We start from the raw sequence: 71007 nt of genomic DNA, 5'->3' as shown, positions 1-71007 counted from the left end.
TACTAATCATAGCAACTAAAGAGGTATCAAATATCCAGGGGTTACTATAAACACTAGTAAAGTACACATCAATAACATGTATATCATATATACTTTTGTTCACTTTGCCATCCTTCTTATCCGCCAAGTATTTGGGGCAGTTTCGCTTCCAGTGACTATTTCCTTTGTAGTAGAAGCACTCAGTTTCAGGCTTGGGTCTAGCTTTGGGCTTCTTCATGGGAGTGGCAACTTGCTTGTGAAAGTGCGTTATATCGACTAGAGGGGGGGTGAATAGGCGATTTTATAAATTCTTCACTGAGGAATTTGTGGGTGAGGAAATTCCTTAGTGAAGAACTACTTGCAGCGGAATAAGTACTCACAAGTCTGCATAGCAGAGCACAAGCATTGTCATCATGATGAAATGAAAACAAGCACAGAGTACAAAAAACGTAAACACAGGATAACACAGGATGAAGACAAACAGACTGAGGAAATTGAACTGAGGAAATTGAGAAAATCTTCAGTCAAAGTCTTCAAACACAGATATGAACAATTGCACAACTCAGGAATGAGGAAATGAAAGAGTTGAGGAAATAGAACCAGTTGGGTTGGTGAAGACAATGATTTGGTAGACCAGTTCCAACTGTTGTCTCAGTTGTACATCTGGTTGGAGCGGCTAGGTATTTAAACCTGAGGACACCCAATCCCGGACACACAGTCCTCACCGTATTCTCCTTGAACTAAGGTCACACAGACCTCGTCCAATCACTTGTGGTAAGTCTTCAGGTGACTTCCGAACCTTCACAAACTCGGTCACTCGGCGATCCACAATTTCCTCTTGGATGCTCTAGACCATGACGCCTAACCGTCTGGAAGAAGCACAGACTTCAAAGGTAACAAGCGTCGGATCCACGCAGGATCAATCTCTTCATTGATGCTCAATCACTTTGGGTTTGTAGGTGTTTGGGTTTGGGGTTTTTCCTCACTTGATGATTTTCACTCAAAGTCCTCGGAGGATGGGATGCTCTCAAATGACAAGTGTCAGTTTCTCTCGGAGCAGCCAACCAGCTAGTGGTTGTAGGGGCAGCTATTTATAGCCTAGGGAGCAGCCCACATGATAAGACATAAATGCCCTTCAATGATATGACTGTTAGGTGGGTAGATATTCTGGGACAGCTGGCGCATAGCACAGCAACGGTCGGAAATTTGAGTATCAAATTCCTCAGGGCTATCATGTTCCTCACTGTGTAGGCAATCCACACTGGCGAATTCCTAACTCCTCAGTCAGAACAAATTCCTCAAAGACCAGAAGAACTTCGTCTCTGTCACTGAAGAATATGACTGAACTGTATGAGATTTCCAATGGCTTCACTCGAAGGGATTGGTAGGTGTAGGATTTTGAGTTGAGCATCACATGGAAAGTTTTCCTTAGTATTTCCTCGACCCCCTTTAACAGTACGGTGTTTCCTATGACTCAAGAAAGAGAAAATGAAACTACGAAAACAAAAGTCTTCACGCTTCATATTCCTCAAATGAATACCAAGTCTTCACGGTCACACCAATTTCTTCACTTTCAAAGTCTTCAGAAATCCAAAGTCTTCAGTCGAAGAACTTCATTTTTAGGGGTCGACTTTCTCTGTAATTATCAAACTCCTCATAGACTTATAGATCTGTGTACACTCACAAACGCATTAGTCCCTTAACCTATAAGTCTTCAATACACCAAAATCACTAAGGGGCACTAGATGCACTTACAATCTCCCCCTTTTTGGTGATTGATGACAATATAGGTTAAGTTTTCAACGGGGATAAACATATGAAGTGTAAATGCTGATATTGAGGAATTTGATTGCAAGATATAGAAGAACTCCCCCTGAAGATGTGCATAGTGAGGAATTTTCTTTTGAAGCAATGCACACTTGAAGAGTTGAATCATGGAGGTCTTCCCCTATATCTTGTAATTCATACACGCATTTGACATAATATATGAAGAATTTGAAATGCATGATGAAATATGGTGACTGATGTAATTTAGCATGCGTGCAATAACATTAACGAGGAATAAGCATGCAGAAGAAACAGCAAACGTATCAGGTCACCATAGAGTTTAAGTTTACAACTCGATCCAGCAAAGTCTTCAAAAGAACGAGAGTTGCAACTTAGAAAAAAACGCCCATATAATAGACCCGCTTGAAGACTAACTCAAATTTCTCCCCCTTTGTCATCAAATGACCAAAAGGGTTGAAAATGAGGACTAACACCCCTGAAGAATATCAAGGTGATGAAGGAGTGTCAGCGTTGTTGGGGTCGGTTGTTGGAGTAGAGCCTGCCGCAGTGTCGTCCAAATCTTCATTTTCATCAGTGTCACGTGATGAAGAATAGGAGCTGGCCACCAAGGAAGGAACCTTGACCTTCTTGTACTTCTTCGGAGGAGGTGCAGCCCAGTCAAGATCGTCCGTGAGACCCATTGTCTTTAGATCTTCTTCACTATAGACTTGAGACAGAACAGCCCAGGTGCGGTTGAGGATTTCATGAAGGTAGTACTGGTTTGTCTTCACTGCATTGTGGGTAGCAGTCATGTTGTGAAGAATTGAACCAAACTGACGCTTGACCCATTTATGATTGCGATCAACCTTCTGATGAAGACTGAGGAGTAGCTCATGGTCAGTCATCACCCTGGGTGTTGTGCCTTGAGGATTTTGCTTGGGTGCTTTGGCGGCAGAGTCATGGGTGGCAGAGTCATCATTGGTGGAGTAGGATGCAGCCTTGCGAAATTGTCCATCCAATGGACGACTGCCTTCATCAATTACAGCAGTAGCCTTGCCCTTTTCATCAGCTGAGGAAAATGTCCGTTTAAGGACTTCAATTGGGGGCAAGTAGCTGCAATGGTTCAGTGTATCAGCTTTATAGTTGAGTGAAGACCTTGTCCTGATGAATCTAATCCAAGGTGCATAAGGCTTCAACTCAAATGGTGACATGGCGACATTAGCCAGAGTCCTCATGAAGAAATCATGGAAGTTGATGGGAATGCCATGAATGATATTGAAAAGCAGATTCTTCATGATGCCAACGACTTCTTCTTCATTTGAGTCGTGGCCCTTGATTGGACTCAATGTCTTCGTCAGAATGCGATAGACAGTCCGAGGCACATACATCAATTCCTTCAAAAGGAATTTTGTTCTTGAGGTCTGACTTGGCTTCAAAGGCTTCATCAGCACTTGCATGTAGTGATCGGTTAGCTCAGGTTCATTGTAGGCGCAACAAGCACCCTCAAGGGGTGGACTGAGTGGTAAGGCACGAAGCAATTTAGAAGCAGGTGCCTTGTAGTGAGTGTTTTCAGACATCCAGTCCAGCACCCATGAATTCACATCTTCAGAATTGCCGGTGATGTGCAGTGTTGCATAGAATTGAAGAATAAGTTCTTCATTCCAATCACAGATGTCAGTGCAGAAATTTAACAGTCCAGCGTCGTGAAGAACACTGAGGACTGGCACGAAGCGTGGCAGTGATTCCATATCCACGTGAGGAATGTGCTCATGATCGAAGACTTTGTCTTTGTTGAACAGCACTGAGGAATAGAATTTTGCCTGGCTGGCAGTCCAAAACACCTCTTCCTTATGCGAGCAGAGTCATAAGGGTTCTAATCAGTGAAGAATACATGCTCGCCAAAGAAGGCATCAGCCTTTAATTTTTGCTTCCTGGAGAAAGGATCCTTGGTTTGGACAGAGGAGTGTCAGTGAGTTGCATCAAAACCTCAGGAATCACAATCTCAAGTTCTTCAGGCTGAGGAATTTCTGGTTCCTCTACAGTGGCAGCCTGGTTCTGGAATGATTCATTTTCAGTTTCTTCAGCACTAGCGGCTGGAATGTCTTCATGAGCTTCATCAGATCCCATTTGAACTGTAGTGACTGGGGACTGAGGAATTTGCTGCAGTGGAGTGAAGAGTGGAGAATTGGGGTGCTGACTTTCCCAAAAGTCATCATTCATCAAAGGGGTGGTACAGCCAATGTCCACATCTTCATCTTCAATTTCTTCAACGCCGGCTTCCTCAGCAGTAAACTGAGGCACAGGCGAGGAAACCATTGGGGTTGAAGGGATTTCATCCACTTCAATTTCTTCATCCATCTGCTCTGACGTAGCAGCAGAAGGAGTTTCTTCATCAGATCCGCTAGGGATCACATATTCTTCACCAAAAGGAACAAGGTCCTTTGATGGCATGGTTGAGATTGGAACAGCATCAATTGGGTTTTCAAAAGAGCTGGTCATAGGCTTCATTTTCTTCGGAGCAGAAGAATCTGAAGAAGCTCTTTCCTTTTCTTCACAGCTGCACGCTCTGCAGCCTTGGTCTTCTTCACATCAAATGCATATGGAAGGATTGGAGTTGGAGTAGGCGCAGGAGGAGCAGGGGAATTTGGTTCAGTTTCTTTAGGCACAACTGATGAAGTTGCCCTGACCTCTTCATTTTCTTCAAGCGCACCGCTAGTGGGTGCCCTGGAACTCACATTATCTTCAGCAGCCTGATTATCATCAGCGGTGCTGGCATGTTCTTCAGTTTGCTGAGCAGATGCTCCAGCCTGAGTGACTTCAATATGCACAGGGCGAGCGGCACTTGAAGTGAGTGTCTTCGTCAGATTGACGAACCTGACCTTGGCTCCTTGCCAATCAGCATAGTAAGCATTGAAATCATCGCTGAGGACTTTGATTTCAGACTGAATCTTTACAAGTTCATCAGTTGTCATAGTGACAACGTTGTTCTTCAGAAATTTCTCCTTCTTATATTGCGCTTTCTTGATCTGCCTGGCCTTCTCATACTTCCATTTTTCTTCTTGGATGAAATGGGTCAGCATGTGACTTTGGCCAGGTGTCAACTTGAAATCAGGCATAGGAGTGTTTGGGTCCTTGTGCCAGAGATCAATATAGTCGAGGATCAACCTTGGATCCAAAAGCAGTGGCACAGTTGTGCCTTTGGCTCTAGTGGCCCTGACTTGCCTATCTCTGATGATCTCAGCAAGTTCTTCATCATCAGCTTCGTCTTCTTCAGACGGCACTTGGAAGGCGACCTGCTTCTTGTGAGGACTTGGGCGAGAGCCTCGTCCAGCAGTGGTCTTTGTCTTCAGCAGAGAGGGTCCTGTTGAAGAATTTGGTGCAGCTGAGGAATTAGCCGAAGCTCCTGAGGCAGTAGAGATGCCTGTAGTCCTTTGGCACGTGGCGACATGCACAGGTGTTGAGGATTTTGTCGGAGCACCTGAGGACTTTGGAGGAGCAGGAGCGGTTTGAGGAATTGGCCGTGAGGGCTGAGCTGAGGAAATTGGCCGTGAGGGCATTGAAGAAGAGGCACTTGGCTTGTGCGCAGGCTTCTTTGCCATGGATTTCTTCAGCCTTACAGAGGCCTCAGCAGCAGCAGCAGTGGAATCTTCGTTGAATTTCTTCACTGCATGTTTTGCCTGTTTGGCCAACTTGGCCTGGCGCATGGCCCATTCTTTAGGAAAATCCTCACCGCGCTTGATGCCAGTGGGATCTGCCTCTTGGCCGGGTGCCAATGGAGGTCTTGAGCAAGGAGGAGTAACAACGAATTTCTTCATGTACTTTGGAGTCACATACCTGTACTCCCTCCACTCTTTTGCCCATCTCCTTTCTATCCTCTAAATGCGCACCTTGCGCTGATTCTTGTCTTCCTCAGGGGGTGTGCAGTACCCCGCATAAATGTCCTCAGGGATTTCAAAGGCAGTATTGACCTCAGGTTTCTTTCCTCCTTTCTGTGGCATCTTTTCAGTAGCCATTTTCTTCAGTTGAGGAATTTGAACAATTGAACTCTCTGAAGAAGTATGCAACTTTTCTTCAAGGAACGCTACAAATGAGTTAAGTTGATGAGAACCTAGTGATTCAGCAGCGGACATGAGTACCTGTGAACAGAGTATAGTTGCAAGGAATTTGGAGAGGTCATATGCGTTCTCAGAAGGTTTTTCAATAAGAACAAGTTTGAGGAATTTGACCAGATGAGTCTTGAAGAATTTCACTAAGCGTTCTTTGTCTTAGGTTCCAGAGTTGTATAGATCGAAGATCCACACAATTGAGGAATCTTGAAGAAAAGTGATGCTTAGAGAAACGAATCAAGAGCAGATGACATGTGAGGTGTTTAGTGTGTGAGGATTTGAAGAAAAAAACACCTTTGAAGATTTTGTGGCAAACATTTGAATCAAAGTGGGCAGTAAAGGTAACTTTTAATTACCCTGAACGAAGAACACGATGAACTGGGATGTGGAGAAGTGAAGCTCGTCTGTGCAGATCTTCCATGCCCTAACTTGGCGGAGGAAGACGGCTACGGCGGCGGCGGAGTGAAGATTTCCGCGGCCGGTGTGAGTACGGCGGCGACGAGGTCGAGGCAGTGAAGCTCTTCCTCACCGGCGACGATGATGTAGCGGCGGCGCTAGGGTTTGAGAAGCTCGAGCTGGAGAGAGGTCGAGCATAGTAAAAGAAGTGAGGAAGGGAAGAGGGGGTATTTATAGCCACGGTGAAAAACGGTTCGCCCGAAGAAATTGGACGAACGTGCCCCTGACCCTTCTCATTCGCACGACATGTGTCACCCACATACTGAGAGGTGGAGATCGTGTTAGATCGTGGGTGAATAGATAAGTATATCGTGGGAAGCGGAACGGTTTGAGCGGCAAAGCCGAAAATTTGGATAGGATAAGTTAAAAGTTCCGTTCGCAAATTCTTCAGCTGACAAGGACACAGTGAAGATTTTGAACGAGTTTCAAATAGAACGCACATGAAGAATATGTGAATAGATTGGGTTGAGTATAGCATAGAGGGGGAAGGGTCCGATCACATTCACTTAGCAGAAATAGCAACTTGAAGAATTAGCCATAAGTGAATGGTGTAGAGGACATAAACTCATATATATATCTATATAGCCAATGAAGAGAAACGTCGGAAACAGTGAAGATTTTGCAAAGTTGAAGAATATGAAAAACTGAGGAATCTCAAAACTGAGGAAAAACTCAAATTTAAGATTTTCAACTTTTGTGGTGGCGTGACCCACCGTATAAGAATGATGATTTCAGACACTGCGTACAATTGTCGTAGGGTTTTGAGAATCAAATTCTTCATTAATTTCTTCACACTTAGAGTGTTATTCTTCATTGATTGAAGAAAAATGTTTCTTCATGTGTTGCACATCTAAGTCATCAATCTTGCACAAGTGTTAGGATGAGTGTCCTTTTCAAAGAACATTCGAAGATTCTAAGATATTTAGCTCACATCGCAACTTGCTAAATCTCTTCTCGTCCAAGGGCTTTGTGAAGATATCGGCTAGCTGTTCTTCAGTCTTCACATGCTCAATAGAAATGTCGCCCTTCAACACATGATCGCGAAGAAAATGATGACGGATCTGAATGTGCTTTGTCTTCGAGTGCTGAACTGGGTTGTGAGCAATCTTGATGGCACTCTCATTGTCACAGAAGAGAGGCACATTCTTCACGTTGACGTCGTAGTCCTTGAGGGTTTGCTTCATCCACAGCAATTGAGCACAGCAAGAACCAGCAGCAATGTACTCAGCTTCAGCAGTAGACAGTGATACGCAGTTCTGTTTCTTCGAGGACCAACAGACCAAAGATCGTACGAGGAAATGACATGTACCAGATGTTGACTTGCGATCCACACGATCACCAGCATAGTCAGAGTCAGAATATCCAACGAGATCAAAAGCCGAGCCCTTGGGGTACCATAATCCTAGTGTTGGTGTGTGAGCTAGATATCGAAGAATATGCTTCACAGCCTTATGGTGTGATTCCTTCGGTGTAGCTTGAAATCGGGCACACATGCAAACACTAAGCATAATATCTGGCCTAGATGCACATAAATACAATAAAGAACTAATCATGGAGCGGTATACCTTTTGATCGAAGTCAATACCATTTTCATCAGTGCACAGATGGCCATTAGTGGGCATAGGAATTTTGACGCCTTTGCAATCTTGCATGCCGAATTTCCTCAGTACATCCTTGAGGTATTTCTCCTGAGATATGAATATGCCATTACGCTGTTGACGAATTTGAAGACCTAAGAAGAATTTCAACTCTCCCATCATAGACATTTGATATTCTTCACTCATCATATAGGCAAATTCATCACTATAACGTTGGTCAGTACAGCCAAAGATGATGTCATCAACATATATTTGGCATACAAACAATTCATCATCATATGATTTAGTGAAAAGAGTGGGGTCGAGTGAACCGGGTTTGAAGCCTTTCTTCATGAGGAATTCCTTCAAAGTATCATACCACGCCCGAGGGGCCTGCTTGAGGCCATAGAGGGCCTTATTTAGTCTGAAGACTTTGTCAGGATGCTTAGGATCTTCAAAACCTGGGGGTTGAGCAACATATACTTCTTCCTCAAGCTTACCATTGAGGAATGCACTTTTCACATCCATTTGATATAAGGTGATATCATGATGGTTAGCATAGGCAAGTAATATGCGAATAGCTTCAAGTCTAGCAACAGGTGCAAAAGTTTCATCGAAATCAATTCCTTCAACCTGTGTGTAGCCTTGAGCTACTAGTCGTGCCTTATTCCTCACCACAAGGCCATTTTCATCTTGCTTATTGCGGTAGATCCACTTTGTGCCAATGATATTGTGTTTGCGAGGATCTGGACGATTGACCAGTTCCCAAACGTTGTTGAGCTTGAACTGATGTAATTCTTCTTGCATGGCCTGAATCCAATCAAGCTCCAGAAATGCTTCATCTACCTTAGTGGGCTTTGAGATAGAGACAAAAGCATAGTGCCCACAAAAGTTAGATAAATGTGAAGCTTTTGAGCGTGTGAGAGGACCTGGTGCTTCAATGTCATCGATGATCTTCTCAACTTGCACTTCTTTTGCAATGCGAGGATGAGTAGGTTGTCGTTGAGGAATTTGATCAGCATTTTCTTCAGCACCATTTTCTTCAGCAATTTCTTCAGGTGCATTAGCTCGACGTTCTTCATGTTCTGGAATGAATTCTTCAGCAGATTCTTCGGTAGGAATGACATCCTCAGTAGCCTTGAACTTGATAGTTTCCTCAGGTGCTGGTTCATCTATCACAGAGGGTAGGTGCTCTCTTTGCGAGCCATTAGTTTCATCGAACCACACATCTATAGTTTCAACAACCTTGTGAAGAACGGTGTTGAAGACTCTGTAGGTGTGCGAGTCCTTTCCGTAACCAAGCATAAAACCTTCATGTGCTTTCGGTGCAAATTTAGCATTGTGATGAGGATCTCTAATCCAACATTTAACACCGAAGACTTTGAAATAACTCACATTGGGTTTCTTGTCAGTGAGGAGTTCATAGGCAGTCTTCTTGAAGAATTTGTGAAGATATACCCTATTGATGATGTGGCACGCAGTATAAATTTCCTCAATCCAGAAGTGACGAGGCGTCTTGTACTCATCAAGCATAGTGCGAGTCATCTCAACAAGAGTTCTGTTCTTGCGCTCCACGATGCCATTTTGCTGAGGAGTGTAAGGAGCAGATAACTCATGAGTAATACCAAGTTCATCAAGATAGTCATCAAGACCAGAATTCTTGAACTCAGTTCCATTGTCACTTCTGATGTGCTTGATTTTCACACCGAAGTTGGTTGAAGCCCTCGAGGAAAATCGTTTGAAGACTTTCTGCACTTCATGTTTGTAAGTCACAATATGTACCCAAGTGTAATGAGAGTAATCATCAACAATAACAAGCCCATAGAGAGATGCGTCATTTGTGACAGCTGAGTAATAGTTTGGACCAAAGAGGTCCATGTGAAGCAATTCGAATGGTCGAGTAGTGGTCATGATAGTCTTCGCTGGATGCTTAGCCTTGGTCATATTTCCAGCTTCACAAGCTCCACATAGGTGATCCTTGAGGAGTTTGACATTCTCAATGCCAATGACATGCTTCTTCTTCGCAAGCGTGTGCAAATTCCTCATGCCTGCATGACCAAGTCGTCGATGCCATAGCCATCCTTCTGAAGGTTTTGCAAGTAGACACACGGCTGGTTGCGGTCCTGTAGAGAAATCAACAATATACAAGTCTCCTCTCCTAAAGCCTTCGAAGACTTTGGAATTGTCAGCTTCCATAACCACAACACAACGATACTTGCCAAAGACAACTACCATATCAAGATCACAAAGCATTGAGACAGACATGAGGTTGTATCCTAAGGACTCGACAAGCATGACTTTGTCCATGTGTCGATCCTTTGTGATCGCAACCTTACCTAGACCCAATACCTGACTTTTGCCTTTGTCAGCGAAGATGATATGCTTCAGATGCGATGGTGATAAGGGAGCATCAATCAATAGATTCTTGTCACCAGTCATGTGATTTGTACATCCACTATCGAGGACCCACTCAGTGGCTTTGGGTTGATCATCCTGCAGATGAATTAGTGCAGCTTACGAACTTCATATACTTCATCAGTGAAGAATATGACATCAATTCATCAGATCAATTTCATCAAGCAATAGAACAGATAAAGCAGTATGAGGACGTGAGAAATGAAAGTTCATTTCTTCATGATTAGCCTGCGTCCTTTCAGGCACTTTGTCAGGTCCCCAGCAAATTCTTCAGACGTTAAAGTAGGTCTGGAGACCTGACCCTGCATAAGAGATTAGTTCTTTTTCTTCACCACCCACATCTTAAGGGCTGGCAAAGAGTTCATCACTCTGCGAGCTCCATAAGAGAAAGGTGGCATAGAAGCCAATCCATTTCGTTTCACATAAGAGGAGTTAGGGTAAGCATATGAATAAGCAGAGAAATTCTTCGAGGACTTATGAACATAATGATTAGAGGAATAATGCTCATATTCATAGCCCTTGGCTCTTCCCTGCGAAACAGAGTTGTTAGCACGATGATGTTCATATGAGGACGTTGATCCTTTTGAGGAATTTGATTCATGTGAGGAATTTGGTCCATATGAGGACTTGGATCCATATGAAGAATTTGGTCCATATGAAGAATTTGATCTGGGGTTCCTATTCCTCACAGGTGGTGTCATGAGGACATTCACCTGAAGACTTTCAAGGCACCTTTTAGGAACCCAGATTTTCTTCATAGGGGAACCGTTCCTGCAGTTAGTGCCAACATATCTAGCAAATACTTCACCATTCTGATTTTTGAACAGTTTATAGTTGGAGTCAAATGACTCATCAGAAGAATGAGAAGATTCACATGTAAAGCCAGATAAGTTAGATGGATCAACTGGAGGTCTCTTTGCAGCAACCCATGAGGTTTTGGGTACTGCTCAGGCTTCCAATATGTACCATCAGCATTGAGTTTCCTCTCAAAGGCAATACCCTCTTTCCTAGGGTTCCTGTTAAGGATTTGCTTTTTAAGCACATCACAAAGAGTCTGATGCCCTTTGAGGCTTTTGTACATGCCTGTCATGTACAATTCCTTCAGCCCTGCATCGTCAGTGATACTAGCAATGTCCTCAGATGAGGAATTAGTGATAGCAGAGACAGTTGAAGAATTTTTAGCATTAGAAGCATTTGAACATTCAGGTGAAGAATTAGCAGATTCACGTTATATGCATTTCAAACATGGAGGAACAAATTCTTCCTGAGCAGCGCTGATTTGTTGAGCAAGTAATGAACCGCGCTCCTTCTGAAGATCTTCATAACTCACTCTTACCTTCTCAAGATCTTGCTTTCTTTGAAGAAATTCATAAGAAAGCTTCTCATGATCAGATAAGAGAGTGTTATGTTGATCTTGAAGGGTGTCATACTTAGTATGAAGTCTCTGAAGACTTTCAGCCAAAACTTTTGACTGATCCATTTCTTCACCCAACATATCATTGCTCTTACTAAGCATGTTTTGAAACTTTTCCAAAGCTCTTTGTTGTTTAGCAGCAAGGGAAACAAGCTTGACATAACTGGGTCCTAATTCATCATCAGATTCATCATCACTAGATTCAGACAGATAGCATTCAGTTACCTTTTCACCATCTGCCATAAGGCATGGTGAGGAGGATGGTGATTCTGGTTCGAATGTCATTGATTTGAGAGATTCCTTGAAGTCCTCAAACCAAGGATCATGACGGGTTCGATGACCTTCATAGACATCAGAGAGACGGTCCCGGATAAGCTTCGCCTGATCGAGATGCATAACGTTCCTGAACTGATTTTGAGACAGACAGGAGCAGATGACGCCCTTCGCCGTGAGGTTGAGAAGAGTGTACTTGTGAATGTCATCAGCTTCTGCCGTCTTGCACAGATCGGTAAGACCAATCTCAATGATGGTCCACAGCTCGCTGTTCATCGCCATGAGGCGCTTCTTCATCATGGCCTTCCACTTGGGATAATCATGACCGTCAAAGATGGGACATGTCACTTTCTTCATATCTGTGGTCGACATAACTAAAACTCCAAGTGGTTAAACCAAAATCACACAGAACAAGGGAGTACCTTGCTCTGATACCAATTGAAAGTGTGTTATATCGACTAGAGGGGGGGTGAATAGGCGATTTTATAAATTCTTCACTGAGGAATTTGTGGGTGAGGAAATTCCTTAGCGAAGAACTACTTGCAACGGAATAAGTACTCACAAGTCTGCATAGCAGAGCACAAGCATAGTCATCATGATGAAATGAAAACAAGCACAGAGTACAGAAAGCGTAAACACGGGATAACACAGGATGAAGACAAACAGACTGAGGAAATTGAGAAAATCTTCAGTCAAAGTCTTCAAACACATATATGAACAATTGCACAACTCAGGAATGAGGAAATGAAAGAGTTGAGGAAATAGAACCAGTTGGGTTGGTGAAGACAATGATTTGGTAGACCAGTTCCAACTGTTGTCTCAGTTGTACATCTGGTTGGAGCGGCTAGGTATTTAAACCTGAGGACACCCAGTCCCGGACACACAGTCCTCACCGTATTCTCCTTGAACTAAGGTCACACAGACCTCGTCCAATCACTCGTGGTAAGTCTTTAGGTGACTTCCGAACCTTCACAAACTCGGTCACTCGGCGATCCACAATTTCCTCTTGGATGCTCTAGACCATGACGCCTAACTGTCTGGAAGAAGCACAGTCTTCAAAGGTAACAAGCGTCGGATCCATGCAGGATAATTCTCTTCAGTGATGCTCAATCACTTTGGGTTTGTAGGTGTTTGGGTTTGGGGTTTTTCCTCACTTGATGATTTTCACTCAAAGTCCTCGGAGGATGGGATGCTCTCAAATGACAAGTGTCAGTTTCTCTTAGAGCAGCCACCAGCTAGTGGTTGTAGGGGGCGGCTATTTATAGCCTAGGGAGCAGCCCGCATGATAAGACATAAATGCCCTTCAATGATATGACCGTTAGGTGGGTAGATATTTTGGGACAGCTGGCGCATAGCACAGCAACGGTCGGAAATTTGAGTATCAAATTCCTCAGGGCTATCATGTTCCTCACTGTGTAGGCAATCCGCACTGGCGAATTCCTAACTCCTCAGTCAGAACAAATTCCTCGGAGACCTGAAGAACTTCGTCTCTGTCACTGAAGAATATGACTGAACTGTATGAGATTTTCAATGGCTTCACTCGAAGGGATTGGTAGGTGTAGGATTTTGAGTTGAGCATCACATGGAAATTTTTCCTTAGTATTTCCTCGACCCCCTTTAACAGTACAGTGTTTCCTATGACTCAAGAAAGAGAAAATGAAACTACGAAAACAAAAGTCTTCACGCTTCATATTCCTCAAATGAATACCAAGTCTTCACGGTCACACCAATTTCTTCACTTTCAAAGTCTTCAGAAATCCAAAGTCTTCAGTCGAAGAACTTCATTTTTAGGGGTCGACTTTCTCTCTAATTATCAAACTCCACATAGACTTATAGATCTGTGTACACTCACAAACGCATTAGTCCCTTAACCTATAAGTCTTCAATACACCAAAATCACTAAGGGGCACTAGATGCACTTACAGCTTGCCATTCTTCTTGAAGTTCCCTTTCTTTCCCTTGCCCTTTTACTTGAAACTAGTGGTCTTGTCAACCATCAACACTTGATGCTTTTCTTGATTTCTACCTTCGCCGATTTCAGCATCGCGAAGAGCTCGGGAATCGTTTTCGTCATCCCTTACATATTATAGTTCATCAAGAAGTTCAAGTAACTTGGTGATAGTGACTAGAGAACTCTGTCAATCACTTTTTTATCTGGAAGATTAACTTCCACTTGATTCAAGCGATTGTAGTACTCAGACATTCTGAGCACATGCTCACTGGTTGAGCTATTCTCCTCCATCTCATAGGCAAAGTACTTGTCAGAGGTCTCATACCTCTCGACTCGGGCATGAGTCTGAAATACCAATTTCAGCTCTTGGAACATCTTATATGCTCTGTAGCGTTCAAAACATTTTTGAAGTCCTGGTTCTAAGCCGTAAAGCATGGCGCACTAAACTATCAAGTAGTCATCATACCAAGCTTGCCAAACGTTCATAACGTCTGCATCTGCTCCTGAAATAGGTCCGTCACCTAGCGATGCATCAAGGACATAATTCTTTTGTGCAGCAATGAGGATAATCCTCAGATCACGGATCGAGTCCGCATCATTGCTACTATAATCTTTTCAATTTATTTTTCTCTAGGAACATATCAAAAATAAACGGGGAGATACATTGCAAGCTATTGATCAATAACATAGATATGCAAATACTATCAGGACTAAGTTCATGATAAATTAAAGTTCAATTAATCATATTACTTAAGAACTCCCACTTAGATAGACATCCCTCTAGTCATCTAAATGATCACGTGATCCAAATCAACTAAACCATGTCCGATCATCACGTGAGATGGAGTAGTTTTCAATGGTGAACATCACTATGTTGATAATATCTACTATATGATTCACGTTCGACCTTTCGGTCTCAGTGTTCTGAGGCCATATATGCATATGCTAGGCTCGTCAAGTTTAACCCGAGTATTCTGCACGTGCAAAACTGGCTTGCACCCTTTGTATGTGAACGTAGAGCTTATCACACCCGATCATCACGTGGTGTCTCGGCACGACGAACTGTAGCAACGGTGCATACTCAGGGAGAACACTTATACCTTCAAATTTAGTGCGGGGTCATCTTATAATGCTACCGACGTACTAAGAAAAATAAGATGCATAAAAGATAAACATCACATGCAATCAAAATATGTGACATGATATGGCCATCATCATCTTGTGCCTTTGATCTCCATCTCCAAAGCACCGTCATGATCTCCATCGTCACCGGCTTGACACCTTGATCTCCATCGTAGCATCGTTGCCATCTCGCCAACAATTTCTTCTACAACTATCGCTACCGCTTAGTGATAAAGTAAAGCAATTACATGGCGATTGCATTTCATACAATAAAGTGACAACCATAAGGCTCCTGCCAGTTGCCGATAACAGTTACAAAACATGATCATCTCATACAACAATTTATATCTCATCACGTCTTGACCATATCACATCACAACATGCCCTGCAAAAACAAGTTAGACATCCTCTACTTTGTTGTTGCAAGTTTTACGTGGCTGCTACGAGCTTCTAGCAAGAACCGTTCTTACCTACGCATCAAAGCCACAACGATTTTTCGTCAAGTGTGCTGTTTCAACCTTCAACAAGGACCGGCCATAGTCAAACTCGATTCATCTAAAGTTGGAGAAACCGACACCCGCTAGCCACCTGTGTGCAAAGCACGTCGGTAGAACTAGTCTCATGAACGCGGTCATGTAATGTCGGTCCGGGCCACTTCATCCAACAATACCGCCGAATCAAAGTAAGACGTTGGTGGTAAGCAGTATGACTATTATCGCCCACAACTCTTTGTGTTCTACTCATGCATATAACATCTACGCATAGACCTGCCTCAGATGCCACTGTTGGGGAACGTAGTATTTCAAAAAATTCCTACGATCACGCAAGATCTATCTAGGAGAAGCATAGCAACGAGCGGGGAGAGTGTGTCCACGTACCCCCATAGACCAAAAGCGGAAGCGTTTAGTAACGCGGTTGATGTAGTCGAACGTCTTCACGATCCAACTGATCCAAGTACCGAACGTACGGCACCTCCGTGTTCAGCACACGTTCAGCACGATGACGTCCCTCGAGCTCTTGATCCAGTTGAGGACAAGGGAGATTCCGTCAGCACGACGGCATGGTGACGGTGATGATGAAGTTACCGGCGCAGGGCTTCACCTAAGCACTACGACGATATGACCGAGGTGTGTAACTGTGGAGGGGGGCACCGCACACGGCTAAGAGATTGTCTGTTGTGTGTTCTAGTGGTGCCCCCCCCACATATATAGGTGGGAGGGGAAGGGAGCAGCAGGAGGCGCGCCCCAAGTAGGAGGAATCCTACTTGGGGCCTAATCCTATTCGGCCTCCCCCCTTTCCATGTTTTCCGGAGGGAGAAGGAAAGAGGAGGGGCGAGAGAAGGAAAGGGGAGGCCGAATTGCCCCCCTTCCTTTCTCTCCTCTCCCTTTCCTTTCCCCCACCCTATTCGGCCATATATGGGGCTCACCAGCCCACTAGGAGCTGGTCTGTCCCGCCCTAGGCCCAATAAGGCCCATATCTTTGCCAGGGTTGCCCGGAACCCCTTTCCGGTGACCCGATACGTACCCGGTACCCCCGAAACACTTTCGGTGTCCAAATACTATCGTCCTATATATGAATCTTTACCTCTCGACCATTTTGAGACTCCTCGTCATGTACGTGATCTCATCCGGGACTCCGAACAACATTCGGTCATCAAATCACATAACTCATACAATATAAAATCGTCATCGAACGTTAAGCGTGCGGACCCTACGGGTTCGAGAGCTATGTAGACATGACCGAGACACATCTCCGGTCAATAACCAATAGCGGAACCTGGATGCTCGTATTGGTTCCTACATCTTCTACGAAGATCTTTATCGGTCAAACCGCATAACAACATACGTCATTCCCTTTGTCATCGGTATGTTACTTGCCCGAGATTCGATCGTCGGTATCATCATACCTAGTTCAATCTCGTTTACTGGCAAGTCTCTTTACTCGTTCCGTAATACATCATCCCGCAACTAACTTATTGTCAGGACCGGATTTTCGGGATATCAATTTCCTAGAAAATGGCCCTTGTGCTCACCAGCCCCAGGATTACTGTTAGCTGATGAGGCACCAACTTGATACAGAAATTCCAAGCAAAGTACAAGATATGTAGTACAAGACCATTGTGGCCTATGAGTACAACAATTGGTTTCTAGTGGTTGGTGGCGGAAGCGGTTTGTTGTTCATCTGCATCTATGGGACTCCATTTCCCACAGGAATAGCTGACCAGGATAACTCCTATATTCACGAGGCTGCTATCATCATTGCGTAGGTTCCGGGGCTGTCATCGCAACGCTCCTCTCCATGCAAGAAATCTGGCCAAGACAATAGCCAGGGACAAGCCAGTGAGTACTTTTGAATGTACTCGCAAACATTATGAACACGGGTATAATATAACAAGGGATAATCATGCTCCGAAATATTCTATGATCATAACGTCAGTCACGAAATAAACAAAATCCATGATGCACGCATGCAGGTTGTTCATATAAAACATGAATATGCAATACGGGAGTAGAAATAGAATGCACCGATCGGGTGTCTGAAGCGACGCATCGAAAGGATAATAATATAAATCATGCCTCAGTCGGGCGTCTGAGCGACACCACATAAAGGTCTTATAAATAATTTAAATAACAAGCATGCCACAGTCGGGCGTCTGAGCGACACCACATAAAGGGCTTATATAAGAATAATCACAGTGAATATCCAGGAGGTAGAACCGTCTCAGGGATACTCAATAATTCAAACAATGTAAATGGTTAGTCCACAATAATCATCATCATATGTCACAGGCCATAATCAATGTTCTGGTTTAGCAGTTTTTCCTCCGAAGACTGATAGTAAGACCGACACTTGACCCATCCCAGACTGTAGTCCTTTCCCATGGACCCAGCTATTCGAATAGATTTAACCTCTGCAGAGGGTGTACTCTTTACCCACGAGTAACGGATTCCTTTAGTCCATCAGGACTAATTCCATTTACGGTCTTTTAATTGAAAACACACCTGACCCGCACACACCAGCTTAACTTACCGGTGTCTGGAATCACCCACAACACCTGCCAAGCAAAACTCTAAGTGGGGGGGCTACAACCTCGACTTAGCATGGGATCACAAAATTTATAACGCGCGCTACTAAGGGGTGCCCCCCTCTCGGTCCCAACCGGAAACACCCATGCCCCCGGACCAGGTGGCATGCCTACCGGAGGCCTCCGGTATCTTCCACCATGGCCTCTCTGTATGGTGTGTGCTAGGAAGGGGTTGACAACTTACTGAACCGTACCCTACATGCGGCAGGGACAAGTGGTAGTACGAAACAAGTATGGGGGTTACTGGAACAAGACTCGATCTACGGCCGACTCAGGAGGTTCAAGTATTCCCTGTATGATTAGCATAACAAATATATTTCCATTAACAGATAGAATCACCACTCATCATACCTCATCATGCCATACCGGACACACTCGTCTCGACGAGGAACTAGGGACAAGCTCATGTCTACCCAAGACAGAGACTTTCCCGGCTTCCTTCCGGTAGGCATGAAAGGCATACGAAGATGATTACTATCACAAGCATATCCATTTCGAACAGCAAAGAATCTTCATTATGCACTCATGCGTATGATCGTATCGTCACATAAAATAACGAATGCTCCGTGTCAAGGTGGTGTTGTAACCGTATCAAACAACACACAAAAATATTATGCCAGGGTTCAGAATGCTTGCCTTCAAGTTGTGGAGAGGCAGGGTGCATCCCAAAAACTTTTTTGAAAGTTTTCTTCTCTCTCCAAAATCCTATTTTGAGGAAATTTAAATTAACACATAATTTTAAAACAGTACAAAAAAGGTGTCTGGAAAATTTTCAAATAAATATGAAAATAAACTAGACAGGATTTGAGAAACAACAGAAAAAGAATCAAATCAATTGGACTTATATTTAAAAAGTTATAGCCAGTCAAAGTTCTTTTTTTTTAAATCAGAAAAAGAAAACGGTTCGGGGGCTTACGCTTTCCCCTAGCGAAGGCGTATTTGGTGGAATGCGTTTCCACTTAAGCCAGCGTGGGTCGACTCGTGGGTCACTGACAGTGGGTCCCTTGGGCCCACTGGTCAGGTTTGACCAGTCGCCCGCGCCTCCTTCTCCTCTGGCCGAGCAGTGGCAGGGCTCCGGCGATCGCCGTCGATGAACGGTGGTCCCCGCGGGATTCTGAGGGTGGGGATGGATCCGCTGGTCCAAGGCGGTCCTCCCAGTGGTTGATAGGCTGGCGGGGGTGGAGGGGGTCACCGGCGGCGAGCTCTGCGGCGGACGGTGGTTTCGGGAACAATTGGGGGCTTGGGCTACGGTGGCTCCCGGTCGAGGCTGAGGTGTTGGGTAGCTCCGCACGGTCGAGGGGAGTCGGACGGTGGCGTCGGAAGGACTAGGGAGGCCCTGCTCGTGACGGACGGAACCAGGGTGTGGCGGCGGCCGAAATGGCCGGAGACAAGGAAGAAGGCCTCCCTCCGTCGATTGTTGGCTATGGGAGCACTAGGGAGATGGCCTGAGGTCGCCTGAGGGTCTGGATGAGCTCGGGGGCTCCTTTTATAGGCGGTCGAGGTCGGTTCCCGCGGCTGCGGATAAGAACGCCGTTGAACCGCCGTTCTGTAGCTGCAGGGCGATGTGCCGGCGACGAGCGCTTGCGGACGAGCTTGTGGATGAGTTCGGACTGCTCCAGAGGGCAGCTAGCGCACGCGTGTGGCTCGGGCGGCGCCGTCCAGGGCAGGAGCCCACTGTGGCCGGCCGCTAGCCGCCGTGGCTGACCTGACGGCGGTGCTGTGGGGCTCCAGGGGCGGCCTGGAGCGTTCTGGTGAGTGGATGAGGACGGGCATGGCTCTGCAGGTGAGCAAAGGCCAGGGGCCAGACGCGGCGACCCGTGCGCACGCACGTGCAAAACGCGCGCTCTAGGCGCGCCCAGTGCACGCGCGCTACGTGCTCGATGCAATGCCAGGGCGTGCTAGAGGATTAGGATGAGGCTGGGGATTAGCAGGCCTGGGTTAGTGGTGGCTAGGAGACTAGTGGACATGCTGGTTTGTCCAGAGGGGCAAGATCATAGTGCAAACATAAAACTATGCCAAAGCTGTCCATGAACACAAGGTGCTCGACAGAATGCCATGGGCATCTAGGCAACTCTTGGGGTGGCCAAAAACTCCAGATCATAGTCTCTTTGGATGATAAAGAGGGTGGCAAGGTTAGTTTGTCAAGAACAAAAACTTGTTAGTGCAAGTTTTTGAGAAAACCAATTCTGGACAGAAAGTAAAGGGCATATTTTCATGGACCAAAAATACTCCAATGGGTCCATTCTCCTGGATTTAAGGGTTTGGTAGGGAGGACTACAAGCAGGAAAAAGAATCAAGGGTAAAAGGGCAAGTTAAAATATGGTTGCAGTAGAAAATACCGAACTGAGCCAGAGAGCAAAAGAGGATGTTTTGCTCAAATTTTTCAAAGAACACTCATGGGTTTTGCATAAAGTTGAATTATATGCATCTACAGACATCTCCAAACACTTGGAAATTTTTTTAAAGAAATATTTAAATAGGTTGTAGTGCAAAATTACCGACTGGTCCAGATTTGAAAATTTGGTGTAGAGCTCAAAACCTCCATTGACTAAAAGATATTTTTGCACAAAAGTGATGTGGGAACATCACATGGCATCCCCAAATTTTGGTGAGAATTTTAAAGGATTTTTTGAAAGGGTTGTAGTGCAAATAGAGCTTTGAAACTTATGAAAATCATTTTTAAAAGAATAAAGCTCAGGAAAAACAATTATGCAAATAAATCCACTGATAAAAGAAATGTTTTCTTGAGAGGGTATATAAGTCCAATAATATTTTTTGGAAGGTTTTCACTTGGGGTAAAAATTCCACAATATCAAAGAAAAGAGAGGTTCTGCAATCAAAAGATAAATCCAGAAAATAAAAATTTTATTTTCTGGCAAAATTCTAATTAATAAAACAAGGTCAAAATTTTGGGGTGTTACACTTATTAGTCACATTGCTTGCAAGGCTTATAGTGATGTGCATTACCGAGAGGGCCCAGAGATACCTCTCTGATACTCGGAATGACAAATCCTAATCTTGATATATGCTAACCCAACAAACACCTTCAGAGACACCTGTAGAGCATCTTTATAATCACCCAGTTATGTTGTGACGTTTGATAGCACACAAGGTGTTCCTCTGGGATTCGGGAGTTGCATAATCTCATAGTCCGGGGAATATGTATAAGTCATGAAGAAAGCAATAGCAATAAAACTTAACGATCATTATGGTAAGCTAACGGATGGATCTTGTCCATCACATCATTCTCCTAATGATGTGATCCCGTTCATCAAATGACATCACATGTCTATGGTCAGGAAACTTAACCATCTTTGATTAACGAGCTAGTCTAGTAGAGGCATACTAGGGACACAGTGTTTTGTCTATGTATCCACACATGTATCAAGATTCCGGTTAATACAATTCTAGCATGAATAATAAACATTTATCATGATATAAGGAAATATAAATAACATCTTTATTATTGCCTCTAGGGCATATTTCCTTCAGCAAGAGCATAGTCCGCTCGTCACCGGATGCCGGCAAGCGCATGGAGCGAGACCACGAGCGCCGTCGCCGGGGCGGGCGCGGGGGCGGCCTCCGCAGCAACTGGTGGCGGCAACTCGCCGATCCCGTCGGCGGGTGTGTCCTTCTCGACGTAGTCGGCCGCCTCCAAGTAGAAGAGGAGCGGACAGACGTGGCCCGGCACGTAGGGCTCATCGCAGTTATAGCAAAGCCCCTGGCGACGTCGCTCGAGCTGCTCGGCCGGAGAGAGCCGACGGAAGGGTCGCGTCGCGGCCGGAGTGGTAGTCGCTGGAGCGGCCGGGGGCTGCCGGCCCGGCACAGGTGGTGTTGGGGGCGGCCTGGCGGGCTGTCGGCCACCCCGAGCCGGTGCCGCCTGCTGCAAGGCCTGCGCACGATGCTCGAAGGCGCTGGCGTAGTACATGGCCGTCTGGAGGTCCTGGGGTCCCCGAAGCTCCACGTCCATGTGGATGTGATTCGGAAGGCCACCGACAAAGAGCTCGACCCGCTGCTGCGCCGTCATGCCCGGTGCGTGGCATGCCAAGGCCTGGAAACTGTCGGCGAAGTCTTGCACCGTGGAGGTGAAGGGGAGGCGGCCGAGCTCCGCCAGCCGGCTCCCGCGTATCGGCGGTCCGAAACGAAGGACACATAGCTCGCGAAAGCACTCCCAAGGGGGCATGCCTCCCTCGTCCTGCTCGAGGGCGTAATACCACGTCTGTGCGGCGCCCCGGAGGTGATAAGAGGCGAGCCAGGTGCGGTCTGACGCGAGCGTGCGTTGTCCCCGAAAGAACTGCTCACACTGGTTGAGCCAGTTGAGGGGGTCCTCGGTGCCGTCATAGGTGGCGAAGTCGATCTTGGCAAACCGTGGCGGCGTCTGGGTATGGCCGCCGTGGCCGTACGGCTCGGCGGTGCGGAACAGCGGGGGCGGCGCCCGGTCGGTGGACACAAGGGGTCCCCCGTGGAATGATGGTTCATCGGGGCCCGCGTAGGGACCCGCGGAGCCGGAGGGCCCGCCGTACTGCGGGGTGGGCGCCGGCTGTACTCCGGTCGTAGTGTAGACCGGCTGCGGCGACGACCCCGACAGCCAGGCCGGGAGCGGTGACGACGAAGGTGGGAAGCGTACCTGCTGGATCAGCACGCCCCCGGCGCGGTCGGAGCCGGCCCAGTGGAGAGCGGGGAGGGGGCTTGCAGCTGCAGCGGTTGCTGCATGGGGGCGACGGGCGCGGCGGAAGCCGCGAAGGCCAGCGACGGCCACTCTGCCAGAGCGGGGTGGTGGCGGGAGGCGGCTGCAGCTGCAGCGGCCCGGCGAACGCCGCGGAGGCCGCCAAGTGCGGCGGGTGCCACGGCAGGGCCGGCGGACCGGTGGCGGCGGCCGGTGGCGTGGGTGGCGGCGGGCCGTAGGGTCTGCCAAGTACAGGCGGACCCCCTAGACCGCTCCAGCGAGGTCACGGAGGGCCCCGATGACCTCCTCCGACGTGTAGACGGCGGCTCCCGGCGCGGCGGAGGGTACCGACATCTATACGGTGGGGCGCTGGTGGTGGGGGCCAGCGGCGCGATGGTGGAGGGCAGCGGCCCGGTGGTGGAGGTCGGCACCTGGAGGGATGGGGTGGGCGGCGGCGAAGACATGATCGCAACCGAGCTAGCTGATACCAAAGTGGTAGGAACTAGGGTTCTACCGGGTCTAGGCCGAAGGTTGTAGGGGAAGGAGGGTGCTGGACGTGGACGGACACGCGGTCGCCGGCGGCTGGGCGCCGTCGTGCGCGAGGGAGGAGGTGGGCGCGATGGCAAGAGGCGGCTAGGGTTTAGGAGGAGCCGGCAATAGAATTGTCTTATTGCTTGATTTCTAAAAGAGTCTTTACAACTGTTTATATAATCTCGATGCTAATAAAAATAAAATAACTCTTGGGCTAAGCCACTGACTAAACGCACCCAATGGGCCTCCTCTGGGTATAAGTTACCCCGGTCATTACAAATGAATACTGATTTTTTTTTGTAACTTCACGTCTTTCTTCATATTTTTTACTTCGATAGGACAACACAAATCTCACAAGATGATTTTCCAAAACGAAAGCAGACCAACAAGGACAAACTGCGGCCCATCAGACCACTTGCTGTGAACTATAAGGGCATTACTTCACCTCCTCATATGGTACTACTAAACTCGCAATGAACATCGACAGTTCGACACCGAGTTACTAAGTTGTAATTACCCCTCAACAAATGTGAGTTGTAATTACTTTACAACAGCAGCATTGGTAGTCTCAGAAAATAAAACAGCAGCATTGGTAGCAACACTATCAACGCCATCGGTTCAAGCAGAATAAGTAGGAAAATATCGTGATCCCTTAAGGAGAACTTCCCATATCGTTTGTGTTCAACAGATCATTCTATGTGTATCATTGGTAGCCAAATATTTTTATTTTTATTCTATCTGTATACCAGGATAGCAGGGTTACCTTTGCTTCCTTAACAGGAATCTGCAAGGAAAGAAGTGAAGATGCTGCGTCTGCATTCAATAAATGAGATAAAAGTTGAGATTCTTGAAAGCCAATATCCATTCTTACCTGTAATATTACTGATACAGAACTGACAAATGATCTTCGTATTAAGCAGATACCACTTTCTAAGGTGCAAACATCTAAGGAAACTTAGTTGGTGCTAATCAATCATCCACAAACTACCTCCATTCCTTAAAAAACAGTGAGAACGATAAAGCAGCGATTCTACAAACAAATGTGGATACTCAACTTCAGCAAGTCAGTTCAGTTGTTAAATATACATATGGCACAATCAAAAGAAATAATGGGATCGGACTAAATCCACCTCAGAGAGAAAAGTTCATTGAATCTTGGCTCACCTCAGTTCTTCCTGTTGTCTATGCTTCTGCCCCACCAGCAAACTGTGACATGGAGGACACATAGCAATGGCTTAGTACAAGCACCACATTAAGACTATATAACAAGTCCTCTAATAATATCCTTGTGACTAGTTTCTGCAGATGTAATAAACATTTATTCAAAATGAACTGGATCATCAAAGAAGAAAAGCAGAAAATGATGATACGAAGCCAAGCCACAAACAAACCCTGCTTGCCTATCTTGTGCCAGCTGGGTGGCTGTGGTACAGTGATCATGCACTTCTGTTCTGAATTTAACACCACAGGGCACTTCGGACCCAGCAGCAAACACAACAGAGCTGCAGGCTGCTGCAACAGCAACAAATCCATGCACCGAATCTCTATGGATGCACCAAATCTCATCTTATTCATAGAATCAATCAGCAGTTTTTTCAGGGCTGCAAATTAACTGAACGTGTACTATTCATCGCCAGCTAATTCCTGAAGATACAGAGAAATTCGGGCAGAAATCAAGGAATGAAGTACTCCTAGTAGATTACAAATCGAAACAACAGACACAAATGAGATAAAATTTCAGATTCTTGATAGCCAATATCTATTCTTACTAGATTACAGAAAAAATAACTAAAAATTCAGGTACACAACTGGTAAAAGATCTCCATAGTAAGCAGATAGTCCCTCCGTCCCAAAATGTAAGACCATTTTTGACACTATACATTTTGGGATGGAGGGAGTAATTTCTAAGGATTTTAGTTGGTGCTATTCGATCAGGCTTCCTTGTGAGCTGCTGATACTTAAGTACACACTGCATTCCTAAAAGCAGTGATGATAAGAAAGCAGTAATTCTACGAAGTACAAACAAATGCACAGATTGAACTTCATTAAACCAGTTCACTTCTTAAAATATACGGATAACACAAACCAAATAATCATACTGGACTGAATCCACTTGAGTAGTGAAGTTCATTTGGTTCTTGGCTATCTCTAAAATCTCTGGACGAGGATAGCAGGGTTTTCTTTGCTCCCTTAACAGGAACCTACCGAGAAAATTAGTGAAGATACAGGAGAGCTGCAGATGAAACCTCAGATTCTTGATACCGAAGTGACAAATGGACTGAGAATAAGAAAGCAGCAATTCTCTCCACAAAATAAATAAAAATAAAGCAGCCTACAAAGAAATCTGGATAGTATACAGATATCAAAAAACGAAATATTGGTATTGGACTGAATCGCATCTCTGCTGGCCCTGTTGTCTCTGCTTCTGCCCCAGCAGCAAGCTGACATGGAAGACACATAGCCATGTACAAGCACCACATTAACAAGTTCTATAATAATATCGTTGTGACTCCTTTCCGCAATTGGATCATCAAATGAGACAAGAAGAAAATGATGATAGGTAGCCACAAACAAACCCTGCTTGCCTATATTGTGCTGTACAGTGATCAGGTACTTATGTTCTGAATTTAACGCTGCAGGGCGCTTAGGCCCCAGCTGCAAGCACAATAAAACTGCAGGCTACTGCAGCAGCAACAAATCCACACACCAAATCTCATCTCATGCACAGAATCAATCAGCAGATTTTTCAGGGTTGTAAATTGACTGAACAGATATACGGTGTACTATTCATCATCAGCTAAATCCTGACGACACAGAGACATTCGGGGGGAGCAGAAATCAACGAATGAAGCAGTAGAATACGAAATCGAAACAACATAGACACAAATGCAGGTGTCCAGATGATCATCGTCACAAACTCCGGTGTGGTGTGGTTGCTCATGACCTCCTGAGGCTTGTGGCGATGGGGACGATGACGATGAGGATGAGGAGCAGCAGCAGGATGATGCCGATGCAGAGGCACTTGCGGCTGCCGCGCTGGTGCTCGCGGGCCTTGCCGAGCTCCTTGTTGCCGGAGTGGACGTAGTCCCTGGCGTTGATCACGTGGTGCTCGATGTCGTTGATCTTCTCCCCCTGCGACTCCACGACGACGGCCATGTCGAGGAACACCTGGTGGAGCTCGAGGAGGCTGCGCTCCACCTCCCTGGCGGCGTCGTGGCGGTCCTGGATCTCGTTGAGCGCGGCGAGCACCGCGCCCTTGCCGTGCTCGGCGACTGCGGCGCTCATGATCTCCTCGCCGCGGCCCTCGGAGATGATGCGCTCGATGACCTCGTCCTCGGGGACCTCCCCGGTGAGCGTGTAGTAGCGGCGCTCGACGGTGTCCTTGTACTCGGACATCATCCGCTGGCGCAGCGCCTGGAAGTCGAGCATGATGTCCTTGAGCTTCTTCCGGAGGCCCGCGGTGACGGAGGTGCGGGTGCGGTCGAGGGTGGTGCCCTCCTGGCAGCCCGCGGAGAGCCTGCGCTGCGCGGCGTTGGCGGCGTCCATGTCCGCGAGCGCGCGCTGGATCCCGCGCGCGCGGCCGAGCACGGAGACGATGTCGGCGTTGACGCGGACGCGCATGGCGCGCAGCGCGTCGGGCTGGTGCAGCGACTTGCCCTCCTCGTTGGCGGCGTGGAGGCGGGCGAGCGCGTCGCGGATGGCCGCCATCTCCTCGCGGACCGCCTCCGCCTCCCTGAAGAAGCCCTTGAGGCGCTCGTCGGTGGCGCCGCCGCCGCAGGCCTGGGTGAGCTCGGTCTCGGTCTCGTCGCCGCCCGCCTCGAGGTCCTTCATGGCCGCCTTCTTCAGGTCGACGTAGCTCATGAAGGACTTGGTCATGAGGTCGTTCATGGCGCCCGGCGGTCTCCTCCTCTCCCTCTCGCTGCTCGCGCGGCGGTTGTCGGTCTCTAGGGTTTGGGCCGTGGCCGGGGACGAAGCGGATGGATGGATGTGCGCGTCGGTTTGGGGGGAGATGGGGGATTTGGGGGTGTGGGTGGGGAGAAGGGCGAGAGGGAAGGAGGGTTTTAATGGTCGAAACGGTCAACGTGGAGCGGGCGGTGGGGGAATAGAGCCGTTGGTGAGGGGGATGGAGACGGCATCACACAACGGCTATGTGTGTCCAGATTTCTTTGTTATCTTTATTTTTATTAGGCATAATATTGAATTTCTGGGCAACGGAAGCTGTGATGGGAGAGATGTGCAACGGGTCGATGGATGCTGCCATGGCAACGGTGGCTTTTGGGCATCGGATTCTGAGCACGAGAGGGCGGGACCTTCGCAACGCAATAATTTGGTACTGTATATATCAAGACTAACAAAAATACCAAGCGGTCTGCTTGGTAAGACCAACTCCAACGTGCTGGTTCAAACGAACACAGATTTCCTATTTTGTCTTTTGAATTATATCATGCATAATAAAATAACAAACGAATCGGATTGCACATTATTAAACAAACAAATGGAAATTGTATAGTTTACAAACCAAATAAATTTAAAATCTACCATTCTTAAGAAGTTGCTCCCCACTACTCCCTATTCTCTCACCATGCACACTGTCCACATCAGCGATGTGCCACGTCATTCCAGATCAGCCTACAAGCCACGTCAGCAGCTTCCTTGAATACATGCGCAAGCAGAAACGAACAGCCTCAATGGTGATCCGAAGAGTAACAGTCATTAGTGCTTCCGTTTCCAATAGTAAGAGCCCAACAGCCTTTCTCTTCCCACGTAAAAAGATTCCGCTACCTACAGACATCCGTCCACGGCCAGCGCTCCCATTATATCTCCTCATTGCACATGAACAAATATTTTCTCCGGCTGCCTCTTCATCTTCAATCTTCTCTTTTTCCTCATGTTGATCCGTTTCTAATCTAACGTATAATAGCCGAATAGTGTCTCTCCCTCCCCACATAGAAAGGTTGGCTTTTCCTCTACCTACAGACAACCATCGAAGGCCATCCCCTTATAGCTTCAGAAAAAGGAAATCAGTATTTCCCCTAGCTATGGAAGTCTGGCAATCAGCAGGAGATCTCCACACGTAGTCTGCTACTCCCGTCTGCCTCGCCTCCGACTCCTATGTACGAGTGTAAGTGGGGCAAGCCGCCGTTCCGTCGCCGGCAACCCAGAGGCCAGATCGTCATCAAGGCACCACTGAATCAGCATGTGCGCGTGATTGCTCTACTACGGATCGGACCTCCTCCGGCACGCCCGCTGGTCTGACTTGCATCCGTCTCTTTTGGCGTTGGGACGCGGTTCGGGCCGTTGTTCCGTGGCCGGCCAGCCAGGATCCAAGTCGTTGGTGAAGGCATAGCCGATGGAGGCCTCTTAGTGTTGTTGCTCTGCTCCACGGCCGCTGTTGGCTGCAACGAATGTCGAGGAGTCACCCCCCATGAACAGAGATGACTTCCCCGGGGGATCCTACTTCGGGGCTTGCACATCGGCTCCGGCTTATCTGTGAGTACCGCCACACTTCATTTCACTAGGGAGATGATGAGTACCATCGTCACAACTTGCCAGGCTTCTGTGTGGTTCAGTCATTCGGATTGTGCCTTAGTGATCAATTCCCACTTTCCAGTCCCTATTCTGCAGCCTGCACCATCTGTGCCTACGGCGCACGCTTGAGTATCAACTCCAGATGTGCTTCCGCGTGGACTTCACAGAGATGCTCTTTCACTTGGACATAAGGTAGCATATATCTTTCTATATTATACAATGTGATTTTGATTATTTTTTTGCACTCATCTCATGCAAATGTTTGATTACTGATATTTTTTTGAAAGATTTTGGCCGGCTTCATTGATGTAGGAGAAAGCATGCGGGAAATACAGCGTGGATCAAGTGACCATGGGCACAGAAGTTGTGCAAAGGCGAGCAAAAATGAAAAAGAAGACTGCAAAAAAGAGACCCTAGAGGCGCCCTGGGCATGCCATCTCGCGGTATCAACCCCGAAAGGGGGCTCTCTGAGTTTGATTACTGATATAGTATGTCTTTTCTTTACTCGTGTATTTTCAGCAGTAGTATTCACGTGTAATGTCATGATGCTTACCCAGGGGCTGCCAAAATCAGCGATGCCTCTTTTCTTGCACTTGGATGGGATTTATTTTGGTTTTTTTTAGGGGCGGGATTTATTTTGGTGGTAGCGAGAATTTTGTTCACCCCAAAACAAGCCTTTAACATTAATATCTACTCACTGAGGTTAGTTCCATTCCTCTGGATTTTTGACCTTTCATATTTCCAACAGCTATAAGTATATAAGTTCGCAGTTTGCTGTAGCCATGTCATCATATAGGTCATTATACAACAGCTGAAAATTTAAGCCAGCAATTGATATGTATTTGCGAAGTCGATTATAGATATAGAAGCATCAAAATTAAATATATGTCCATATTACATATGTTAATATTTACATGCTATTTTTTGCATGTTAACTGATTCATGAAATGATACGCCGAGGTGGCCAAATATTTGTACAATACAATGTGCTTCCTTTTTCTCTGTTAATACTTCAACATATTATTTTTAATTGTACTAATTGATCTTGATTTTGCATTTGTCCACATAGTTTTTTTCTTGCTTGGTGCATCTTATACCTATTTGGAGACCGGCATGGTAAATTAACATTGCACCATGTTCTTTCTTCAGTGCTTTTTTCTTACACTTATTTAGTCCTAGCAGAATGTGGTGACATATATCAACTGATACGATGTTGTGTTGCTTATCCAAGGATAGTCGGCTTGATAAGCGGAGGTCACTGCTTTCAGTTTAAAAGAATTGTTTCCTCTTCGTATGGTGGTTTAATGTTTGAAGATTACAATATTTTGACCCGCCATTAGTTTGCATCCATGCAACAGTGGGAATATTTCGAAAGAAGCTAACATCCAAGTAACATTGAATGACACCGATAGTGATCATGTCTGATTGGAAAAGATGAACCATCCATTATTTGTTTGTGAGGCCCGAGAACGAAGGCGAGACTTCTTTTCTACCGATTTGTTAGAGATGCTCTATGTGGATTTAGTATTCAATGCAGCAATTTGATGCTTTTGATACGTCCACCTTTCATAACGTAAACACTTAGTTTTACTGGAAAATATTGTTTCACTTAGTTTTGTTATAATACTTTCATATGATACATATAGATTGTTATTATTATGTCAATTTCACATATGTAATACATTGGTGCAAACTTAAAGATGGTCATTTTGTGGTTGATGCCTTTTCAAATTTGGTAGTTGGTTGTACAGATTCTAAGTTTCTAATTGAACTTCACATTCTTTCGTAGATAACAGAAAATTTTCATGTTGAAGAGGATGGTTCTTCATATGGAGTGTTATGGATCGGAACAAATTGTTACAGTCAGCCATATTTTACAAGTATTCAAACCACTTTTTTTATGTCGATGCTTAGTGTAATTCCATTTGTCTTTGAAGCTTTTTATGCATGGGATTCATTCTGTGCCTGCGTCAATCCAAGAGGCACCTTCTATATATAATTTTATATATGTAATCCTACAAATATGTATCTACACATTTCCGCAGCAACGCGCGGGGTATCATCTAGTTTTAACAAATACTACTCCCTCCGTAAACTAATACAAGAGCGTTTAGATCACTACTTTTTTTGCAAGAAGTTTAGATCACTACTTTAGTAATCTAAACGCTCTTATATTAATTTACATTGGAAGAAAAGGAGTAGCCACAACTATTGGTTTTCTATGTGAGTCCACATATGATCAACCAAATTATTTTGAAGTTGAATGTGAGTTGTCCAGTCACACATTTTGACATGATCCTTTGGAGTGATCGGTCCTTACCTCACTAGACAGCGGTGGGCATGGACGAGCCTCAGCCGGGCCGGGCAAACGGCCGAACACCTTACGGGTGTCGACGAGTTGCGAGGGGGTGACTTGCCCCGTCCTTGGCCCATCGACGAAGACGGAGGCAGCAGGGCCGTTGAAACCCGCGTCCTCCGGCGGTGACTTTAGAGGTAGTCGTGGTATGCTGAGGGTTGCCGACAACCATGGGAACGTGGACCTTGTACTATTCCGCCGGCGGTAAGAAGTGACCACAACAATGGCAGTGTGGGCATCGTTGGATGCAACATCGGTGAGCCGTCAGTCCAGATGATGGTGGGGATTCGGGTAGTGGTGAATAGATTGGAAGCCGGGTGGCGGCAACGATGGCGAAGAGGCCGGGGGTGTTGGGAGGGGGGTGGCCTGTGTGCCACCGGCGGATGTGTCAAGGGAGGACAAGGGGAGGACGCTGCGGGCATCCGCGAGGACGCAAATCCAGCCCAAATTTGGTACGAAAAAGGGTCCAAGTGAACAACAAAATGAACACGTGTCTATTTCCGTCAACGTGTTGGACCATATTTTTTGTTCGCGCGGACCTAAACAGATGCGTACGAACAAAATGAAACGGTGCGTTGAAGTTGCCCGAAGCTATCAACGAAAACAGCGTAATAATTTGGTATGTAGAGAACAAAGCAATTTACCCCATTTTCGTTAACAATCTGAGACGATCCATTTTATCAGTCTCCTAGAGTCTTTACATTGTTCTCTCGGTGCGACATTCTTTGCACAAGGAAAATCCACTTCAAATTGTTTTATTTTAGGTACACTTCAAATTGTTAAGATAGCAATCAGTCTATTAGACGCCTCTGTGTGGGTGCGTCTTTGTCTCGCTTCAAGCAAGATAGTAGGATGTCTCAGTGAAGGCAGACGTCCGATTGGTCCGGCCAAGCATGGAAACATGCCTTCGGAGTTTTTTTTACTTTGTTGCAATCGTTTTATGTTTTTTTTACTTTTGCTTATATTTCAAATATATATGTATAGTTACTAGATTTTGTATAAAGCATTTCTAGGAGTGTAGAATAAGCTATTCTACACTCAAGCTTAGAATAGGGTAAATGTATACGAAAGGTATACAAAAAGTATACAATTTGTATGAAAAACGTAGACATAAAAATAAAAAAATCACATATTCGGCAAATGTTAAACGTGTTTATAAAAGTTCTCCCTGGTGAATACTAAAAATGTGCAAACAAACCTTTAAAAACCGAAGAGTACACACACAAAACAAAGGAATAAAAAAACCAGCAAACCCCAAAAATAAAGTATAAAAATAATAGAAGAAAGGAAAAACACATAAAACCAAGAAAGAAACCCCAGAAAACCGGTGAAGAAACAAAGAAAATAGAAAAAAAAAGATAAAAACAAAAAATAGAGGAAAATCAAAAGAAAACGAGACCAAACCTATGCGCATTACAGCGATCGAGCGAACGAGATCCGAGGCGGATGAAAAAATAAACCAAAACAGGTCAGCCCAGAAAATGACAGGAGTGGAAAATCCTTTAGCGAGATGAGGTACCATCTCTTGTTGAGCGAGATATAGCTCTTGCACTCTGCGTCCTACTACAGGCGTGCTACTGATTATGTTCGACCTGCTGCTCTCTTTGGTGCCGCAACGCGCAACTCTTGTTTGGTGCCGTAAGTGCCGGTTAGAGTGCATTTTGCTAACTAGCGCACACCATCTTCACAACTCTGGTATCGAAATGGGTCGGACCATGTCGGGTTTTTCCAATTATTTTTTTATTTTCTTGATTTCTTTTTCTTATTTCCTTTTCTCTTTTAGTTATATTTTTTCATTTTTTGTTTTCTCAAATTCGTGAGCTTTTTCCAAATTTCGTGAACTTTATTCAAATTACAAACTAGTTTCAAATCGTTCGTGAATTTCCGTTTCAAATTCTTAAAAAATTATGATTTATTTTTTTAAATATGAATTATTCAAAGTCTTGAACCTTTTTCAAATTCATGAACATTTCCCAAATTTGGGAACTTTTTTCAAATTTTATTCTTTCCCAAAATTTCTTGATATTTTTTTTCAAATTTCGTGAACCTTTTCAAATTCGATGAACTTTTTTATTTCTTGAGAATTTTCTCCGTTTCTAAAGAAATTCAACGGTCAATTCTACATGGTCGTCGGTCGTTGGTGGACCGGTCACGATCAACAACCGTCCACCGTTAAGATTTAAAAAAGAAAACTTAGTTGGGGTGGCGCATACACTCCCGTGTGTGAGCGCCACTTGCCCAGATGCACCAATTAGGAGAGCCAGGATACAGATGCAATTATGAACATTCCTTTGAGCACTTCAGCTTCAGGTGATTGGTGGGCTTGGCACTACGAGCGTTCTGGGTCTTTCTTGGTCCGATCAACGTATCGCATGTTAGTTGATACAAAGAGAAGAAGGGAGGACTGGCTAGAGCAACGAGAGAGTACGTCGGATACTCGTGCAACTCAAATTCAGTGGAAAAAACTCTGGAAGGCCAAGGTACCGGGAAAGGTCAAATTTTTTGCATGGAGGCTGGCAAAAAATTCTGTTCCGACGGGCGAACTACTTAAACATCGCCATATCTCTGAGACGGAAGCTTGCTTCCTGTGCAATGCTGAATCGGATTCTTGGCGTCACGCACTAATTGACTGTCAGTTGTCAAAGTGTGTTTGGGCATTGATTGATAATGAGCTGGTTGAGCACATGATCGCCTGTACATTTCATGACGCAAGGTTGTGGCTACCAACGATGCAGAATTCCTTATCTGAGAAGGAATTTGCAAAGATCCTAGTTACCTTGTGGGCTATTTGGTGGGCGAGACAAAAGGCGAAACATGAGGAAATATTTCGAAGCCCACTGACCACTTTTGCTTTTATTCAGAGGTTCCTTGCTGAGCTTGATTCACTGTCTGGTAAGGGGAAGAAACAGCAAGGGAAATCAGGCAACGTAGCTGCTAAACATTGGCTGAAGAGTGAAGTGGGTGTAGCAAAAATCAACGTGGACGCGGCACTGTCCAGAAACAATGACAGAGGAGCAAGTGCGGCTTTATGCCGCGATGACCAGGGAAACTATTTGGGTGCTTCTGTTAGTGTTTGATGGCCTCACGGATCCAGAAGTTTTAGAAGCTCATGCTTGCTGTGAAGCATTCTCTTTAGCTGCTGATCTTCACATCCAGAGGATCTCTCCTCCTAATGTCTCAGTTGATAGTCTCCGTTTCGAGTTTATTTTCGTCCCAACTATCATGGTTTATTTTGGTACCTGCTCCCACCTATCGCTGAGCCGCGTAGAACAAAAAAAAACCTCCTGTCGAGTCCCCCACCCGCCCACGCACTCCAGGGCCTAACCTCCCGTCGCACCAGACAAACGAACGAAAAAGGTCTACGAAAACAAACCAGTGAAAACAAACCGGCGAAAATTAACCAGCGAACAAAAATCCTAGACCAATCGCCCGCACGTACGAGAAACACTCGCACGCACGACTCTCTGCCCTCATTCGCCCGCCGCCTCCCTTCGTCCCTTCGCCGCCACCCCTCGATCTATTCGCGACGCGAACGCCGCCGCCTGGCAGATCCCAGGCGCTAGCCGCGGATCCGTTTGCCGGCTCCGAGGGGTCGTGGAGGCGCCGCCGCCGAGGTCCTAAAGGAGGCGCCGCCGTGGACCTCCGGGTGGCCATCGGGACACCTCTGCTGAGGTACGCCTTCGCCTTCGCGCGCTGCCGACCTCCCAGAGGAGACGCCGCCGCCATCGACCTCCAAGGGGAGACGCCGCCACCACCTGCGCTAAACCCTAGGCATCAACCACCGTGCTCCCGTCGTCTGGTTCCTCCTGCGTTCGCCACCATGCGATCGGCTTCCTCCCTCAGGTTCATCTCCCCTCTTTTCTCTGTTTGGTTCAAGACGGAGAGAATCAGATCTGAGACGGAGAGAATCAGATCAGGATAGAGAGACGGAGATGAGGATTGAGGCCATGGGATCCCTTTGTGACTGCAACTTATACATGAGCTCAGTTTAGATCCCTTTGCTAGAAAAAAGAACGCTGCATACAGCAATGATCTTATCTAGATTAATGGTTCTCTGATTATTCTTTTGATTCTGAGTCAACAATGTGTTTTTATTGTAGGTTCTTGTACGGAATATACCACCAGACCCCGATGAATCAGTTAGCAAGCTTGTGGAACATTTCTTCCTTGTCAATCATCCTGATCATTATCTGAAACATCAGGTAATCACTAAATTTTGGAACATCTCCCATTTGAAGAATCATCTGCAAATTCAAATGTAAGGAAGTGTGCAGTGCAAGCAATTATCAGGGTAAATCTATTTCTCAATTATGTATTTTTACCACTTCATCAGGAGTGTAAACTGATACTATTTCCAACTACAAAGTGTTGGCTGCCCAGGAAGAAGGAAAGGTCAGTCCAGACATGACATTTAACTCTAATAATGGAGGTACGTAGTGCCTACTGCTCCCTTGTCCCTTGCTACCGTCTGGGGATGCTCGGCTCGCCAGCGATGGGGATGCTCGGCTCGCAGTCCCTGCTCTCATTTTCCTCCAGCCTCTGGTAACCCTCCTCCTCGCCCGCCTCGCCGAAGCGGGATTCACAGGTTAGTTTAGTTTGGAGGGATTTCCTGTGGTTGTGCGTGAATCCAGTGTTCACTGGGCTTGTATGTTTCATCCCTAATATGCTAGCTCCTGCCTAATCACGCATTAGAGAATCTCATGTATGTAATAGAAGATGCACAAATGTGGTTTTCCAGGGAGCATCAGGTACATCTTATGTGGGGATGAACCATCAGCTAAAGGGAGTGATAGGAAAATATTTTGTTGAATGCAATGGGAAGGCGAAAAACGACATGCCTTGGCGAAGCAACTCTAAGATTCGGTAAGGCTAATCAAGTCTGCAATCAAATCCAAGAGCAGGGGCAGAGAAAAACGTTAAAATACTTTTTAGCTATTGATTGAAGTGACTGGTAATTAGTAGCAGGAGCAACAGTTGTAGTAAGAACCTACCTAGGCATATTTTCTCTCTTTCCTATCACATGGCACATTGAATAACTTTATAGTACAAATATATTCACATATGTTATTTTAAATTATCATGTCATGGAGGTTCTCGTTATTTCGAATCTTTGGTTGGAACCTTCATTTTGTGTTATTAAATGCACATGGTATTCAGTTATCTCCATTATGGTGAGAAGACTTTGATCTTGATATATCAGATTTAAGCCTCTTACACCATAGGAGGTCCTCCTTTTGGTGATATTCACTCATATGTCATTTTAAATTATCATGTCATGGAGGTGCTGGGTATTTCGAATCTTTGGTTGGAACCTTCATTTTGCGTTAAATTCACATGGTATTCAGTTATCTCCATTATTGCCAGTAGCAACGCACAAGCACTTTCTATTAAATGCACATGCTATTTTCTTTTGTATCATGTCATTTTGTGGTCATTAACAATCAGATGGATGAAACTGATCTTGTTTTGTGCATCATGGATTTTCCTCAACTGAATGAGTAGAAACATAAGTGTGTAATGTAGTAGCCCCTCTATTCCATTGTTATAAATATTATAGTTTTTCAATCTGCTGACCTGATCGTAACAGCTGTTTAAAAGGAAGTGATCACATCACTATTTAGATTTTACTTTTTTTTGTATGCTTAAACATAAGATTAGTTTGTCCCCTTTCTTTTTACCCTTCATGCTAACATAATAAATACATATTTGAACTGAATTGGTTGTATTACATATGCCACGAAGGATGTCGCCGCTTGAAGCTCGATTTCCATCAGCCCCTCTTTTAATTCACTTGCATTGTTTCAGCTTTGCATTGTACTTCTTTGACGAATTACCTCATCCAACCGGCTTTAATTCGGAGCGTCAGTCTTACTAATTATCATTGCCTTAACTTTCCATATGAACCTCTTACAGGAAACAAGGACTCCTATTTGTCTGTAGTACTGCCCATGAGACTCAACCTTGTTTTACCTTAATTATCATGGTGTGCCTTTTTTTTATAATAGCTCACCATTTTGTTAGTGGCAATAAAATGCATCTTTAGGCACACCTATAGCGCACATGTGATGATGTACAGATGAAAGAAAGATCTTAGAAGTTGAGAAGCCGAGAGCTGGAGGAACAAGGAGAAGCTAAAAGGACAGAAGAAGTCAGAGCATGTGGAGCTGTTGGGCAAGCAGAGTTCTATCTGGGTATTTAGGTAGCTGAGGATAAAAGGGAAAAGGAAAATGTTGACGATATAGTTACTCAATGCTGAGAATGTTGCATGCATACTTTGTTGCCTATATATCATTGGCTTTGTATTGATCCAGGCAAGAACAAATCAGACGGAACAAGTTTGCTACGGGTGGGTGTGCATCAAGCTGCTTCGTTGCCGGCGGCGAGTAATCTCACACATGTTTATGGCGCATATGTACCAGAAAATTCAAATGGTACTGCCCGATGCGCCTTTCATACGAAACAGTTTATGCTTATGGGTGTTCATCTTTGTTTCTGTATACAACTTACGGCTTTTTTGTTGATCCCTTCCCTGTAGGTTCTGATCATACGTGCGAGGGGAATCAGGTAGGGCTTGATGCGCCTTTCATACGAAATGTTGATGAGAATTACCCAAGTAGTCCAGGTATGAGGCTGTGCGGATATAGTAATCATAATTTCCAGTGGCATCGGCATGTTCTAATAAATAAGATGGGAAGTTCAGAATAATGTAACATCGGCATGTTCTAATGAATAAAATAAGAGAAGGTTGGGGGCTTAGTAATTACATAGTCAGAAAAGAGGGACTATGGTGGATTAGAAGATATGTATATGTAGCTGCAAGCATATGTATTTGGATTGTCAGCTGAACAATGTTTCAGCTGAAGATCTCTGAAATTATAACCATCAGTTCCTAATAGCTTACAACTGGTGTGATGAGCCACACAACTGCTTGTTGTGATGTACACTTGCCTCATCGAAGCACATATATTATAAATTAACTGAAATATAGTACCTTCAAATCCAATGTGTAGTAAATGTACTATGGTATGTGCAGCAACATCTTTTAGATCATCAAATAGAACCTAGGTTCATATTAGGCTAGCCACATATTATTTGAGCAACACCAGTAACTTAACAGCATGTCCAACATCTTGAATTGTTAAGCGATGAGTGTTTATGTGATAGCATGTCAGGTTAATAAAATCAGGTAGCAACCGCAACCCAACATCCTAAAAACGAGGTTACACGATTACCATTTGAATAGTAGCATTTTGGAGAAAGCACTAATATGCACTTAAATTATGCACAGATGCATGTCAGGTTGTTCGCTTGGTCTGCGCCAACGAGCATCTCCTACAAGTCATCATCTCTCTCTTTGTCGGCTCCATGTTGTAGCCTGCTAGGAGTCCTACCTTGCCATGGAGCATGTCCTTTGTCATGGGTCGTACTGAGGTGAGTGCTGGTGTGGGATTTGATGTGTTAGTAGATTGGGACGTCGGCTTCTTGGTGTGGTTTGATGAGACGGTGGCGATATGGTCTGGAAGGGGGCATGTGTGAGGCGAGAGAGAATAACGGGCAGAGTCATTCATATATAATACTAAAATCCTACCCTTCATAAATTAGATTTTTCGACGATAAGTAAGTACCTAAGTCTATGTTATGTTTAAGTTAAAAGTACAATGTCTATGTGGGCCATACATACATCGATTAATAAAGCAGTTAGTACTTAAATTGACCGTCAAGTCCTATGTGCCTTAGGGGTAAGTTTTAATCTCCACCATTGACTCACTTAAGGTGGGTATACTGAAGCAGACCCCTTATAATTATGAACGGTTTATAAAGTTGAAGGATGAAACTTGAACGAACACAATTCTGAGGTTTGTAAAGTGAAGCCAAAGACAAGTTCGAGGGGTAATATGGACTTCTCTCAAACTATATTATCAGAGGACAATGAGGGTCTTGAAGACAATGAAAGCGATGAGTTTCTGCTGGTTCTGTTTTGTTGTAGGCGAAGTTCTTAATTATAATTATCAATGTGTTCTTAAGGACGCAGTGACATGCAAGGCGAGGGAAATTGAAGCCAAAACATGCAGGACGGCCAGGAGTGTGCCATTTTTTCTATGACAGGTTAGTGATTTTATCCTTTTTGTATTTTTTACATTGCTAGGTACAGTAGTTTATATGAAATGATTTGTTAATGGCAGGGGGTGGTTCTTCAATCTTCAGGGAATCAAGCGGTAGCATCAGATGCTGACATGCATGGAAGGTAGCAGTATATGTATTTGTAGCAAATCATCATCGCCCATAAATAAATCATCTCTTGCCCGCTTCCTCTGTCCGGTTGTCAACTCAAATTGCTTTGGTTCACAAGTTCGTTTCATCGTACATCTAGGTACACTAGAACTGAGAGACTACTTTCCTTGAAAGGCTCATGCGAGTAAACTGACAATAGTATTCATCCAAGATGCAGTTGTATATGTATCTTCATAGAGATGTAGATGCATAGATAGTTAAATAGTGCACATGTTCATTGGCAGGGATGTAGATGTAGTATACAACCGAGGTTACATTGACAAGTTGGTCCATGATGCTCCCAGGAAAAAGAAAATATGATATATTGTTTCACACTATCATCCATAGTGAAACTTGTATTTAATATTTCTTTGTTTTGCAATGCTGAATATTTTGGGAACACACAGTAAGATGTAATCTACGGATTCACCAAATCAGCTTGAACATTGTTATCATGCTTCGTATGATTTGGTAATGATTTCAGAACATGGAATGGGGCAAATAAAGTTGAAACCATGTACTGTTCCTCACAAAAAAACAGTTACTGTCGAGAGGTTTCATACTGACATTATTTCTTACCAACTAATGGTGCATTACTCCTGCCATGATAACAGCAGCTAACTACTCCATGATTACAGCAGTAAACATTGATAAGAGTACAAGCATTGGAGGAGTACTCACCACATTCGAGGAAGTCGTCATCATGGTGGTGGTGGTCGAGGAAGTCGTAGGTGCTGGTGGCATCATCACGGAGCAGGCACCATCTTCTCCTCGACTTAAAATGTGGTACTCCATGTACTCCCACTTGTTAACTTTCTGAAATGCAGATCCACTCCAAGAATGTGCTCTGAAATGGAAGTAACATGGAGTATACTCTAAAAATCAGTATGGTTTGAGCTCACTAGATCAATCAAAGTTCTCCAGCATGATAAAAAGAATACTACAGCAGAATCAGTTTGGTTTGAGCCAAGCAAGAGTACTAAAATCCTGACAAAAAGAATACTACAGCATGACAAACATGATTTCAGAGATGTTGATTTCAGTACTTACAACCCATTGATAAACATGATTTTCAGAAATGTTGATTTCAGTTAAACTACAACATTTACTCCAAGCAAATACTCTTAAGAAACAATACAAGTACTCCTACAGTACTGAAAGTACTCCTGTAGTACAAATGGAGTAGTGCAACCGAGTGGTCTTTACCATGCTCGAATCGACGAGTGGTAGTGGCAGCAGCAGCCGCATTGTCCAGGAGCAGCAGCAGCCTTTCCAATCTACTCCCGCGGCAGAGAGCAGTTCTTGACCACAGTACATCTACACCCATATTCCATCCACATCAACAATCACAATCACAATCAGCTCCAGAATCTCTCCTTGCCTTTCCCCGAATCCTAGGCTCCAGAGATTGGAAAGGTGTGGGGAAAATTAAGGATGCTAGCGCTCCTCGCCGCCATGGGGAGCTCGACTTCGCGGCTTTCCTGGGCGCAGGTGACGGGGCACTCGTAGCGGCGGAGGAGTACCAGCAGCGTCGGAGATGGCAGCGTCCAACACGGCGCTCCTCCTTGCAGGTCGATGGCGGCGAGGAGCGCTAGCATCCGTCGCCGCCTTCCTCGAGCAGGACAAGGCCGCCGTGCCCGCGCTTCTCACGCTCCTACTCGACCTCGCTAAAATATCCAACTTTGGCTCGACTGTGGCGCAGAGGATGCGGGTGAGAGGGAGAGGCGACGCAGACGAGAAGGCCCGGCGGTGACGCCTGAGGAGAAGGGCGGCGACGCGGTTGAGTCGCCGACGCGAGTGAGGGGGAGGTGCGTCGCCGCCGCGGGCTAGGGATTTGGTGGAGTGGGTGAGCGAGGGGAATGAGCGTGAAGAGGCGACTGAGTGAGTGGGTGAGTGAGTGAGCGAGGAGAAAAACTGGAAACCACAGAAATTTTGTAACGTTCCAAGAAATGTACTACAAAACCTTCGACATTCAAAGTACCAGCATTTATTTTTGTTATCACTATATTTAAAATAATACTCCCTCTGTAAACTAATATAAGAACGTTTAGATCACCAAAATAGTGTTCTAAACGCTCATATATTAGTTTACGGAGGAAGTACTAATTTAGGAAATGCAGGGATGTGTCTGGCTATTATGTTTTTTTATGCTCTGGTGGAATGGTAAAGAATTAGTTCGTCCGGTTAACACCATGAGTATTTTCCGTTGCACATTTTAAGTCCTTCGACATGAAGCTCCGTTACACGTTGCTTGTGCAAGATGTGTATATAAGCTAACTAAGAAGTTTTTATTATACTTACTCAAATATCATGGGAATCAATCTAAAAACAACATTCTTGATATTTTGCGGGAATTATTATTTTTTTGAACCTTGAAAACAACGGGAGTCTCCTACTGTTATATATTACTCAAAATAAAGTACTGGGTAATTACATGGCCAAGAAGCAAATAAAAAGAAAGCAACTATGATTTACAGAGATATGTTTGGGATGAAGCTATCAAGAAAGGAGACCAATTTAGGATTAACTCTGAATTTGAGATTTTCCAAGTCAGCTCTGAGTGCTCTTTTCCAATCATACAGGGATGCAGCAACCTTGTCAAAGTAGCATCTGTTCCTTTGTTTCCAAATGTTCCAGGCGTCCGGGACTTTGATTGCATTGAACAATGGGTGTGGCCATGAAGACTTCACTGCATCAAACATCTCCTGAAGCTCCAAGTTGGTATCCCATTGAATATTGATGGAGTTCCAATAGACCGCACTGAAGGTGCACTAAAAAAATGGGTGTTTGTTCGTTTCCAGTGGTGTGGTGTTGCACAAAAGACAGGAGTGACTCCAATATCAAAATGTCTCCGGTGGAGCATGTCCCTTACGTTGACTCTGTCCATTAACATCAGCCAGGTGAACACTTTAAGTTTCATGATACACTTTGTCTTCCAGATCATTGTGATGTATGCGGGTGGCTGCAGTTCTCTGAAGAAGAAGTTGGTGAATTTCTTGGGCCGAAACTGAACATCTCCCCAACAAGTAATCCATTCATCAGCCATCATTGGTTCCAAGTAGAGATCATTCATATGATTCTGCAGATATGTTAATTCATGTAGCGCCTTGATTGATAGAGTGAGGTGAAAGTTTTTAGAAGCCTGTGGTCTGTCTTGGAATTGCACTATAGAAATATCCTCCTCCCTTGTGGAAGTGAACATGTGTGGCAGCTTGTTGGAAAGGGGTTCGTCATCGATCGGAATATCTTTCCATAGAAGAATTGTGTCGCCAGCTCTAGGAATGCAAGTTGTAACCCCTCTGTATATGTCCATCAACGAGAACACATCGTTCTGTATATCTTTCCATAAAAGAATTGTGTGAAAATTTCTTAAGCGCAACAACTAGATATTAATTTATAATAGAATTTTAGTTGGATCATCGCTCTATATGTATACATCGTTAATTTATCATTTTTATCAATTTACATTGCAAGTGAATTGGACTACGATAAACACCCGATTGTGCCCGTGCTATCTTGTTTCTACATGTAAAATTTGACATGCATTATGTTTACATCATTTACAGCAAAATATTTTCGTGGCACGTGACAAGGCACCGACATTCCCATGATATCTTATCTCTACATGTGAAATTAAACAGTCATTATATTTATACAACTCAACAAAAATATTTCAAAAGCCCGTGACAACGCACGGGCACTCTACTAGTTAAAGTAGCAACGGACTGTGCAGCCACCGTGAATCATTTACAGGGAGAGTTTATGGGTACTTCTGCCACTATTATCAGGGATATCTTGAATAGGATGCTGATGTTCGGCAAACCTGAAGTTGTGCATGAAGGAAGGGAATCGAGTTTCGAAGCCCATGATCTGGCTAAAGCTTCGGCCTCTCTTGCCGTTGGACGGCATATTTGGTTATCTACCACTCCTAATGTTTTATTTGTGCCAAACATTATTAAGAGTTAAATAAAGTGTGGTGGTGACCCCTCAAAAAAAAAGGAGAGCCGTGATGGGAAACAACTAATGAGGTTACCTTTTGAAGGGCTCCAAAGGTTACTTTTTTGGCTTGAGAGCATGTCAAGTTGTGCGTCCAGCCGCTGCCACATGTTGCTCTCTAGGCATATACCGGGGATTTTGTTCTTTTATTTCTGCATGTATTTTGGAATTTATTTGGTTTTCCTTGGGAGGGGGGGGGGGGTCGGTTTTTTGATTTTTCTTGATTTTTCCTAGGTTTTGTAAAAACAAAAATCGGGAAGCAACACTTTTATTTGAGAAGTACAATATGTGCTTCCATGAGAAGCACATTTGTTCTTTCCAAAAGAAGGAAAAAGCACGGCCAGGGAAGCACAACCTTACTTTTGTTGGTAGCACGGCCCGTGCTTACACAAGAAGCACATCATGTGCTCCCCGAAAAGGAAAAGCACAACCGTGATTCCACCAAAAAAGGGAAAAACACATCATGTGCTTCCACGACAAGCATAGTTGTGCTTTTTGAAAGGTATAGGTAAAAGCACAATTGTGCTTCCACCGAAAAAGGAAGAAAACTAAACATATGCTTCCATGAGAAGCACAACTTTGCTTATGCGAGAAGTACAACCCGTTTGCCCATAAAAAAGTGAAAAACGCAATTATGCTTTTGGGCTTCGTTTTTTTTGTATGGCGGCCTTTTTAGTTTTTTTTTTCAGTTTTATTTTTTAAATATCTGGCAGGTTTCATGAAAAAAAGTTTGTCGAAACCTATTATCATGAGATTTAGTTTCAAAGATGTCGATGGGAGAAATGCAACGGTGAAAACAAATCTGGGAGTTGAAGCATGGTTGAAAAGATAAATCGTTTTGAAAAGAACGAATCTATGAAAAAAAAAGAAAAACTCACAGGTTGCGACAAGTGATGAACATGCAGTGCGCCACTTGTCGACACCAAAGTGGGGAGTGACAAGCCTCCAAAAGCAAAATCCTCACGCGGTTTTGGCACAACTTCTGCGTTCCAGAATCTTCACAGGTAAGACAACCATCACCGCCCTAAGTGAAACGGTGTGCGTGAGTTAGCAGTGAAACCATCCCTCTCCCCACAAAATCAAGCAATGGACGCAGGGAATCTACCTATCTAATATACTATGCTCCTTAAGTTTAGATGCCTCGTAATCAATTGAGGTGTTCAATTTAAAATTTGACCACTTGATTTTGACTGGGTCAACAATTTCTTAATGAGTTCTCTCATTCTATTTTTTAATTCGCTACAGTCCTTAATTTTAAGGCTCCCCCATTTCATTGAGGTATTAAATTTGGACTTAGTTCACGGTTTGATTGGGTCAACAGTTTTTTCAAATCAACTGACAACAACAGGCATATAAAAACATATCAACCTCATGCACCGTAGACAAGAGAAGCGCAAACATGTGATGTTGTAAAACAAATATAATAGATGCAGTCATTGATGTAGAAATTTTTTCCACATAAGTATGGGTTGATTACCAGATAACCTAGAATCGCACTGCAAAAGGCCCACCAAAAACACTGTATTATAAATAAAAATAAAACACACTCCATCATTTTTCTAACTCGCCAAACGAAATACTCTGTCGGTTTCAAAATATAACGTGTATTAGTTTTTTTAAAGAAAAATTTCATTAACATTGACCAAGTTCAAAGCCAAAAATATGAAAATTCATTTCATGATGAATCGAATGACACCGATTTGATATTACCGATATTGATATATTTCTCGACAAATTTAATCAAACTTAAAGAGGTTTGACTTTTCAAAAAACTAATGCATCTAATATTTTGAAATAGAGGGAATAAAGAAATCATGAAAACCCAATAACACTAACGGCGCAGCAAAGCACACCCAATTCTTCCAGTACACATTAACTTTGAACCATGGGCCATCACAATAATCTAGAGAACTCACAACTTTATTTGCCAGTAATACGCTATAACAAATACACTATCCGGAGTAGTAGTAGTCACTAGTGAGGATGGACCGCAGGCGTCACGATCAAACCACACGACACTTGAGTACTCCCTCGTCCCACAGTACAAGATCGTTTTTTTAAACTTGAAAAATGATCTTATATTATGGGTCGGAGCGAAAAACAATCTTATATTACGGAAAGAGGGAGTAATATTCTACTCATTTATTAGTGCTTCAAAGGACGAGATAATGAAATTAACCAGAGCGGTTGTGGTCGCCAACTGCAGATTCATGAGACGCGAGGGACAGATTAGTTCGCAGCTGGCTTGAAGGATTTGAGCTGGCGGGTTTTGGTCCAGGACTGCTCGTAGACCTCGGCGAGGTACGACGCGTTCTTGCCGGAGTCGTCCTCCGCGTCGACGAAGAGGCGGTAGTTCATGCCGGAGACCACCTGCTGCTCGCCGCGCGTGACCCGGCGAAACCGCAGCCCGTTGCTAGCCAGGCTCGCATGCTGCACCGCCCATCCTCCCAGCTCCTGGATGTGCGCGTCCTTCAAGTTCGGGATAGGTCCCCACTCGCCGAGCCTCTCACTGTGGTCGCCCAACACCGCTGAGGCGACTGCGAGGGTCATGGCGAGGAGGGCGAGGAGGACGAGGGGTCGTCGCGCCATGGAGAGTCGGTGTTAGGAATTGGGTGTTGGGGGTCGGGGACGGTGGATCTGCTCGAAGGGAGTGATTGTGTAAGGCGGATAGGTTTGAGGGTTGTGATGGAAATTTAGTGGACGGTTTTGGTGCAAAGGCTAGATGACCTGTTTAAAAGGGAGTTGGTACATCGTGGTTTCGGACAAAGTCATTAATGCAAAAATAATTTGAAACCGAGCACCAAATCAATTTGAAATCAAGTCATTAATTCAATGAATTAGCCAGACAATTAATTACGTGTGTAATTAATTAGATCCATTTAAATAGTGATTTTTTCGCACCAAGTCTATTAAAAGGGATTGCTACACCCGTTGTTTCACAACGTAGTCGTTAATCGAAAAACAATTTGGAGAACGAGCGCCAAATCAATTTAGAAAATAAGTCAATAATGCAATGAATTAGGCAAACAAATAATTAAGTGCAATTAATTAGGTTCATTTAAATAGCGATTTTTTGCGCCAAATCAAACCTTTGGTAGTCTTGGGGATCTGGCTTGCCTGCTCCCTCCCCATGCTCCCACCTCATCCTACGGCTGTCTTTTTTCATTTTTCCTTTCTAATCTAATCATCTCCCCCCCTGATTTCACTATTAAAGGAGAGTTGCTACGCATGCAGTAATTAATGAAAAAAATAGAAACCATACGTCAGATTAATTTGAAAATCAAGTCATTAATGCCATGAATTAGCTAGATAATCAATTATACATGCAATTAATTAGGTCGGTTTAAATAAGGATTTTTTTCGTGCCAAATCAATTGCATGTGAAACGACAACGTACCAACTCCCCTTAACAGTATATGCAAAAATAATTTGGCAACCAAGCACCAAATCAATTTAGAAATCAACTAATTAATGCAATGAATTGACCAGACAATTAATTACAAATGCAATTAATTAGGTCCATATAATACACATTTTTTCGTGCCAAATCAACCGCGTGCGAAACAACAGACGTACTAACTCCCCTTTAATAGTATAGATAGATATACTATTAAGAGGGAGTTGGTACCTATACAAATTGAAAACAAAGGACCAATAAGAAAGTCCGGTGAAAAGCCAAAAAGCGGAAAAAACATCTAAAAAGCCGAAAACGCGTGCAGAAAAAAATTCAAAGGGAACAACCAGAGCACGACACGTGACGGCGGCTGAGAGCATCCCAAGTGACGCGCTCTCAGCCCACTCGAAGTGACCCTTGGGAAGGTTCCCGAAGGAATTCAACAGATTTTTATTTTTGAAGTTTGTATAAACCATTGCTTCACGCCACAATCTCTCACTTTCTGCTCCTCCATCTGTCTCCATCATATAACCGATCTCACCTCTAATGTCTGAGTGAAAAAACCATATTTGCCAGATAAGGTTACGATTCTACCAGATATGTCTTTTTAATTCCGTCGAAAAACTATTTTACGGTATAGGCGCTTATGACCCCCCCTCCCCCCGTCACACGTGCAAAATTTGGTAGCTTACTGCACGAGTATTCTACAATAGCATGTATTGAAGAATCCATACAAGAAATTTTTGTTTGAAAGAAATTGTATTGAGAAGTAATCTCTAAGAAATAAAAAGGAAATACGATTTATATATAGATTCTGGTAAAATACCGCTACTCTATTCCATAAGAGTGGAATAGGAAATTAAGATGAGGATGTGAGGGCGTAGTTTCCCCATAAAAAAGCATGTATCATATAACAATTGTACTGAATACAGTAAAGAAATATAAATAACCTTTAGATCCATCTAAGATTTCGATTTCCAGTAATAGAAATATAGAATAGAAAAATATCTCTATTCCATAAGAGTGGAATAGGAAATTAAGATTAGGATGCGAGGACGTGGTTTCCCCATAAAAAGCATGTATCATATAACAATTGTACTAAATATAGTAAAGAAATCTAAATAACCTTTAGATCCACCTAAAATTTCGATTCCTAGTAATAGAAATATATAATAGAAAAATATGGGCAAAAAATAAATCCACTCGGTTTCATACTTGGTACAACCCAAAAACACCATTTCTTTTGGTTCGCACCAACACGAGAGCTGCTTTGGAGCTTGTACTGGGCCTGCTTACATCATTTTGCAACAGCTCCTCTACTATTCTTTCAATCTCTGTTTTCTGGGTGATAGCATTTCGTCGGAATACAAATGGTGGCCAACACTGCTTGTGAAGAGCACATATCCCAGTATAGAATACTCCTTCCTTAGTTGCTCCCGCGCAGGGTTCGCCGATGTTATATGCACGAGACCAATGCTGATATGCAAAGCAAACATGCCGACATGGCCGGATTATTATGTGCCTTCATAAAACAATCTGCCGTATAATGCTATGGTTGTTTTTTCTTTTTAAAGGAACAATGCTTAGTACCATCTCGTCAGCCGAAGCGAATCCAAACGCGGGAGATCCAACGTAATCAGTGCCTTTGCCACATTGCAACATACTTGCCTGGACGGGGTCGACGGGCGATAAAAAAGACGCATGGTCTGGTTCGATGGCCCACATTGCATTTGATGGATGCATCTCCTCAAAAAGAAGAGTGAACGACATAATTTATGACTTTTTTTCGTCTCACAATCGTTCACTCAAAGCCCGTCTCGCGCGACACTGCGTGCCTTGCAGCGGGCTAGGAGAACCCGGTTTTCCTTCATCCCTGAATCGAACCCATGGTCCGCCTTGTAGTTAATTATTTTTTTCGAAACGGAGGCAAAAGATTTGCCTCATCCATTAATTAAGCAGAAGAGAATTGCCCAGTTAATCAACGGAAAACCGGGCGAAAACCGTCACCAACCGCTGAGCGGCACACCAAGATATCCCACGCACACCTTTACAAGAGTGCCTCTGTGACGCCCCCGATTTGACCGTACACTAATCATGCACGCAAATGTGTACGACCAAGATCAGGGACTCACGGGAAGATATCACAACACAACTCTAAAACATAAATAAGTCATACAAGCATCATAATACAAGCCAGGGGCCTCGAGGGCTCGAATACAAGTGCTCGATCACAGACGAGTCAGCGGAAGCAACAATGTCTGAGTACAGACATAAGTTAAACAAGTTTTGCCTTAAGAAGGCTAGCACAAAAGTAGCAACGATCGAAAAGGCAAGGCCTCCTGCCGGGGACCTCCTAACTACTCCTGGTCGTCGTCAGCGGCCTGCACGTAGTAGTAGGCACCTCCAGTGTCGTAGGTGTCGTCGTCGACGGTGGCGTCTGGCTCCTGAACTCCAGCATCTGGTTGCGACAACCAGATAGAAAGGAAAGGGGGAAAAGGAGGGAGAGAAGCAACCGTGAGTACTCATCCAAAGTACTCGCAAGCAAGGAGCTACACTACAAATGCATGGGTATATGTGTAAAGAGGCATATCAGTGGACTGAACTGCAGAATGCCGGAATAAGAGGGGGATAGCTAGCCCTGGCGAAGACTACGCTTCTGGACATCTCCATCTTGCAGCATGTAGAAGAGAGTAGATTGAAGTCCTCCAAGTAGCATCGCATAGCATAATCCTACCCGGCGGTCCCCTCCTCGTCACCCTGTTAGAGAGCGATCACCGGGTTGTATCTGGCACTTGGAAGGGTGTATTTTATTCAGTATCCAGTTCTAGTTGTCATAAGCTCAAGGTACAACTCCGGGTCGTCCTTTTACCGAGGGACACGGCTATTCGAATAGATAAACTTCCCTGCAGGGGTGCACCACATAACCCAACACGCTCGATCCCATTTGGCCGGACACACTTTTCTGGGTCATGCCCGGCCTCGTAAGATCAACACGTCGCAGCCCCACCTAAGCACAACAGAGCGGTCAGCACGCCGGTCTAATCCTAAGCGCGCAGGGGTCTGGGCCCATCGCCCTATGCACACCTGCACGTTGCGAACGCGGCCGCGAGCAGACCTAGCAACCCACACGATCACGGCGGTTACGTCAACACGGTCCAACACGGCGCGCGCCACTCAGTCGCTGACGTCAAGAAGGCTTCGGCTGATACCACGACGTCGGGATACCCATAACTACTCCCACGTAGATGGTTAGTGCGTATAGACCAAATGGCCAGACTCAGATCAAATACCCAGAACTCGTTAAGCGTGTTGTTTATCCGCGAACGCCGACCAGGGCCAGGCCCACCTCTCACCTAGGCGGTCTCAACCTGCCCTGTCGCTCCGCCACAAAGATCCACTTGCGGGTACTCCTACGAGCCGACCCGACTTTAGTCATCACATGTGTCATGTATATAGTATATAAGTATATGCCCGTGATCACCGCCCAGGTGATCACGGCCCGATAGTATAGCACAGCAGACGGACAAGAATGTAGGGCCACTGATGGAAATCTAGCATCCTAGACTAAGCAGATAGGATTGCAGGTAAAGGTAACAACAGTAGTAGCAAGGATGGGCTACGCATCAGAATAGGATATCGAAAGTAGTAACATGCTACACTACTCTAATGCAAGTAGTAGAGAGTAGAGTAGGCGATATCTGGTGATCAAGGGGGGGGGCTTGCCTGGTTGCTCTGGCAAGTAGGAGGGGTCGTCAACTCCGTAGTCGAACTGGGCAGCAGCAGTGTCGGTCTCGTAGTCTACCGGAGAGAAGAGGGGGAAGAAACAGTAAATACAATGCAAACATAAGCATGACGATGCGTGACATGACAATGAGCGGTGCTAGGGGTGTCCTAATGCGACAGTAGGTGGTACCGGTGAAGGGGGGAAACATCCGGGAGGTATTCCCGATGTTTCGCGTTTTCGGACAGACGGACCGGAGGGGGAAAGTTGCTAGTTCGATAGGTTAGGGAGGTGTGGTGGATGAACGGACTGCGTATTCGGATTCGTCTCGTCGTTCTGAGCAACTTTCATATAGAAATCATTTTCATCCGAGTTACGGTTTAAAAGATATGAATTTTCAAAGTTTATTTGAATTTCTGGAATTATTTAATTAACAGAAAGAATAAAATGACGTCAGCATGACGTGCTGATGACGTCAGCAGTCAACAGACTCGCTGACCAGGTCAAACTGACCAGTGGGTCCTACATGTCATAGAGAGAGGGCTAACAGTGGGTTATTTTAATTAAACGTGGTTAATTAGCAGCTGGGTCCCACATGTCAGTGACTAATTAGTTAAACTAATTACTTTTAATTATAAAATCATTTTAATTATTTATTTTAAGGGGTGGGGCCCGCACGTCAGTGGCTGGGGCTGCCCAGTCAGCCCAGTTGACCAGGTCAACTGGTCAACAGGTGACTAGGGGGCCCACTGGCAGTGACCCAGGGGGTGGCCCCAGGTGTGCCACGTCGGACGCCGGCGGGAGGGCACTCCGGCGAGCCCGTACACGGCGACGAGCCTCGGCCGTGGCCGGAATTCGGCCACAGGGGTCCGTTTCACGCGCGCTTGGTCGCGTTCGAACGGCCAAGACGATCCGCGCCGGATGGTGGTAGTGGTTCGTCCGGAGATGGCCGGAAACGGCATCGGCGGTGAGCTTAGCGGCGGCCGGAGTTCGGGGTTGCACGGGCACGGCGATGGGAGGCACGGGAAGGCCAGACGTGGGGCTCTACGGGGTCCTGGGAGTGCCAGGAGCACGCGGGGACCATCGGTGCGGGCGGAGGAGCTCGGGGTGCGCGAGGACGAGGGGGGGCAGGCGGGGCGTGGCCGACGCGGGCGCGCGGTCGGGGCGCGCGCGGGCGAAGGCCGTGCGGGCGCGCGTGCGTGGACAGGCGCGGCGGGGCGCGTCTGGGCGCGTCGGAGCGCGAGCGGGGCGGCGGTGACCGAGAGGAGAGGGGCGGGCGACGGAGGCCGGTGGCCTCACCGAGGGATGCAGGGTCACGGCAGTGGGGTCGAGGGGGAGACGGGGGCGACGGCGATGCCGTGTCGAGGCGCAGGCCGGCGAGGAGGAGGAGGAGGCAGGCCGGCGAGGCAGTACTCCGGCGAGGCGAGGGCGCGGGGGCGGTCGGCGACGGGGTCGAGCGCCTCCTCCTCGATCCCGATCGGGGGGGGGCAGAGGAGATATTTCGGGAGGAGTGGGTGGTGAGGCTGTCGGTGGGGGGGGCAGGGGATAAGGTGAGGGGGGGTTGGGCCGGCCGGCTGGGCCTGGGGTGGCCCGGTTGGGCCAGGTCCAGTGGGGGGGGGGGGCTTTCGTTCTTTTTTTTTTGTTCTGTTTTCTGTTTTGTTTTGCCTTTTCTTTTATTTGTTTATTTCCTTTTCTGTTTTATTTCATTTAAAAGTATTTAGACATTTTATAAAAATGTGTTTTCTCCATCATAATTACCAGTGTATTATTTAGAACCCACTGAACATTTCTGTTTGAATTTTTGAAAACTTTTATTTTCCACTTTAATTATATTTGAAGTTTGAACTAGGAGCTTGAAAAGGGTGTGATTCAAATGTGATCAAGCCCTGTTTAGCAACATGACTAGCTTAATCACAGGGGGTTACTGTAGCATGATTCTCAGGGTGTTACAAATCTCCTCCACTACAAGAAATCTCGTCCCGAGATTTAGGAGGTAGAAGGAAACAATGCGGGGTATTCTTCGCGCAGACGATCCTCTCGTTCCCAAGTGGCCTCATCTTCAGAATGGTGCGACCACTGGACTTTGAGAAACTTGATCGCCTTCTGACGTGTGCGGCGTTCAGCTTGGTCGAGAATGCGGACCGGATGCTCCTTATAGGAGAGGTCTTGCTGCAATTCGAGCACTTCATGATCCACAGCTCGGATTGGATCCTTGAAGCAACGGCGGAGCTGTGACACATGGAACACATCGTGAACCTGCGAAAGGTTCGGCGGTAGTTCCAGTTGGTATGCCACTTTTCCACGCCTTTCGAGAATAGTGAATGGGCCAATATAGCGAGGAGCTAGTTTGCCCTTGATCCCGAAGCGGTGAGCACCCTTCATAGGTGTGACTCGAAGATAAGCCTTTTCGCCAAGTTGATAGACCATGTCTTTATGATGACGGTCATACTGACTCTTCTGACGTGACTGAGCAGTCTTGAGATTCTCGCGAATAATGCGGACTTGTTCTTCGGCACCTTGGATAATATCCGGACCGAAGAGTGGACGTTCCCCAGTTTCTGACCAGTTCAGGGGGGTTCGGCACTTTCGTCCATATAACACTTCGAAGGGGGCCATCTTCAGACTAGCTTGATAGCTATTATTATAAGAGAACTCAGCATACGGGAGAGATTCCTCCCATTTCTTGCCGAAGGAAATAACGCAAGCTCGAAGCATGTCTTCGAGAACTTGATTGACGCGTTCAACTTGTCCTTGCGATTGAGGATGAAACGCAGTACTGAATGACAGATGAGTTCCCATTGCTTCTTGGAAACTTGCCCAGAATCTTGAAGTGAATAAGCTGCCACGGTCTGAGCTGATAACCAATGGAATACCGTGGAGTGAAACAATCCTGGACATATAGAGCGTTGCCAACTGGCTAGCAGTGATCGTTTCTTTGACCGCCAGAAAATGTGCAACTTTGGAAAGCCGGTCAATGACGACAAGAATAGCATCATTACCTTTCTGCGATTTGGGAAATCCAGTGACGAAGTCCATCTCAATATGGTCCCATTTCCATTCAGGAATAGAGATAGGTTGCAGAGTTCCAGCAGGCCTTTGATGTTCTGCTTTGATGCGACGGCAAACGTCACACTCAGCAACATAACGAGCAATGTCTTGCTTCATATTAGTCCACCAGAATCTCTGGCGGATATCTTGGTACATCTTTGTACTACCCGGATGGATACTTAGAGGCGTATCATGAGCTTCTTTCATAACTTCCTGTGTCATATCCAGGTTTTTCTCTGCACATGGCACCACTAGGCGGCCCTTGAAGTATAGGGTGCCATCTTCAGAAATGGTGAAGAATGAGGGCTTTCCTCCTGCGAGGTAGCGCTTAATCTTGTAGGCTTCAGAGTCATACTTCTGTAGCCTTTTGATGCTGTCCTCGAGATCTGGTTTAGCAACTAGGGTATTGAGGGAACCCTGGGTAACAACGTGGAGGTTCACCTTGCCAAATTGTTTAGGAGGGGGAGCGAGTGCACCCGGAGGAACAATATGGAGGTTCAGCTTCCTGAATTCTTCAACAAGCGAGGGCTGAACTTTATGAACCTGGAGGTGGTTGCAGTAAGACTTGCGGCTCAAGGCATCAGCCATTACATTAGCCTTGCCTGGCGTATAGGAGATACCCAAGTCAAAGTCTGCAACAAGCTCCATCCATCTCTGTTGACGGAGGTTCAGATCTGGCTGAGTAAACAGATACTTCAGACTTTGGTGGTCAGTGAAGATCTCGCAACGATTACCGAGAAGGTAATGTCGCCACTGCTTCAGCGCCTGAATGACGGCAGCAAGTTCGAGGTCGTGAACTGGGTAGTTCTCTTCGTGAGGGCGCAATTGTCGAGAGGCATAAGCAATCACTCTGCGATCTTGCATTAGGACACAGCCTAATCCTTGACGGGAAGCGTCGCAGTAAATGACAAAGTCCTTCTTAGTATCAGGTGGAGCTAGAACTGGAGCAGAAGTCAACTTGTCTTTGAGTGCTTGGAAACTTTCCTGACATTTGTCTGTCCATTGGAACTTGACGCCCTTATGTAACAGGTTAGTCAGAGGCCTGGCGATCTTAGAGAAGTTCTCGACGAATCGCCGGCAATAGCTGGCGAGACCGAGAAAACTTCTGACTTGCTTAACGTTCTTGGGAGGAGTCCAATCAAGAATAGCCTGAACTCGCTCGGGGTTGACGGCAATACCATCCTTAGAGATGACATGCCCCAGATAGGTTACTTCCGGTAGCCAGAATTCACATTTAGAGAACTTGGCATATAGTTGATGTTCTCGTAGTTTCTCCAGCACAAGTCGAAGATGTTCAGCATGTTCTTCTTCGTTCTTGGAAAATATCAGGATATCATCCAGATAAACCACGACGAACTTGTCGAGGTAATCCATGAATATGTAGTTCATCAGACGAGAGAAGGTGGCTGGAGCATTGGTTAAACCGAAAGACATGACGGTGTACTCGTATGAACCATAGCGAGTCACGAAGGCGGTCTTTGGGATATCCTCTTCGCGAACACGGATCTGGTGGTAGCCCAACCTCAAGTCGAGCTTAGAGAACACTGACGAACCCGCCAGTTGATCATACAGATCATTGATCCGAGGAAGAGGGTATTTATTCTGAATGGTAGCTTGGTTTATAGGACGGTAGTCTTGAACTAATCGGTTTGTCCCATCCTTCTTCTTGACAAAGAGAGAAGGTGCTCCCCAAGGAGAGCAACTTGGGCGAATGAATCCTTTGCGAAGAGACTTGTCGATTTCCTCCTTAAGCTCAAGGAGTTCATGCGGCGGCATTTTGTAAGGTCGCTTGGCTATAGGAGTGGTGCCTGGTTTCAAGTCGATGATGAATTCGACAGCTCTAGCAGGGGGAATCCCCGGAAGTTCTTCAGGAAAGACGTCGAGGAATTCACGCACGACGGGAATGTTTTCAATGCCCTCGAGTGGTGCAGCGTTCAATGCATTCAATGCATAGAGCCTTGCCTCGGCATTTTGCACCAGATGGGCTTGGTAAGTAACTATCTCATCTGAAGGGTGCAGCAGATGGACGGTCTTAGTGGTGCAAACTATTGAAGCAGTATGCGCTTTTAACCAATTCATTCCCAGAATGAGATCAATGCTACAGGACTTCAGTACGATGGGAGAGACAAGAAATTCCAGTCCTTCGATTTCAACAGTAACATCGCGACTAACCATAGAGGTTTGACATTGGCCCGCAGGGGTGTGTACCACTAGCGGAGTGTTTATCTCCTCGTGATTAATACCATGCAGGAATGCAAATTCTGCTGAAATGAATGAATGGGATGCTCCTGTATCAAATAAAACGGATGCTGGTACTGAATTTACGAGGAGTGTACCCATCACAGTAGCAGGCTGGTCTTGAGCTTCGCTGAGATCAACGTGGTTGGCATGAGCGCGACCATGAGACTTAGCATTGTTGTTGCGGGGCTGGTTGTTACCACGGCCAGCTGCTGGAAGGGCCAGTTGATTCTGGTTCTGATAGCAGTTCCTGGCAAAGTGGCCCGGTTGACCACACTTGAAGCACAGACCATTATCGGGAGTGGGAACAGGAGCCCCAGGTGGGGGAGCTGGTAGCTTTGACTGCTTAGATGGTGGAGGAGGCAGACGCGGTGCAGCATAAGATTTCCTGGGAGCAGGTGCATTTGGACGATACATGCTGTTCGGGATCCATATCTTACGCTTCTGTGAGGGCGAGCCCGAAGATGAGCCCGTGTCACGGTTGCGCCTCTGAGAGCTCTGGTATTCCTGCAGACCAGTCTCGACATTGATGGCCTTATTCACCAAGGTGGCGAAATCGGCAAAGTCATGCACTAGAAGTGCGAGCTTGATGTCAGCTTGAAGGCCATCACGGAACTTCTCCTGTCTGCGTGCATCAGTTGCAATGTCTTCTTCAGCATAGCGGGACAAGTCCAGAAACTCCCGCTGATAAGCTTCGACAGTTTTGTTGCCTTGGGTGAGGTTGCGGAACTCACGCTTCTTCCGGTCCATGACTCCTTGAGGAATGAAGCGGGCACGGAAAGCAGCTTGGAAGTCTGGCCATGTGATGATTGTTCCAGCTGGCAGAGTACGCCTGTGGCTGTCCCACCATTGAGCTGCGGGTCCCTTCAAGAATAAGGAAGCAAAATTGACATAGCTGGCAGGGGCTACATCAGCAGACTCCATCTCATAGGTGATGTCACGGAGCCAGTCATCAGCATCCAAAGGCTGAGTTGAGCTGCGGTAGATGGTTGGGTTGAGGCGTATGAAATCTTGAAGAGTCACTTGGGCTGGCTGCTGGTTCATATTGGGGCGAGGAAACTGAGCCATCATATTTTCCATGAATTGGCGGTTCAGTTCGAACTGTTGGATCATACCAGCCATGTACTCAGGTGGTGGTGGGGCATCGCCACCACGACCACGACCACCTGGTCTAACCATCCTGCTAATATATAACAGGGGTAGTTCAGCATTTAGAAAATTTGCAATGACAAGAATCATTCATGATGAAACATGCATAACGAAAGGAGCACGATAGCTACTACATAGTAGTCGGCATAGCTTACAAAAGGGGTCATGCATAGAGTTCAGTACACAGGGTTCAGTACATAGACTAAAACATCATAGGCGGCACACAGGCTCGCGGCGAATGCCTTTAACACTACAAACAAGCCTACATCAGTCCCAAGAGGTACTATGGAGGTAATCGTAGCCCGACAGCTGGTAGTGAGGCAACAGATAGCCCTCCACGTCAGCAGACTGGGGGCCGCGGATACTCAGGTGTAGAGCCCGACGCTCAGGTGGCAGAAGAGGACCAAGTGCGGGAGAGTAGCCTCCCACCTCTGGCCAACCGACACCGTGGGGCATCACGGTCCTGGCTGGGTAGATCGCAGCGCGCGGTACCTGTCCAGACCGGACAAAGGGGTGCAGCAGCGTCAGAGCACGGTAAAGGTGCTGACGGGTGGTGTACATCTCGTGGCGAAGAGCTCGGTTAGCTCGATCCAGCCCATCAGCATGCAGAACCAGGTGCTGATGGTAGAAGGGCTCTCGGGTGACAGTGGAGTAGGCAGCAGTATAGTATCCCTCTGCACCAACATCAGAGGCGATAGCAATGTGCCTGAAAGGGGAGGTGTCCAACTCCTGATACTCTCCACGAAGACGTGTCAGAGCAGCATAGGCTGCATCGTGGACAGCCATATCGATGGTCACACCAACACCATGTGCGGTGTGCAGCACAGTAGTGGAGTCGTACTCCCGAGAGTAGAGGTGGACGATGGCACGGTACTGCTCCTGGTTAAAGTCCTGGTACTCCTCGTAGACGGTGTACTCAGGGTGCCAGCGATAACCCAGATAGGTCATCATCTCAGCTAGCACCGCAGGTGATCCCGAGGCACCAATGGCCATCGTGTGGCGAACAACCTGCCTCGTGGGTTCCATCTGAAAGCAAAGACGTTTCAAAGGAGTCAAATGACAGTGTGTGAATGGTTCAAAATACTATTCTAAGAAACATCTATGGTTTATCCATCTTTGGGGTGAACGCGGTCACGGGATCCTAGTGTTAGAGTTAGTAAATTCGTTTAACCCGAGTAGAAGAGAGTTCAGAGTCCCAGAGTAAAGGTCGAGGAGTAAAAGATCCTAGTACCACCCAATGGCGATGTGGGCCCATAAGCCGCACAGCCATGTTAGTAAAAGTTTTTGCAATGACTAGACTCGACTTCGGCCAAGGAGTGTGGAAGGGGGGTTCCTACAGGCAGTCGGCTCTGATACCAACTTGTGACGCCCCCGATTTGACCGTACACTAATCATGCACGCAAATGTGTACGACCAAGATCAGGGACTCACGGGAAGATATCACAACACAACTCTAAAACATAAATAAGTCATACAAGCATCATAATACAAGCCAGGGGCCTCGAGGGCTCGAATACAAGTGCTCGATCACAGACGAGTCAGCGGAAGCAACAATGTCTGAGTACAGACATAAGTTAAACAAGTTTTGCCTTAAGAAGGCTAGCACAAAAGTAGCAACGATCGAAAAGGCAAGGCCTCCTGCCGGGGACCTCCTAACTACTCCTGGTCGTCGTCAGCGGCCTGCACGTAGTAGTAGGCACCTCCAGTGTCGTAGGTGTCGTCGTCGACGGTGGCGTCTGGCTCCTGAACTCCAGCATCTGGTTGCGACAACCAGATAGAAAGGAAAGGGGGAAAAGGAGGGAGAGAAGCAACCGTGAGTACTCATCCAAAGTACTCGCAAGCAAGGAGCTACACTACAAATGCATGGGTATATGTGTAAAGAGGCATATCAGTGGACTGAACTGCAGAATGCCGGAATAAGAGGGGGATAGCTAGCCCTGGCGAAGACTACGCTTCTGGACATCTCCATCTTGCAGCATGTAGAAGAGAGTAGATTGAAGTCCTCCAAGTAGCATCGCATAGCATAATCCTACCCGGCGGTCCCCTCCTCGTCACCCTGTTAGAGAGCGATCACCGGGTTGTATCTGGCACTTGGAAGGGTGTATTTTATTCAGTATCCAGTTCTAGTTGTCATAAGCTCAAGGTACAACTCCGGGTCGTCCTTTTACCGAGGGACACGGCTATTCGAATAGATAAACTTCCCTGCAGGGGTGCACCACATAACCCAACACGCTCGATCCCATTTGGCCGGACACACTTTTCTGGGTCATGCCCGGCCTCGTAAGATCAACACGTCGCAGCCCCACCTAAGCACAACAGAGCGGTCAGCACGCCGGTCTAATCCTAAGCGCGCAGGGGTCTGGGCCCATCGCCCTATGCACACCTGCACGTTGCGAACGCGGCCGCGAGCAGACCTAGCAACCCACACGATCACGGCGGTTACGTCAACACGGTCCAACACGGCGCGCGCCACTCAGTCGCTGACGTCAAGAAGGCTTCGGCTGATACCACGACGTCGGGATACCCATAACTACTCCCACGTAGATGGTTAGTGCGTATAGACCAAATGGCCAGACTCAGATCAAATACCCAGAACTCGTTAAGCGTGTTGTTTATCCGCGAACGCCGACCAGGGCCAGGCCCACCTCTCACCTAGGCGGTCTCAACCTGCCCTGTCGCTCCGCCACAAAGATCCACTTGCGGGTACTCCTACGAGCCGACCCGACTTTAGTCATCACATGTGTCATGTATATAGTATATAAGTATATGCCCGTGATCACCGCCCAGGTGATCACGGCCCGATAGTATAGCACAGCAGACGGACAAGAATGTAGGGCCACTGATGGAAATCTAGCATCCTAGACTAAGCAGATAGGATTGCAGGTAAAGGTAACAACAGTAGTAGCAAGGATGGGCTACGCATCAGAATAGGATATCGAAAGTAGTAACATGCTACACTACTCTAATGCAAGTAGTAGAGAGTAGAGTAGGCGATATCTGGTGATCAAGGGGGGGGGCTTGCCTGGTTGCTCTGGCAAGTAGGAGGGGTCGTCAACTCCGTAGTCGAACTGGGCAGCAGCAGTGTCGGTCTCGTAGTCTACCGGAGAGAAGAGGGGGAAGAAACAGTAAATACAATGCAAACATAAGCATGACGATGCGTGACATGACAATGAGCGGTGCTAGGGGTGTCCTAATGCGACAGTAGGTGGTACCGGTGAAGGGGGGAAACATCCGGGAGGTATTCCCGATGTTTCGCGTTTTCGGACAGACGGACCGGAGGGGGAAAGTTGCTAGTTCGATAGGTTAGGGAGGTGTGGTGGATGAACGGACTGCGTATTCGGATTCGTCTCGTCGTTCTGAGCAACTTTCATATAGAAATCATTTTCATCCGAGTTACGGTTTAAAAGATATGAATTTTCAAAGTTTATTTGAATTTCTGGAATTATTTAATTAACAGAAAGAATAAAATGACGTCAGCATGACGTGCTGATGACGTCAGCAGTCAACAGACTCGCTGACCAGGTCAAACTGACCAGTGGGTCCTACATGTCATAGAGAGAGGGCTAACAGTGGGTTATTTTAATTAAACGTGGTTAATTAGCAGCTGGGTCCCACATGTCAGTGACTAATTAGTTAAACTAATTACTTTTAATTATAAAATCATTTTAATTATTTATTTTAAGGGGTGGGGCCCGCACGTCAGTGGCTGGGGCTGCCCAGTCAGCCCAGTTGACCAGGTCAACTGGTCAACAGGTGACTAGGGGGCCCACTGGCAGTGACCCAGGGGGTGGCCCCAGGTGTGCCACGTCGGACGCCGGCGGGAGGGCACTCCGGCGAGCCCGTACACGGCGACGAGCCTCGGCCGTGGCCGGAATTCGGCCACAGGGGTCCGTTTCACGCGCGCTTGGTCGCGTTCGAACGGCCAAGACGATCCGCGCCGGATGGTGGTAGTGGTTCGTCCGGAGATGGCCGGAAACGGCATCGGCGGTGAGCTTAGCGGCGGCCGGAGTTCGGGGTTGCACGGGCACGGCGATGGGAGGCACGGGAAGGCCAGACGTGGGGCTCTACGGGGTCCTGGGAGTGCCAGGAGCACGCGGGGACCATCGGTGCGGGCGGAGGAGCTCGGGGTGCGCGAGGACGAGGGGGGGGGGGCAGGCGGGGCGTGGCCGACGCGGGCGCGCGGTCGGGGCGCGCGCGGGCGAAGGCCGTGCGGGCGCGCGTGCGTGGACAGGCGCGGCGGGGCGCGTCTGGGCGCGTCGGAGCGCGAGCGGGGCGGCGGTGACCGAGAGGAGAGGGGCGGGCGACGGAGGCCGGTGGCCTCACCGAGGGATGCAGGGTCACGGCAGTGGGGTCGAGGGGGAGACGGGGGCGACGGCGATGCCGTGTCGAGGCGCAGGCCGGCGAGGAGGAGGAGGAGGCAGGCCGGCGAGGCAGTACTCCGGCGAGGCGAGGGCGCGGGGGCGGTCGGCGACGGGGTCGAGCGCCTCCTCCTCGATCCCGATCGGGGGGGGGGCAGAGGAGATATTTCGGGAGGAGTGGGTGGTGAGGCTGTCGGTGGGGGGGCAGGGGATAAGGTGAGGGGGGGTTGGGCCGGCCGGCTGGGCCTGGGGTGGCCCGGTTGGGCCAGGTCCAGTGGGGGGGGGGCTTTCGTTCTTTTTTTTTTTGTTCTGTTTTCTGTTTTGTTTTGCCTTTTCTTTTATTTGTTTATTTCCTTTTCTGTTTTATTTCATTTAAAAGTATTTAGACATTTTATAAAAATGTGTTTTCTCCACCATAATTACCAGTGTATTATTTAGAACCCACTGAACATTTCTGTTTGAATTTTTGAAAACTTTTATTTTCCACTTTAATTATATTTGAAGTTTGAACTAGGAGCTTGAAAAGGGTGTGATTCAAATGTGATCAAGCCCTGTTTAGCAACATGACTAGCTTAATCACAGGGGGTTACTGTAGCATGATTCTCAGGGTGTTACAGCCTCGTCAAGCTAGCACACAGACGTCATCGTCATCACTTCTCCCCAAACAGGCGTCATCACCATCCCTAATCCCCGAGCAAGCGACTCCGACTTCTCAGTGGACGAACGTCGAACCCAACACTCACCGCAGAGGCTGTGTAGGAAAACATGAAGATCCATGCCAGAACTCAACCACCCGCATCGAGGGCTACACAGCTCCAGACTCTGAAGCAAAGATCCAAAGGAGAACTATGCAAGACTGGCGTCGTGAAAGACCACCGAACGGACCACGTGCTGCCTGTCATCGTTGTCACAGGGGCCCGCCGCCGCAGCTCCGACTTCACCACAACAACCAAACCGAGGTAATCCTACGAACACGCCGAAGAAGAGCCGACTACCACTGCAATATCTCCAACTTCACTCGCCCTATCGTCGTTGCCACAGAAGCGGGCAACGATTTTGGAGTTCAATCCGGTCAGAGGGATCAGCTGGTGTGTTGGGAGGTTGGTGGTATGCATTGGTGTGGCGGTCGGGCCTTGTAGTTAATTATAACCACCGCACATCTTTACAGAAGGTTAACAAGCAGGCTCTAGGCTGCTGTTTGGTGCTATTTTTCACACATGAGCACAGATACATGTATGTCATTTCATCCATCGATCGATGCAACACGATTATTCATGATCGAGCTATTTTTAAAGTCACACGACCACTCCACGAGTGATGGGAGTGGGGCAGTGCGGGCTGCCGTGGATGGTTTCCAAGTTGCACTCCTCCGGGCCGACGAGGCCCATGGTGTACTTCCTGGTAAGCCTTGGGCAACTGGGTATGTCCTGGAGTAGGCCGCCCTCGAACACACCCTGCGGAGTTTCTACCCCATCCATGAGCATGCGCAGCGCCTCGCACCGGCAGTATGCTGGGACGCGCGACAACTGGTCGCAACACCGCCTCTTCAACATCCCAGCGGAGGCGTACACGGGCCCTACGCTGCATATTTTAGTGAGCTTTTTTACGGTACCCTGGTACTCCCTCAAGCAGAGATGGAGTACCACTTAAGTCTGACCCTCCATTTAGAAGGGTAGTTTAGTCTTTTCTCCTCTTAATTAAGTCCTTTCCTGATTTCTAATCGATGCATTTGTTTTCTTTGCGCTGAAAGTTACCGATCAAACAAAACTTGGCTACAGGTTCTCGAAAACCACACAAAATCTCTAACATCTACTCCCTCCGTCCCATAATATAAGAATGTTTTCGACACTACACTAGTATCAAAAACGTTCTTATATTTTGGGACGGAGAGAATTTTGGGACGGAGAGAGTACAAATAAAACTAAAACACAGAGATATCAGGCTCGCAAGATGTTCGTTCATCAACGCGACAAATTCTAATCAAAGCAGCCACTGACTGCCACTCCCCGTCCTTCCGTATTGAACCAAGTCGATCTGATCAGCTGCACATTTGTACACCTGAAGTGCCGACGTGATAGATCTCCGGCCATCTTGATGATCCCGCCTCACCCTAGTCATCCTGCTTCAGCGAGCGGGCGAGTTTCCAATTGCACGAGAAATATGGATCTCGCAAAGGCGCCCGCGGCGATGACGACGGCGCCGCCCAGCCCTGATCGACGACCATTCCCATGGCCCAATGGCCGTCTGTCTCTTGTGCGCGGGCAGACCACAGTGGCCGCGGGCGCCCATTCTATTGGAAGATTAGGGTTCTTTTTTCTTAAGGATAAAGAATTAGGGTTCTAGCGACTAGCAATTATGTACTGTATCAGCCATGAGCCATGAGAATAAGAATAAGAGTCAGTTTTCCTTTTTACCCCAAGGACGAGGTACTCCCTCGCTTTTTTTGTTGGTACTCTCTCATACACACGTTGGAGTACCAATAGACATCAATCGTTGGATCAAGAGAAATGAAGGCTCATATTCATTTAGGGGTAATGTAAAGGAGCTCATTTTAGTGGACAAAAGGTTGCGGCATGCTTGTAGTGGGTTGTATGGAATGTCCGACCCTGGAACGCACTGAGTCCCGACGGTGGCCGAGGTTGCGGCGAGTACGGCGAGGAGGACGGCGGCCGAGAGGATGAGCTGAGACATGAATGCCATTCTGTTGATTCTTTCAAATGGATGGGATGTCTGTAGTTTGAGATAGGCTAGCTAGATGTGTATTGCTTGTATATATATGTACTGCGGAAAAGGAAGAGTGCCAGCTGGCGTTGTAACTATGGATGTGCCTTTTGCTCTCGTTGTAGTCCCGCGGAATGGAAATTTCGATGTCGTGTATGGTGAAAGGCCTACCAATTAATCTTTACAATAACAGTATTTGGAGCTTTATGGCAACAGAATTTGGAGGGGAATACAAAAGTTGGGGTTTGAGTGAAAGAATGACTAGATTTGCCGCCATTGGGTTCCTAACTTTCTCGGCATAAATGGCATGAGTTATCTTATCATACGTGGCCAATAGCTTTATACGGCATCCTTTTCTTCTACGTTTACTTCTCATGTGATCTAACACTGATACTGAACTTCTTTTGGTTTGTGTGTGGAGGTCATATGCTCGTTAAACGTCTAACACCGATACTCCAAATGAGCCTTCTTTTAGTTTGTGTGTGGAGATCATATTCTCGCTAAACCTAACCATCCAAGTTCCTATTTTTTGCAGTCAGCAATCATGTAAGCAGATGAGAATATCACCTGGATTGGCTAACATATATATAGGGAATCCAGTATATGAAGACCATCTTCATGGGACGTATGCAAGAAAACGTCCATCGCATATTGAGAACTCACGAACGATGATGTTCTCATACTCATATGCCATGGTTGCTCGATGACATGTCTCCCTCACTAGTTAGTGCAAAAGTGTGTTCTTATTAGATATCTTGATCGCTTTGCACCCGTCAGGAATATAAATACATAAGGGAGCTCTATCAACACTAATCTCTTAGTTCATTTTGCATTCAAAAGCAAAAAAAAAATAGTAGCCACCAATCGAGGGGGATCAAACCCTACTGTGCCGCGCACACCATGTTTGCGTTATGGCCGAAGCTATATTTGTAGCTAATTAACCACAGCACATCTTAACATAATAAGATTAAAGTATAGGCTCTAGGATGGTGTTATTTTGCAATTGCCCTTGGATGCTCTTTGTTGCTATTTTTCACACATGCATGCACATAGATACATGTATGTGATTCATCCATCGATCGATGCAACTAGCTTATTCACGCTAGAGCTATATATAAAGTTACACGACCGCTCCAAGATAGGCAGTAGGGCATTCCGGGCGGCCCAAGATGGTCTCTAAGTTGCACTCCCCCCGTCCGACGATGCCCGCAATGTACTCCCTCGTCAAGCTCTTGCATCTAGGCCAATCCTGGAGGAGGCTGCCCACGACCTCACCCCGCTTATTTACTATCCCCTCCATGAGGATGCGCACCACCTCGCACCGGCAGTACGACGAGACGCCCGACAGTTGCTCGCAACACCGCTTCTTCATCGTCTCGACGGAGACGTAGTAGGGTTCAAAGCCACATGTTTGTCTGACCACGTAGTCGCTGCAGGCATGAAGCGAGTCGTATGTGATCTGCTGCCCTGGAATGCATGCCTGCTGGACGCTGGCTGAGGCCGCGGCGAGTACGATGACCAGGGCGGCCCAGAGGATGAGCTGGTACTTGAACGCCATCCTCAACAGTTACCTTTCAAATAGATGGGATGTTGTTGGATACATCTACGTGCGTGGTGCAGGCGTGTGGGCAAACTCTCCAACGCCGGATTTTTGTTCCGAATTTTTCAACTTTTAAAAATGTGTATTTAAACAATAGGTGCATATGCACCTAGGAGCCAAAACACCGAAAACTTTGTGCGCGCACATAGAATGTTCGGATATACACGCGGGGTTTTTGTTCGGAATTTTTCAACTTTGCAAAATGTGTATTTAGACAATGAGTGCATATGCACCTAGGAGCCATAGCCAATTTCCGGTTTATATGGCACTCTTTTCTTATACATTTACTACTCATGTGATCTAACACTAACACTTCCATTTGGTTTGTGTGAATCGAGATCATGCTTGTTAAACCAACCGAATTTTGTTTTATTTCTGGTCAGCAATAATGTGAGCAGATGAGAAAAAAATTACACACATGGCAAAATTTGGAGCTTTATGGCAAAAAAAAATCTTCCATTTGTACTTCTTATGTCATCTAACACTAACACTTCTAGTCAACTTCCGTTCGAACTCAAAAAATAAGTGAACTTTCATTTGGGTTGTGTGTGGAGATCATGCTTATTAAACCAACCAAATTCCTTTTTATTTGCATTCAGCAAGCATGTAACCAGATAAAGAAAGTTTATAAACCTAGATTATTAGCTAAGGTATATTGGAACCCAATATATGGATGTAATCGGTGTGTACAAGTCAATCTTATAGAAATCGTCTTCATGGGATGGATCCTAAAAACCATCCATCATATTAGAGAACATTAGTGTTCCTGATGTTCTCATACGTGTGTTATGCATATGCCATGTCACACACATGCACTTTAGTGAAGTGAGTTCTAGTATTTGCTCGATGACATGTCTCACTCGCTAGTTAGTACACAAGTGTGTTCTTATTAGATATCTTGATCACTTTCCATCCACCTGAAATATAAATATATATAACAGGGCCTCTATCAACATTATTTTGTGCATTTTGCATTCAAAAGTAAAAAAAATCATAAATCTAGAGGTGCAAACTCCATATCTAATAAAAAACATTCATTTTTAGAAGCATTCAAATATAAATCACATTGTCATCATCCACTAAAAAGTGGGAGACTAAAAGGATGCCTTAGCCAACATGTGGATTCCCGTGGTAATGACAAAGGATTAAGGTCCCGTTTGGAACGTCGCTAGCTTCACCGAATAACCAGCTTCCCGAGAAGCCATCCAACAGGAGCATGATGCGTTCTGTAGCAGCTCCTCTCCGTTAGCATGGGCTGGCAGCCCAAGGGAGCCTTAGGCCTAGTTCGGTGGCTCATAGTGAGAGGAAAACTGTTCGAGGATGGCACTTTGGAAGGGCATTCCCACATAATTTCGAGTAACTTCCCCTTCTCGTTTTCACGAAGTTGCGCGTCCGCTGCTCCAGAAATTTGCACTACGGGCCGTTCTTTCTCCATGAGCGGGCTTCTTGGAGCTGGATCGTTCGGTTGGCTTCTCATGGCTATTTCGGGAAGCTGGATCATGGAGAGGATCCAAAAGGGGCCTAATTCATAAGTATACAAAACTTGTGTTTAGTCCCATGAAAATGATATAAAGGTGGTTCGAGCCCCCCCCCCACACACACGCACCAACAAAAAAGGATGAACATAAACCACATCTTTAGATTTTGTGGTTACATTTCTCTATCTTTCTGTCATAGAAAAACCATACTATTAAGAGTGGTTTAACAAATGATGAAGAATAATATATATATATATCCATCCCTGAAACGAACCATATGCACTCCTAAAGTCTCTTTGAAACTACCGAGTTATAGGAAAAGCAACTCCAAAGACTCCATGACTACTTCGGGAAGGCCTACAGATGTGGTCTGACCCTTCTGTTTAGCTGGGAGTATTTTCCGAAAGGACCCCGAAATTCCGAAATGCGTCGGGGTCTCCAAGCTGGCTTGAAATGGTCAAATAGTGGGCATTTTTTGGGGTCCATATAAAGTTGATCCCTTCTTCCCAAGGGAGACAATCAAATACGAAATTCAACAAGTCTTGGTCTTCTACATTCCCATTTCTCTCTTAGCAAAGCTCCAAAGTTCAATTTGAGTGAGCAAAAAGAAAGATGAGACCTAGATTTATGATTCCACCAAGTTAATCCTAAATCCCCTGGGAGTTCTTCGTGATGACGACATCGACGGTGAAGGTGGTGTAGCCAAGGTGTGGGTGACCCTTGGTTAGTCCAGCAACGCACATGGCATCGTGGATTGCCGTGAAAGAGGTTGAGGAACCCCGAATCGATTGCCAAAGTTTAGCTCGGATGAAACGGGTGTTACAGAAGGCGTTGGCAGTGCCGCCGAAATAACATGAGGCGGCGAAGGCCACCTCGAAGACTCAAAGACCTGCTCAAGCCGAATATTAACCTAGTCACCCACCTTCTAAGGCACCAAATTTTGAATTTGATGTCAACCGACTAACCGGCGCAATTAAGATTTTTTTATTAGTCATTACCTCGTTCACGTACCTTTTATATCTAAAAATAGTTAGTCTTCACTAACCTATTTCTCTTAACATGCAAACATGAGTCATATGGTCCGTCTCAACATGCAAATATGCATGAAAAAAGACATCTACTACTACTGTAGTACACAAATTTTTGAACTTGGACTCATCACATAGAAGCATTTATTAGCCATTGATTTCTTACCCAACCCAACTGATCTAACGACCCTGGTTTCCAGGATTCGCTTGGTGCGGCCGCGCGCCAAAACGACGTGGAGATGGTCTTTCTGAAGTTATCGTGAATCCACTATACACCTGCACACTCACGGTCTAGAGTTGATGAGAGAAAAGCTTCTATACAAGATCTTTTGTGGCTGTTTTCTGAAGCACCCATCGTGTTGGGGATATAACTACTGGCGTAACCCGCCCAGGAGGGGCCGGGTTACGTTAAGGCAATTCATCATATGAAGCCCAATATCAAAGCTTGAAGATGGCGGTTCAATAAAGGGCCTAAAGCCCGTAGGTGATTTAAGGCCCGTAGTGATAAACCGCCATAAGGGCGTGACTTGTGTTGTAAGGCAAGATTAACTAGTTACCAAGCCGGATACTGTTTATAAGCCGGCCGGGACTCTGTAGGCCGCAGGGGGTCACCCGTGTATATAAGGGGATGACCCGCCGGCGGCTTAGGGGAGATAACATCAAATCGGTAGCCAGGCATAGCGGATTCGCTCCCTGGTCATCGAAACCTTAGTAATTCCACCTCAACTGGAGTAGGCTTTTACCTTCACCGTAAGGGGCCGAACCAGTATAACCCTCGTGTCCTTTGTCCCGCTTTAACCCCTTTAAGCTTCCTAGTTGCGATGGCTCCACGACTAAGTCCTTTCACAAGGACATCTGCCGTGACTATTCCACGACAGTTGGCGCCCATCGTGGGGCCAGCGCACGGTGGATTTGAGTTCTTGAAGGGCAGCTTTGAAGGGCTCAAGGGATACGCTGTGGGCCGGATGACCAAGAGTCGTCGCGGCAAGCTCTACATCAATGACACAGGCTGGGGCCCCGACGCCGGCTCAATCGAGTACGGGTACCGGGTCCCCTTCAGCGGAATCCACGTTTTCATTGGCAAGATCGGCGAGCCGGGCCCTGAGCCGGACATCTGCACCGACCTCATCGAGACGGCTCAGCGTGCGAGACCCGCCCGGACTCTGCCCGCCTTGAAGCGTGCTTTCGTAGGATGCATCCACGGAGGACTCTCTGAAGGATCTAGATCTAGCGATGAGACGGCCATCTGCTCTGACGATGAATCATCCACAGGTGAGACGGACTCGTTGTATCAACTCCGAGACGACAGGCTCGGGGGTTGTTCTGATGGCGACAGTATTCCGGACCCTTTTGAGCCGCCGAGCCGGGTTGGAATCTTCATGGCCGGCACGCAACCTGTTCAAAACTCCGCCGCTGGGGCAGGAGGCCCTGTGCACTCGCCGGCTCAGGTGCTGATGGATCTCACGGATAAGATGACTGCCCTGCTAACCGCCACGGTCGTCCCAGCGGATCAAGCTCAACATGATGCGGAGGTGGCACAATTAAAGCCGGATATAGCACGAGCCAAGGAAGACCTGGCAGCGGAGGGAATCAGGATGGCTGCAGAACGGGCGGCTCTGGACGCCCAGACTCAACTGATTCAGGCGCAGTCTTTCCGGCTCATGATGGATCAGAACGCATCTAATGAGGTCATGAGAAGGAGGCATCAGAAGGCTCAATCTCGTCTCCCTCCGGTTTATGATCCTCGAAACCTCTTCAACACGCCCGGTGCAGGGCCCAGTAACCCGCCAGAAATCACGGCACCCGGGACTGGCACACCGGTTCAGCCGCAAGTGATGGGGCCTCCCCGTGTGAATACTGCCCCACCTCAATACGTGCCGATACCACCGGGTCATTATTCTAATCCGTTGGAAAACATGATCGCTGCAGCGGCGCGACTGGCGGCTCTCCCAGTCGAGGGTGACTCTCCAACGGCGGTCGAAACCCGCAGGGTCAGAGAACTTCTTCAGACGGCTCTGGCACAACAGGAGGCATATTCATATAGCCGGGACAGGATCCATTCAACCCCTCGTCCAGACCGGAGCCCAAGTTATAGCAGACACATGGTTTCAGCGACCGGCTCAAGCAACGTCCGACGCCGCGACTTGCCAGCTGGCCACGGCCCGGCGCATAACGGAGCCTTTAACGCGGTAGACCAAGACAGAGCGCGTCAAGAGGCGGAGCAGGCGGCTCAGCTGACAGCTTACCAACCCCTCCCGGTTTATCCGACGGCTTCTATCGAGGCAGGCATAGCTACGAGGACCGGATGTGTCCCTTGTCTGGTGCCGGCTCTCCGTAATGAACGTCTGCCCAAAGATTTCAAAGGACCTAGGAAGGTACCTAATTACACGGCTGATTTACAGCCCGGAGCATGGATTGAAAGCTACGAGATGGCTATGGAGTTGCTAGAGGTCAGCGAAGCGGCAATGGCCAAATACTTCACCATGATGTTGGATGGGACTGCCCGCACTTGGTTAAAGGGACTGCCACCTAATTCCATCGGGTCATGGGCAGAGCTGAAAGCCCGGTTCATCCAAAACTTCAAAGATACATGTAGGCAATCTATGTCAATTGTGGATTTGACTAACTGCAAGCAGCAAGAAGGCGAGTCTATGACCCATTGGGTACGCCGAGTCAAGGAAATAATACATTCGTCTGATAAGATGGATGCCGGCTCTATGGTTTTAATGTTGGAGCAAAATTGTCGTTTTGCGCCCCTGAAGATGAAGCTTGGGCGGC

At 46.4% G+C, this 71007-nt stretch overlaps 5 protein-coding genes and 1 long non-coding RNA gene across 15 annotated transcripts; 1 reads left to right on the top strand and 5 right to left on the bottom strand.

Moving 5' to 3' along the window:
- Window positions 1–26084: 26084 nt before the first annotated feature.
- On the bottom strand, window positions 26085–27385 carry LOC109781181 (syntaxin-111). The gene has a single exon (XM_040386557.3). It carries the CDS (start codon window positions 27228–27230, stop codon window positions 26280–26282), a length of 951 nt encoding a protein of 316 aa, XP_040242491.1. The 5' UTR covers window positions 27231–27385; the 3' UTR covers window positions 26085–26279.
- A 7258-nt stretch (window positions 27386–34643) lies between these two features.
- On the top strand, window positions 34644–42917 carry LOC109781182 (uncharacterized). 10 transcript variants are annotated; one of them, XR_012181311.1, is made up of 12 exons: window positions 34655–35070; window positions 35328–35429; window positions 35561–35812; window positions 35966–37426; window positions 37539–37658; window positions 37763–37849; window positions 38516–38658; window positions 39253–39333; window positions 39411–39472; window positions 40137–40284; window positions 42081–42215; window positions 42300–42490. XR_012181311.1 is itself a non-coding variant. In XM_073496195.1 (11 exons), exons 4-8 carry the CDS (start codon window positions 37384–37386, stop codon window positions 39260–39262), a joined length of 345 nt encoding a protein of 114 aa, XP_073352296.1. In that variant the 5' UTR covers window positions 34644–35070; window positions 35328–35518; window positions 35594–35812; window positions 35966–37383; the 3' UTR covers window positions 39263–39333; window positions 39411–39472; window positions 40137–40284; window positions 42081–42917. The 10 variants fall into 10 exon arrangements, 4 of the variants coding, with proteins under 4 accessions (XP_073352296.1, XP_073352298.1, XP_073352295.1 ...); XR_012181315.1 differs by having other exon boundaries at window positions 42136–42215; window positions 42300–42420; XM_073496195.1 differs by having other exon boundaries at window positions 34644–35070; window positions 35328–35518; window positions 35594–35812; window positions 37763–37791; window positions 42081–42917.
- On the bottom strand, window positions 39844–41376 carry LOC141021184 (uncharacterized). Its single transcript, XR_012181316.1, has 2 exons — window positions 40705–41376; window positions 39844–40345 (listed from the first exon to the last, which is right to left on the bottom strand). It is a non-coding gene; the product is annotated as an uncharacterized lncRNA (long non-coding RNA).
- A 2481-nt stretch (window positions 42918–45398) lies between the features above and the next one.
- LOC109781179 (cysteine proteinase inhibitor 8) lies at window positions 45399–46191 on the bottom strand. The gene has a single exon (XM_020339781.4). It carries the CDS (start codon window positions 46081–46083, stop codon window positions 45724–45726), a length of 360 nt encoding a protein of 119 aa, XP_020195370.1. The 5' UTR covers window positions 46084–46191; the 3' UTR covers window positions 45399–45723.
- Window positions 46192–62569: 16378 nt separating this feature from the next.
- On the bottom strand, window positions 62570–64147 carry LOC109783866 (trypsin inhibitor CMe-like). The gene is made up of 2 exons (XM_073497492.1): window positions 63863–64147; window positions 62570–63015 (listed from the first exon to the last, which is right to left on the bottom strand). The coding sequence occupies exons 1-2, from the start codon at window positions 64100–64102 to the stop codon at window positions 62698–62700; spliced, it is 558 nt and encodes a 185-aa protein (XP_073353593.1). The 5' UTR covers window positions 64103–64147; the 3' UTR covers window positions 62570–62697.
- A 1096-nt stretch (window positions 64148–65243) lies between these two features.
- Window positions 65244–65681, bottom strand: LOC109783867 (trypsin/alpha-amylase inhibitor CMX1/CMX3-like). Its single transcript, XM_020342450.3, has one exon. It carries the CDS (start codon window positions 65679–65681, stop codon window positions 65244–65246), a length of 438 nt encoding a protein of 145 aa, XP_020198039.1.
- Between the last annotated feature and the right edge of the window lie 5326 nt (window positions 65682–71007).

The sequence above is a fragment of the Aegilops tauschii genome, chromosome 4 (assembly GCF_002575655.3).
Source record: "Aegilops tauschii subsp. strangulata cultivar AL8/78 chromosome 4, Aet v6.0, whole genome shotgun sequence".
NCBI classification, from domain to species: Eukaryota; Viridiplantae; Streptophyta; class Magnoliopsida; order Poales; family Poaceae; genus Aegilops; species Aegilops tauschii.
Note: the sequence above shows the minus strand (reverse complement) of the source record. Positions and strands in the feature narration are given on the sequence as shown.

Bases quoted from the DNA above. Each gene is read 5' to 3' on its own strand.
- LOC109781182 (XM_073496195.1), top strand. From the start codon at position 37,384: ATGTGGAGCTGTTGGGCAAGCAGAGTTCTATCTGGGTATTTAG. The intron at 37,427-37,538 runs GTAGCTGAGGAT...GTATTGATCCAG, and splicing joins AGTTCTATCTGGGTATTTAG to GCAAGAACAAATCAGACGGA. The intron at 37,792-38,515 runs GTAGGGCTTGAT...AATTATGCACAG, and splicing joins ATACGTGCGAGGGGAATCAG to ATGCATGTCAGGTTGTTCGC.
- LOC109781181 (XM_040386557.3), bottom strand. From the start codon at position 27,230: ATGAACGACCTCATGACCAAGTCCTTCATGAGCTACGTCGACCTGAAG.
- LOC109783866 (XM_073497492.1), bottom strand. From the start codon at position 64,102: ATGGCATTCATGTCTCAGCTCATCCTCTCGGCCGCCGTCCTCCTCGCC. The intron at 63,016-63,862 runs TGAGAGAGTACC...AGGGAGTACCAG, and splicing joins TTGGTACTCCAACGTGTGTA to GGTACCGTAAAAAAGCTCAC.
- LOC109783867 (XM_020342450.3), bottom strand. From the start codon at position 65,681: ATGGCGTTCAAGTACCAGCTCATCCTCTGGGCCGCCCTGGTCATCGTA.
- LOC109781179 (XM_020339781.4), bottom strand. From the start codon at position 46,083: ATGGCGCGACGACCCCTCGTCCTCCTCGCCCTCCTCGCCATGACCCTC.